Source organism: Amphibalanus amphitrite, unplaced genomic scaffold (genome assembly GCF_019059575.1).
Source record: "Amphibalanus amphitrite isolate SeventyFive unplaced genomic scaffold, NRLGWU_Aamphi_draft 000936F_arrow, whole genome shotgun sequence".
NCBI classification, from domain to species: Eukaryota; Metazoa; Arthropoda; class Thecostraca; order Balanomorpha; family Balanidae; genus Amphibalanus; species Amphibalanus amphitrite.
The window spans coordinates 157,706-228,827 of record NW_024882430.1 but is presented as its reverse complement, the minus strand read 5'-3'; the positions used below and the strand labels follow the sequence as shown (position 1 = coordinate 228,827).

The 71,122-nt window shown below is 48.9% G+C and overlaps 4 protein-coding genes across 5 annotated transcripts; 1 reads left to right on the top strand and 3 right to left on the bottom strand.

Annotated features, from left to right (window-relative positions):
- Positions 1-16,851: 16,851 nt before the first annotated feature.
- On the bottom strand, positions 16,852-20,956 carry LOC122368279 (stimulator of interferon genes protein-like). 2 transcript variants are annotated; one of them, XM_043342075.1, is made up of 3 exons: positions 20,073-20,857; positions 17,666-18,022; positions 16,852-17,623 (listed from the first exon to the last, which is right to left on the bottom strand). In XM_043342075.1, exons 1-3 carry the CDS (start codon positions 20,748-20,750, stop codon positions 17,525-17,527), a joined length of 1,134 nt encoding a protein of 377 aa, XP_043198010.1. In that variant the 5' UTR covers positions 20,751-20,857; the 3' UTR covers positions 16,852-17,524. The 2 variants fall into 2 exon arrangements, with proteins under 2 accessions (XP_043198010.1, XP_043198008.1); XM_043342073.1 differs by having other exon boundaries at positions 16,852-18,022; positions 20,073-20,956.
- Positions 20,957-32,344: 11,388 nt separating this feature from the next.
- Positions 32,345-62,662, top strand: LOC122368278 (zinc finger protein 335-like). Its single transcript, XM_043342072.1, has 5 exons — positions 32,345-32,391; positions 51,447-51,544; positions 51,740-51,955; positions 52,174-54,708; positions 61,058-62,662. The coding sequence occupies exons 2-5, from the start codon at positions 51,464-51,466 to the stop codon at positions 61,142-61,144; spliced, it is 2,919 nt and encodes a 972-aa protein (XP_043198007.1). The 5' UTR covers positions 32,345-32,391; positions 51,447-51,463; the 3' UTR covers positions 61,145-62,662.
- On the bottom strand, positions 35,766-40,781 carry LOC122368282. The gene is made up of 2 exons (XM_043342078.1): positions 37,371-40,781; positions 35,766-35,948 (listed from the first exon to the last, which is right to left on the bottom strand). Exons 1-2 carry the CDS (start codon positions 40,779-40,781, stop codon positions 35,859-35,861), a joined length of 3,501 nt encoding a protein of 1,166 aa, XP_043198013.1. The 3' UTR covers positions 35,766-35,858.
- LOC122368280 (extensin-like) lies at positions 62,131-68,036 on the bottom strand. The gene is made up of 3 exons (XM_043342076.1): positions 67,869-68,036; positions 63,008-63,677; positions 62,131-62,794 (listed from the first exon to the last, which is right to left on the bottom strand). The coding sequence occupies exons 1-2, from the start codon at positions 67,872-67,874 to the stop codon at positions 63,036-63,038; spliced, it is 648 nt and encodes a 215-aa protein (XP_043198011.1). The 5' UTR covers positions 67,875-68,036; the 3' UTR covers positions 62,131-62,794; positions 63,008-63,035.
- Between the last annotated feature and the right edge of the window lie 3,086 nt (positions 68,037-71,122).

The following is a 71,122-nucleotide window of genomic DNA, read 5'->3' as shown; positions in this document are numbered from 1 at the left end:
AAATTAGGTCAAATTTCAAAGTCGATATTTTGCATAAAATGGGTATTGATTCGATGCAGCTCGCCACGGGTAGTCTAGAGGTGGTCTTTGTTTTGCGCTACGTGGTCTAGAATTGCTTAAAAATGAGTTTGAAAATTTGACGTCATTAGTTTTGAATTGTTTTTGCTATAACTTGGCCAAAAAAGAGGTATCAATCTCAGATTGGGTATGTGGATAGAAGGTTGGAGGGACTATCATATATGTCTTCTTTTTTTTCGAAATACGAGAAACTTTTGGGATTTTTTGGCTATTAGGTGTATCCAAAAATTTACTTTTATTTATTTTGGGAGTCAATATCAAAATGCTTTTAAAATCCGAAATAGCAGTTTTGTTACCCTGTTAATTCTACACCTTTTATATTTTGAATATTTTTCTGTATCTTCAAAGCTGTGGGCCTTCCCGCGAAACCTTTTTTTTTTTGTCGAAAATGGCAGAACATGACGTCATTCTGACGTCATTTGCGGCCAATCTATCAGAACCTCTGGAAAACTTTTAAGTCACAATGTGTACCTAAAATTGATGCCCGGATGGGTCCTGGAAGTTAAGTGACGATATCTGCAGTCGTTTAGGAGATATCGACGGAAAAGGACAGGGGGGCGTTTCGCCCCCCCCCCCCCCTTAGGGTGCACGTGAACTCATCCATGAGCCTGGCTATCAACACTTGAGTTTTGAGCTGCCATGACTTCTCCTCTACATAGAAAATCGCTAGAGGAATGCAGGATGGTGACCGAGACCCGATGAACTCGAGACCCGACAATCATCAGCAGTGAGTTTTTGACCTCACTTTTTAAGGAGGTTGGGGATCTTACCACCATGAGGGGTTGAGGATTTTTACCGCCATATGCCTTGAAAGCGCCTATCGCGTTTCAGCTTATTATAGGTACGGGTTTTAGGTGCCGACCCCGAGATCGACCATTATTGAATTGAAAGGGCACATGGAACCACGTGGGATAATGCCCGGGTGTCATTAGGTCAATGCACTGCGTAGTGCGTAGTGTGATGTTAACCCGGCAGGCGGTGGGCCTACCAGCCACCTTCCGCGCGGTGGGGGGGGGGGGGGCATTTCCCCCCCGTATCTCCGAAACTACTGGACAAATCCTGAAAATTCAAACGGCGTTCGATAGCCCTGTCAAATTTGTCGAGGGAAACCAAATTTCATTGACCTCGGGGTCGATTCCAGGACAAAAAGTCAAAAGACAAAATGTCAAAAGACAAAAAGTCAAATGCAAAAAGTCAAAATGGATAAAAGTCAAATGGAAAAAAGTCAAATGGATAAAAGTCAAAACGGATAAAAGTCAAAAGACAAAAAGTCAAATGGCAAAAAGTCAAAACGTCCAAAAGTCAAAAATGCAAAAAGTCAAATGGCAAAAAAGTCAAAATGGCGAAAAGTCACAAACGCAAAAAGTCAAAAGCAAAAAGTCAAATGGCGAAAAGTCAAAATGGCAAAAAGTCAAAAACGCAAAAAGTCAAAAGCAAAAAGTCAAATGGCAAAAAGTCAAAATGGCGAAAAGTCAAAAACAAAAAAAGTCAAAAGCAAAAAAGTCAAATGGCAAAAAGTCAAAATGGCGAGAAAAGTCAAAAACGCAAAAAGTCAAAAGCAAAAAGTCAAATGGCAAAAAGTCAAAAAAACGCGAAAAGTAAAAAAGTCAAATGGCAAAAAGTCAAAACGTCCAAAAGTCAAAAATGCAAAGAGTCAAAAAGACAAAAAGTGAAAAAACGGCAAAGAAGTCAAAATGATAAAAATCAAATGGAAAAAATCAAATAATCGGTCCAGCCGTTGTGCGGGTATTGAGGATAATAGTTTTCGGGTGTGTGCAAAGTACCCCAAGTTTAGCACGCGCCACGTGCCAAGATCGACACTCAGACAACATGGTGTCCATGCCATACAACTTGTACATCCAAGTGGTATTCAGCAAAGAAGATCGCTTGTCGATGCGGCATGCGGTTCTTAAGTTATAAGGGTTTGAAGAGCGTGATGGGGTCGTGTCGGGTCGGGTCGTGTCGGGCCGGGTCGCGCATACTCAGATTTTTGCCTTAAACACGAAAGAACTCGCTCGCTCGCCGCACGCTCGCTCGCACGTAATTAACCCTATGGCATTGCATGGAAAGAAATGAGTTCAAACTGCCTCGAGCCCCTCCAACATTGAGAAAGTTCCAGCGCCAGTACTCCCACATGTAATAATAACCTGTGAATCATTTTCATTTTATTACTTAATGGATTCGTTCATTAAAATATGCTCATTTCTTTTAACCAAATTTCTATAAACTGTGGGCCGGCCATTTCGGCCGCCCTCGTCGGAGCCGGGGTCCGCGGATGGTGTTGGCGTCACAGTCGGTAGAGGAGAAGTGAGTGAGTGTATTTAGAGAACATAGGTTTTATGGTGGGTGTCGGGACGCAAGCACGTGACCGGACGGGCAGCCGGCCAGCGAGCCGGCTGTCCCGTGTCGCTATGCGCCCCAGACACCCAGACAGATACAAAAAATAGGGACAGACATTTGGGGCCTCCATCGGGAGTGGGAGGCATGATTTCCTTCTCCACATATCTTTCCTCCCCCAACAAGCCGACAAAAGGAGGCGACCAATAAGCAATCACGATCCTAACTGCATAGATCCACGTTTGACACCGCGCATGGAACGCCAGGTACGACTGCCGCTGCTGCTGCTGCTACTGGTGCAACTGCTGTTGTCGCTGCTGCTGCTGATGCTGCTGATGCTGCTGCTGCTGCTGCTGCTGTCCGAGTTGTTGGTCTCATCCTTGTCGTCGTCGTCGTCATCGTCGCCGCGTTGTTGATTCGTTGTCGATTCGTGGAACCAGACACCTCTGCGGATTTGATGCTGACGTCCGACTTGATCGTGAGGGGCAGCGGCCGTGGGTGCCGTGACGATGAGGCCTCGATCGTCGTTGAGCAACGGCTGCCGCCGCACAGCATCGATACCATAGGGCTTCAGCATACCGGAAGAAGATGAACCGGTTGCGGGGTGCTGGTCTCCTTGATGTTGATCGACAACGTCGGTGACGACGATGGTGCGCACATCCATGTTGAAGGCGGATGGCACTGGTGACGACCTTGACGAGACGATTTGACAGAGAGAGAAGCACGAAGCGCAGACGGGGTAGCAGCGACGGCAGGCGGCCATGTGGGTCAGCCAGGCGCTGGCTTTGGACCTAGGCCACCTGCTGGTTGCAGTTGTTGCAGTCGGTGATGGCGTCCGCAGTTGCAGTGTGTGATTCGTGGACCAGATGCAGAGCGACTGAGACAGTCAGACGGGTCGGCGATGAGCGTCCAATCCCATCATGACTATCATCAGCCAGCTTTTGCAGACCGTGATGCGTATCGGCGTTTCTCCGTAGTCGATGCTCGGGGAGTCAGATAGTGGCCACTCCCAGATGGGTAACAGAAACGCAAGGTCTGTAATAGAAAAGAACCGAATTAAAATGTGCCGAAACAATGCCCCAACATATACATCATACAAAACAGTCATTCATATTTACAGCTGTACAGTACAACATTTGTACAAAAGGCACGTAGCACTGGGCGACACAAGTGTCGTAATGCTCCCAGGCGTGCCACGGAACCCATGGACTTTCAAAGGCCAAAACATTCGGGTCCGTAGGACAATCGAATTTGTTTCCGTGTCCAAGTATTCAAACATGCATCCACATACACTTTTTTATAATGTTGTGCTATCGCTGTGCCGGTCAGTGATACATTTTCCCTGGTGTGTGATAACAATTGTGTGATAAAACGGCAGTATGAACTTTGTGAAGGCTGAACATTCATTGGAAGACATTATGGTATAAATGACACGGAAGACATGTTTGTGTGTCACAGCGGATAGCAAAACATTGAATGATTGTTAAAAACGGGCAGTACCGCCGGTCAGTCGATCGAGAGATCGTTAACGTCGCAAAGTGAGTAGTAAGGAGAAAAAATGGGGCTAATGAGCCAATGACTAGCAAAAGACCGGTTTTAATAGTACTGCCAAGTGACTTACTTTTAACGAATAAATTGAAGAGGCCAATGTTTTTAGTGGGTTAAAGTGTTATTGGAATATCTAACTATTGTGTTAGAACTTACTTAGTTGTTTAATAAAAAAATATATGGCTGAAAAAAATGAAGTCCTTTTAAAGAGTGGCGTCTTCTGAACGAGTGCATCTGTGTATTACGTCATACCCGTGAAATCGTTTGGGAAGACATGCAAACAGCAATACTTCTAATGTAGTTATATCGCTGGTAAATAGTTGAATTGGCAACTTTCTGTGGACAATTTTTTATTGCCACTTATTACTTTCGCTGGTGTAAATTGTTCAGAATGGCCAAAAGTTATTGGTCAACGTTATAGAAGTCGTTTTTTTACCAGATGACCAAAATTAAAGCTAATCAGTAGTTAGTTCGATAAAGTATACTGTTAATTAATTGGGAATATCGAGAAGCATGCATGTCCTTTGGGTATTATTTGACGCTGCACTCGTTCCGCCACAAGAAGCACGAACCTGAAAAAGAAACAGGGCTAATGTGTCAGTATCAAGACATTTTTGACATTGCAACATATGTAAAGAAATGAAAGATGGCAACAGCAAGCGACAACATAGGTTTTTGGCAATCATACAAATGAGAATCATTCACCTCTCATACTCGCATATATATCGTGGATGCTTTATTTACAATGAATTGAGCTCAATGAAATTGCAATTGCTCTCTTCCGTTTACATTGAGTAAACCTTTTGCTCAGCCTTTGGCTGGCGGTGTGCGCGAGGGACGTAATCATCAACCTTCGTTCGCATCACGTGAAATGGGATCTCTGTCACCATTTTTGGCCGTACGTCGGCTATTTACATGCGCGGGAGGGACCTCGTCAACCTCATTGTAACGCAGCATGTCTTCTGCAGGCAAATAATATATTTGAGCGCTAAATGGGCGCTATGTGAGCGCTATGTTCCTTCTTGACGGTCTGGGGGGCGTATGTTTTTGCGAGACCTGAGGTTATACCGCAGGTGATCAGCCTGACTAACCTCTCGGCCTGCTCGAGCTCGACAATTTCGCCAATCTTCCTCCAGCCGTGTAAGATCACTCTGGTCGATCCCATTCTCTTCAGAAGGAGTCACCAACGTCCCTGGCTTTGCCGGCAGTGTAACAGGTGAACGTGCACCGTTGTTGCTGCTCTCTGAGGCATTACCCACGGAACGAATGGCAGATTCGTTGCTGAGAGACTGTGAGTCGACGCAGGTGTCGATTTGATCGTCTTCTTGACGATTGATGTCACAGTGCTCTTGTGTACTTGTGCACTGCACTGGTGCACGTTTCCAAAAACTGTGAGCACTTCGGTGTACAATAAAACGACAGGAGTCTACATACTTTTTGACATCGGAGTATATGTTCCTCCAGTAAAATTGAAGTCGAATTTTGGAAAGAATGTTTCTAAATAACTTTTGTCCTGACGAAAAAGTATCATGGACTTTCTCAAGCATCAGTTTTTTCATTGAATTTGGAACTACAAGTTGTTTCATAAACTGACGAATCTTCGAATTTTGTTTGGCTACATGGTAAAGTAAGCCATCTGAACCTAAGAAAAAGTTGGAAAGAGATTCATTCAGCTTCAGATCAGGGCCTTTAGCTTTCGGTTTCACGAGGCGATCAATGATTGGCATCAAATCTGGGTCTTTTCGCTGTTCAGCTTTGATTTTCTGTTTTGTCCATCCTGTGGTTTCTGCACAGACATGGCCAAGAAAGTCTGCTTTGTTTTGTGTACCTAATTCGGCACTAGACGAATGATCAGTTGTAACATTCAAAATACCTGGTAGATAAGTGACATCAAAATCATACTCTGATAGTTTCACTAACCATTTCTTTAAACGACCGCTAAGATGAGTTGACTTGAAAATACATTTTAATGGTGAATGATCTGTCATGACATGAGTGACATGACCTAAAAGATAAGATCGCAAACGATCAAAAGACCATGAAATTGCGAGGCATTTCTTTTCTGAAGTAGAATAATTTCTTTCAGCTTTGCTAAGCTGTCGACTAATAAAAGCAATTGGGTGAAATTTATCACCATATTTTTGTTCAAGTACGCCACTAATGGCGAAATCACTTGTATGTGTAAATAGGTAGAAGTCTTTTTCGAAATTTGGAAATTTTAATAAAGCGCATTTTCGTAGTGACCTTTTTATCGATGAGAATGCTTTTTCGCACTCTTTTGACCAGATAAAATCAACATTTTTCTTTGTCAAATGAATTAACGGAGCAGTAAGCTCAGCCAGTTGTGGAATGTGTCTGCGATAATAGTTCGCAAACCGAAGAAAAATACGAACATCTTTCGCTGTTTCTGGTATAGGAAAATCTTGTACCGCTTGTAATTTGGATGCATCTGGACGAATTCCATGTTTGTCAAGTATGAAACCCAGAAACTTTACCTGAGATTTCATAAATTCACACTTTTCGGGGTTGATGACAAGATGAATTTCTTCTAAACGAGAACATATATTGTCGAGTTTTTCTAAATGTTCGTCGTACGTTTTGCTAGCGATAAGAATATTGTCAACATATAAAAATGCATCTATGCCTTTTAGACTACTGAGTGCAATTTGCAACCCTCTGTTGAGAACGGAGGAACTTGAACGAAGACCCATTGGTTTATCGTTCATATGATATTTGTCGTCATCCTTTGCAAAATCCGTAGAATGACTTGAAGATTCATTCAAAGAAATTTGGTGGAATGTACTAAGGAAATCCAAGGTAGAGAAAACTTCACAGTCAGAAAGTTGATCTTTGACCTGTGATGTAAATGAACGAGAAAACTTGTCATCCTTGATTTTGGAGTTGAGAAGTCGCAAATCTGATACGAGGCGATAATCACCATTTGATTTCTTGATAAGAATGATTGGAGAGTTATATGGTGAAACTAATGGTTTGATAACTTTGGCTGTTACCATGCGTTTAATATTTTCCTTAGTTATCTCCCGATGAGCAAATGGGAGACTTGTTCGTTGATCAGCCGGAGTGTGGTCTGTGAATCCATTGTGATTTTTGTAAACATCTGTCTGTTGTATGTCAGAAATATTATTTCCAAAGAGTTTTTTATGTTTGTCTAAGAGTTCACGGAGTTTAAAACGAAAGTGTATTGGGATGTGTTTCAAATCAATGTCACTGACAGACCTGTGCCCTGACGTCCTCGGAATAGAGGTCGTCGGTCTGTTTACGTCTGTCATGCGTCCGCTGTCTGACGCAACCAAGTCCGGCCTAGCGACCGTTTTTTGTTCTGACGAGACGCTGGCGGAATTGGGAACAGACGGCGCTGTTTGACAGGCACTGACTGACCCATGGTACTGAGCAAGGTCAGCGTTCTGTCTGGTGGGATGGGGTCGGTCTGTGACCTGACTGAAGGGGTACTTTTTGGTCGGATGGGCTTGTGCGATTCTCTGATTTTTTCTCAAAATGACTGGGTTACTTGAAGCATTAATCACGCGTATAAGCGTGCCTGAATTTTCCAAGAAATTGATAGAACGGGCAACCTGAATGTCTCGAATACTTTGATCACAATGCGTTTGAATTAGGTATGGAACATCATTAGGTTGTAGAAAACGTGGTAATTTAACACGTACAAATTTTTCGCTGTAACCAGAAATTTCTACTGTCTGTTTCACGAATAATGGATATGACTTTTCGTCATCAATAGTTAATGCATGTTTTTCTGCGGTTGTGAACATGTCTACCGTTTTATCAGGATAAACGATTTGATCGACAGATTTTTCATTGTCCTTTGTTGATAATAGAAGACGTACTCTTTTACGTCTTTTGGGACTCAGACGTTTTGAGCGTCTTTCGACTAGATTGGAAGAAAGAATTGGTTTTAGAAAGTTCACCGTACGACTCGATGGATTGTAAATCAATTTGTGAGCAATGATAAAATCGATTCCGAGAATTATATCGCATTTGAATGGCAAACTTTTTGCTGAAATGAAAAATTTGTGTTGAACCGTTTGACCAAGAATGCTAATGTTCAGATTGACTTCACCTACAACGTCAATAGGGTTTCCAGTAACATCAAGAATAGATACACTGGGAGGTTCGTAAGCTACTTTTAAACCAGATTTTTGCAGACATATTTCTGAAACTAAAGAGACACTACTTCCACTATCATAAAGAGCTGAACAAGTTTGACCCGAAATTTTGACGTCACGTAAAACCGGGGGATGTGCTGAACGGTCCCTGTCATCTGAAGCGACGCTCACGCACTCATCCCCTAGTGCAGTGAGCGGATCCCGTTTGGGCTCAGAGAACGAAAGTTTCGACGCGGTGAAAAGTTCCGGTGACAGCTCGAAAATTCATGGTGATAAGAATTTGAACAATGACTCCTTTCTTGACAACCATGATGAGAAGAGTGAAGTGATTTTGAGCGAACAGTTTGATAACGGTATTTTTGCTGACGAGATTGACGATCACGTCCTCGGCTCTGAGATTTTGATGGATTTTGATTTTGTTGAGCAATTAGCTCTTCTGCTACAGCTAATTCTAAATGAGCAATTCGCCTTAAAATATCTTTCATTTGGGTGTTGTACTCTATATTAAAATTCCTGGTAGCATCTTCCATGGTTAGCCTAACAAATAATGACAAAAATCACATAGAAAAACGAATAGAACTAAATATAAATCTCAAATTTCAAACATTACAAATAGCAAATGAAATTAATTTAAAAGAGAACTCACCTGAAGCCAAAAGTCCTCCACCGACAACCAACCACCACCGCTGGCACCAATTGTGGGCCGGCCATTTCGGCCGCCCTCGTCGGAGCCGGGGTCCGCGGATGGTGTTGGCGTCACAGTCGGTAGAGGAGAAGTGAGTGAGTGTATTTAGAGAACATAGGTTTTATGGTGGGTGTCGGGACGCAAGCACGTGACCGGACGGGCAGCCGGCCAGCGAGCCGGCTGTCCCGTGTCGCTATGCGCCCCAGACACCCAGACAGATACAAAAAATAGGGACAGACATTTGGGGCCTCCATCGGGAGTGGGAGGCATGATTTCCTTCTCCACAAAACCCAGCGCGTTGGATACTGGACCAGTCAGCAATGACCGTACAGAGACCAGAGAGCGTGAGTGGACGGAGGGGACCGCGTCCAGTCTATCGGGCACGTTTAAACTTTCAGATAAAACTTTGCCATAGCACTGGAATTGCACGATGGGGCAGTGGTGACCCGGGAACGTTTGAAAAGTTGATGGGGTAGGTTGAAAGTTGAGTGGACAAAAATTGCAACTCAAAATTTTGAAATTATCTCGTCTTTTGTATTTTTTACTTTAAGTCCATTGACGTCATTTAAGCGTTAATCACATGGTATTTTTTTTATTTTGAGGTTTTGGCTTTTCACCAGGGCCTCCTCTCAGGGGCGACACTTTCCGAAAATTATTGGTAGGGCTCTAATGTAAATTTTTGCCAATTCAAAGCGATTCTTTCCACGCAACGCCATAGGCATAATGTTAAATTTCCAAAATTATTGGTAGGGCTCGGGCCCTACCATGCCTATACAAAGCGACACCCATGCCTCCTCTAACATGTTAACTGCGGGAGCTGCAGACCCCGCAGTCATCCTCCAAACTGGTCACTGAGGGGTACCTTAGTCATTTTTTAGTCTTAGACGTTTTTGGTAGGGGTTACCTTAGTCATTGCCCGTGATCGGGCCCCCCCAGTCAAAACTGCTTAGAGGAGGCACTGCTTTTCACCCTCTCCCATGGGGGAGGGGCTGCCGCCGCCCGGTGCTCCGCGCACCACGGACGCCACGCGAGCGCTGCTGGCGCGGCGGCGCGCACTGCTCGGCCCGCGCGCCGAGTATACGGTGGTGAATCGGCAGTGTCGAGCGGCCATCAGACGTGACCACGCGGCATACTATGCTGACCAGCTGCGTGAGGCAGGACCGGCAAGGATGTGGACAGTGCTGCGGCCGGTGATCGGGGCGGGGAAGAGTGCCACTGCTGCTGCGCCAGCGTGCACGCCGGAAGCGCTCAACGCGTATTATGTGAGGGTGGGCCCCACCACCGCAGCCAGCGTCCCTGCCCCGCTGCTGCGGACCCCGGTACCTGTCAGAATCCCTCGCGTACTCACCTGTTCCTTACAACTTCAGTGGGTAGGGTACGTTGCGCTGTATAATATTTTTCAAAAGATGAAAAGATCGATGCTTCGACTTTTATCCTTTTGACTTTTTATTTCAGACTTTGACTTGACTTTTCTATTTTATACTTTTTCATTTTTTGACTTTTTGTCTTTTGACTTTTACCCGTTTTGACTTTTTGCTTTTGACTTTTTGTCTTTTGACTTTTTTCCGTTTTGACTTTTATCCTTTTGACTTTTTGCATTTTTGACTTTTTGTCTTTTGACTTTTACACGTTTTGACTTTTTGCTTTTGACTTTTTTTCTTTTGACTTTTTTCTGTTTTGACTTTTATCCTTTTGACTTTTTCATTTTTGACTTTTTGCATTTTTGACTTTTTGTCATTTGACTTTTTGCGTTTTTGACTTTTGCACATTTTGACTTTTTGCTTTTGACTTTTTGTCTTTTGACTTTTATCCGTTTTGACTTTTATCTTTTTGACTTTTATCCCGTTTGACTTTTTGTATTTGACTTTTTGTCTTTTGACTATTTGTCTTTTGACTTTATTCCTTTTGACTTTTTGTCCAGTTACCCTCGGGGTCACCGATGACGTCAGAGGTCAGGTCAAAGATAAAATGTTTCACCGTTCACGGGGCTTCTAGGGAAAGCGCTAGGGACACCGAGTAAAACGCATTTTGTCGAAAATCAGCGATAAGGCGTCAGTTGTCTAGTACATATGTTGCTATTAGAGGTCATTGGTCATACCAGGTCAGGTCACAGGTCAGGTCACCAAAGGTCACAAAGGGTCACCACATGAGCCCAACTTTACTAAGGTTATGCGATGCATGTTTTATGGCCAGTTTTTCATTTCCAACTCAATGGTGTTGGTTATAAGACCATCAGGTACCGTTTAGGTCACTTTCTGGTGAAGGTCAGGTCAAAGTCAGGTCAAAAAAGGTCAAATTTCAAAGTTGATATTTTTGCATAAAATGGGTGTCGATTCGATGCAGCTCGTCACGGGGAGTCTAATGGTGGTCTTTGTTTTGCGCTACGAGATCTAGAAGTGCTAAAAATTGAGTTTGAAAAATTGACGTAATCAATTTTGAACAGTTTTTTCGCTATAACTTGGCCAAAAAAAGAGGTATCGATCTCAAATTTTGTATGTAGATAGAAGGCGGTAGGGACTATCACATATATTCCGGTTTTTTCGAAATTCATTTTTGTTTTATTTTTTGGCTATTATATTCAAAAAATCTATTTTTTGATTTTTGGGGGTCAAAATCCAAAAAATTCGAAACAACGAAACAGCAGTTTTGTAGCCCTTTTGATTCCACATCTTTTATGTCTGAAACATTTTTCTGTACCTCTAAAGCTGTAGGCCTGACAGCTCTTCCCGCGAAACCTTTTTTTGGGTCGAAAATGGCAAAAATGACGTCACTCTGACGTCATTAGCGGCCAACCTATCATAGCCTTTGGAAAAAATTTTGGTCACGATGTGCGCTAGCTGCTCCCGGGAGGGTACTGAAAATTTGGTGACGATCGGCGCAGCGGTTCTCGAGATATATTGAAAAAAACTAAAGGGGTGGGGGCAAAAAAATGCCACCCCCCCCCCCACCGCCTGGAAGGTTAAAAATCGGTTCCCGAGCGTCATGGCCAATAACTTCAACCTGTCCGCCAGTGGCAGCAAGCAGCGACCTTTCCACGTCACCCGTGCTGAAAAGGCAGACCAGTGTAAACATTGACGTCACAGGCACCCTGCTTCCATCACTGGGCTGCTGAGTGACGAATCACAGCCCGTTGGACCGCATGGCGTCTGCAAACGTCAGTCGACATCGCGATGGGATGATGCTCCGCCGGCGTCAGCTGCTGTGCAGGGAGAGAGGGAGAGTGAGAACGTGTGCACGAACTTCCTCATTGCCCAGGTCGCAGGTGCAGGGGTGGACTGTGGAGGCATATGTCACCCATGATATCTCATTGATCCAAGATCCGATGCACAAAACAAATCGTATCGCCAAACAGTCGCCGAGTCGCCGCCGACATGTCGTTGCGTGCGCCAACATGTTATCGAAGCATCGCCGACTATTCGCCATTCATTCGAGATGCTCGACGAATCGTGGATTAGCCTCAGAGTCAGCCCGCGCATGATTAGGGACTCTACGAAGCCCCCTTCCCCGTTTTCCTGCAATACATACGGGGCATGTCCATAGGCGCGGGAGCCGGGGGGGGGGGGGCAGTGGGGGCAGCTTGCCCCCCCCCCCCCAACTCTGGGGCCGTGGGGGTGGTGCCCCCACAGCTTTGAGACGGAATACCACACTTTTTTTGCAAATGTTTTCTTTTTTGTTGAAAAAGCCGAGGGGTGAAAAATAAGTGGCCTAAAACCGGTGAGAAAACTAGATTTGGGGGTACCCTAGGTTGATCTCTATTATGGTGTGCCGGTGCCACCTCCCCCCCCCCCCAGTCGGAAAGTAGTTCCCGCGCCCCTGGGCACGTCAGCGAACTGATCGCCGCTTTCTTTGGCCATGTAAATTTATGTAAAAAAAATGTAAAATTCAAACATGCAAATAATCGGCAGCGTAACACGGCCTGTAGAAAGCAGGACGCACTCGTAGCTCTGACGATCCATGAATTCAGCGTCGGCATCCTCAGATTCAAAATCAACACTACCCCAGCCATGCTCGTCCCAGCCTAGTGCACATGCACAGAGCTTCCGCCAGCGCACTTGCACAGAGCCCCCACCCAGCGTTATCTTCCGCCGGGCCTGGGTAGAGCGGCGGAGCGGTCCCTCCTCCACACTCTGCCGAGCAAACGGCCGCGGACGACGGGCCCGATACGGGCACCGCGCGACTGCGCCCTCGGAACCACGGCCAATCGCGGGACGCCGAATCTCAGGGGTGATGACATGATCACTCGACAAGTCAGGGGCGCGGGAACTACTTTCCGACTGGGGGGGGGGGGGAGGGCACACCATAATAGAGATCAACCTAGGGTACCCCCAAATCTAGTTTTCTCACCGGTTTTAGGCCACTTATTTTTCACCCCTCGGCTTTTTCAACAAAAAAGAAAACATTTGCAAAAAAAGTGTGGTATTCCGTCTCAACTCTCAAAGCAGTGGGGCACCGCCCCCACGGCCCCAGAGTTGGGGGGGGGGCAAGCTGCCCCACTGCGCCCCCCCCCCCCCAGCTCCCGCGCCTATGCTCGACATTTCACACACGGTTGGAGCGCAGCAAAAATAAGCGTGCATGTATTACACCGTCGCGTCGTTCGTAAACCTTGTCTCCCACGACCCCCATTCCTAAACCCCGCGGCGTCCTAGGCTTGGGTGGTTGAATCCTTGTTCTATGTATAAAAGACATGTGAGTAGTGAGCAGTGAGATCTGAGTTAGCAGGTAGATGCGAGTCAGTATCCGCGTATGTATTTTATTTGGAGTGATTGTGCGTGTGTTGGTGTTGCGTGTGCTGTTGTTTCGGCGCGGATGATTGTTGTTTGCTGTGTACCATTTGACTTTCATAACCGTACTAACCGTTATTCACTGACAATTGACAAGTAATAGCCACCCTATTGTGGAGTGTGTGCTAACGTAAATACATAAATACATACATATCCTATAATGTGGGATTAGTGGCGCGACACGAGATAGCTACAGGGCGACACGTGAGACGGAGATAAGTGGCACTGTATGCAGGTGTGAGGGGGGACACTGTCAGTTTGGGCGCAGTGGGGATGGGAGGGGGCGGGAAGAGGGGAGGGCGGTGTGTGCGTAGGGATAGCGAGTGAACGATGTTTACGAGGGACGGGCGCGGGAGACGGTGACGGGAGAGGGCTGACCAGTGTGAGCAGCGACGGCCATGGTGACGGACGTAGAGTGAAGAGTACCATACCCAATTATATTGTGAGCGTCTTACTATAACCGCTCGCACACGCTAAGGGGAACGAGACGACGATAGGAGAAATAGGATGTAGCACAAAAGGAGAAAGTTGGGCGCGGCGGGTGGGAAATGATGACCTTTCCCGTTTCCCGTTCGCCATCATCGCTGTCACTGTTCACACTGGTCCTCCTCTCCCGTCATGCCGTCTCCCGCGCCCGTCCCTCGTAAAACTGCCCTCCCCTCTCCCCGCCGCCCTCCTTCCGCCCCCTCCCATCCCCAGGCCGGCCGCGTCCTCCCTCGCTCCCATACAGCTCCACTCGACTCCGTCTCACGTGTCACCGTCGCATGTCCATGCTGAATCTGGGTTGAATATGGGCTGTCTTGATCGACATCACCGTCGCTGCCTCGTGTCGTGCCACTAATTTCCCAATAAGTGCATTACATTGTATATGCACTGCAGTCATGAGCCACTCCGCGCGGTCCGCCGTCCGGTCCGGCTCGGCGGAAACACGAGCTGCTAGCTGCCGAGCGGGCGGACGCGCTGACTCATATCGTTGCGCCATGTCAATGACGTCATAGGAGACGTACAACGGAGACGGACGGGCGGACGTTACTGACGTCACGCAGCCTTGACACGATGCTCTGATCCGCTTCCTGGTCCGGTAGAAAGTAAAGTCGGGGGTCGGGTCATCAAACGACGGGCCGATCTGCTAAGCAGTTGTGCTACTTATAACATCGATGTCGACATACACCCGACACGAGACAGTTTGCGAATTGCAGGACAAAAAAAAAGAAGAATACACTGGAACTCGGATAGGCCGCAATGAGGTGCGTGTCAACATGTACCCTGGTGTCAACTGTCATGTTTGTTACCCGAGCGGATCAGCCTCTCAGCGGCTAGCTCTGGCAACCGTTTGGCGGGACCAACTCCTAACTTTACATCTACCGCGTGTGAAGCTAAGCAGCGAAATTTACGCTATCGTGCCGCCAATATCTGGAATCGCCGCGACTGTCCATGGTGTTTTCCTCTTTTCCCAAGCATCATACTTTTCTACAGCTCTTCTTTCTTCTTTCTTTCTTCTTCTTTCTGTAGTTCTTAAATGTTTTCTCTCAGTTCTCCCTTGTGACCTACAATCGCTAATTCATCAACAATCGCTAAAAAAAATAGATGTCCGGATAATTTCGTTACACCCTGTATGATAATTGATATGGTCGTTCATCTCGGCGTGTAGAAATGAGGTGTTTGCTATGAAGTGTGATATGAAGTGTTTCGCTAGTGTTTTCTGGCACGCGCGCGAGCTCGCGCCTCTCAGGGTGAGCACGGCGCGGTCCGAGCGGGCGCGTCGGGCCACTTTACGGCATACATACAGTGTGTGAGGGCGAGTACCGAGAGTGAGAGTGTCTTGTGGGCGGATCTGGGGCGCCGCGGCCGTAGCGTCGCCGGCCGTGGCGCCGCCGGCGCCGCTCTTACTATGCCGGTGCACTGCAATGGGATGTTCTGCGAAATAAATCCTAAATGATAGAAAAAAAAGTTATGGGGGCAGGCTGCCCCCACTGCCCCCTCCCCCCCCCCCCCGGCTCCCACGCCCATGCACAGACGAATACTTTAAAAAAACACATGCTTTCTTCTTGCATCCACTTTGGTGCTAATAAAAACATTTTCTTTTTATTGAACATAAAGTGTACGTAATAACTGATGTTTTCATAGATACCTACAATCTACATTCTTGAGTTCTACCTTCGCCGGACCTACTGGTTTTCTACATAAGCGCCGGCCGAGGGGGGTGGTAGGTACGTTCCCCCTCGCCGTTTCGCCCCTGATGGAGCTAGACTCTAGAGTGTCGCATTAAAACGAGCGTGTTCGCCGCTACTAGACGCAGCGACTGGTACCCGATTTTAGGGTCCCAGGTCAACCGATGACCTCTGAGGTCAGGTCAAGTGACTCAGTGACCCAAGGTACGGGTTCCGTTTTTCATAAATAACTTCGCAAAAACGGTCGCAGAGCCGCGATTTTGGCATCATCGTGTTCGCATCGCTCAGGCGCTTTGAATAGTATACTTTTTGTTCGAGTGAGGTCAACTTCAGGTGTTGGGGTCAACCTCGGGTCAAAGTCAGGTCTCCCCCCCCCCTTAGGTCACGAAGCTGGTCGAAAGAGGTAATATCGCATATCATTTGATTAGACAGGTCTTCCTGAGTCCTCTGAAGGTTTTCCCGACTCACTAGCTCAATTTGGTCGGGAGTTATTGGCAAAAACAAACATTACGACCCAAGTGACGTCATAAATGATGTCATGCAAGGTCAACAATGCAAAAGTGAAACAACGGACCTTGCAAGGAATGCGAGAAATCACGACCCCGTGTGCTTGAGAGTCTGAGATCGTTCCCGGTGCTTAAATAGCAGTTTTCAGTTTCCCCATTGACTTAAAATGGTGAGGTCACGTGACCAGCCTGACCTCAAGGAAAAATCAGATATCTACAAATTGTGACACCTCTGGAGGATACTACATCCTGTAAGTTTCATCTTCCTGTGAAAGTTGCTATGACACTGAGGGCGTTGCGAAGTTGCGAAGACATCTGAGGACCGTGCAGAGGATTACTTATGTCATAGGTCAGTGACCTGACCTGACCCGAAAATGCGGTTGGTGTCACGAGATACGGCTTGAATCAAAGGCCAAGTATGCCCAGTTTCAGCTCTCTATCGCAGACGGATTCGGAGCTATCGCGAAAAAAAAAACTATGGGGGAGGGGGCGGCCCCCATCCCCCTCCCCCTCGGCCGGATGGGGTTAATACTACATTACCTACATTGCGATGAATCGTAAGGATTCTTAAGTATCTACATTGGGCGAATGTGAAATTCGATCTCGTAGCTTCATTTTATTTGCAGGCATAACATATTCGGTGTTAGTAGCTCACAGTCGATCGATTCCATGACAAAATTAAAACAAGTATCTTACCCATTAAGTTACAATGAACAGCGTAGGGATATCGGCTGCTCATTATTTAATTAACGTGAACCGCGAACAACCACAATTCCACATAAGCTTGAACACCACAATCTACTCTCCCGCCGGACAAAAGTCACGTTATCTATAAAACGCCGATGAGCTCCCAATTTGAACTCGCGTATGGACTCCACCGATGTGGCTTTTCACAGCACTGTTGGAAAGAGCACTGACCAGGCGAGCGAGAGAGGACCAGGCCCGCGACCATCGCCGCGCTCGACGGCAAGACGAGTCCTGAGCTACACGTGGCGACCACGGCACTCGTTCGAATCGGTCGACGCTAGCGCAACGCCGTCGTTGGGGCTGGCGCTGCACCAGCCCAGCCGGCGGCCGGCCGTTCCACGAAACGGGGCCACGAGCGCCACGTCATCCCTCCCAGAGTCCCACGGCAGACGCCGGACTAGTGGGGGTTCGCTGCCGCCGTCACCGCATTCACTGGCCGTCGCGTTATTCTCGCACACGAAACCTCCGCGAGTGAGGTCTGAGTCAGGCCAGAAACGGGCGATCACTCCCCGACATGAGGCGAGCTCATTCATCGCCAGGAGTCCGAGTCCATCTCAGACGATTCTTCGGGTTGCCTGGCGGCTTCACTAGGCTCCGGAGCAGGCTCCAGGCTCCCCGGGGCAGGCTCGAGGCTCCCCGGGGCAGGCTCGAGGCTCCCCGGGGCAGGCTCCGGGGTTCCCGGGCACTCATCGTCCGTCTGCCGGGCGGCCATCAGCTCGCGAACATGCTCGGCCACGGCACTGCCCAGCTCCTTGAAGTCCTTAATGGGGACCAGCTCCACCTGATTGCCGATCACCGGTTTGTTCTTGAGAATCTCGTTCAGTGTCAGCAGGAACCGCTCGGCGAAGGCCTCGTAGTCGGCGCAGTCAAAGTTCTCGCAAGACCGGTCTTCGGCAGCCTGGCCGATGGAGCGCAGAGGCGTGGCTGGCTCCATGGCCACGCGGTACATGTGGGCGCCGTCCTTCACCTGGTAGACGTGTACCTGGCCGAACTTGCGGACACCAACCCTGGCAGCCTCGGCCAGTGGCTGGGGGCAAATGGCGAAAAGAGCCGTCAATCATCAATCAACAGTCGTTCACAAGCGCTGGCAGATCAAGGGGTCAATGAGGCATCAATAATCCCTCCCTCCCTCCCCAGACACCGCTTTGGCACTTTCAGAGCCAGCTTGAGACTCTCAGGCGTATGCATAATTGTAGCCTCCAAGATGACAATAAAGGGTTATCTGGGTCCCACGTGCGCCCCTCCGAGTCCGATCTGTGGCCCTCAGACCGGCTAGGTCCCTCGGAAACCGCTGAGGGCCGCAAACCTTCGAAGTTCGACGTGCGAGTCCTCAGAAATCGGTGTTGGATTAATAACTATCGACTTTATTAGGTTTGGTTTGATTACAAAGCACCTCTGGGAATAGCTCCTCTCCTTGGTCGCAAAAAAAAACAAGCGTGGCGCCTGTTTTATGACTACCCATAGTTTTCTGGTATTACTGGTCTTCTCATAACTGGTAGAATTGGTGGATTGCTGGATTATCTTGAGCAAAACTGACCTATTTACATTTCAAGTTTTCTTTCCCAACATCTATAAATACTGTTTGTTAATCTAATTGTTGATTTAGAGTCAAACGTGATAATAACAATGATTGCACCTGGTCAACAAAATGTCGACAATTGACAAATCGCAATTCCATTGCATTGCAATGAATGATGTGAAATCATGTAGGATAATGTTACCATTGGCTGCATCTTGTGAGATCCATACAGATCATAGATCCAGCCCCAAACTTTTGTCGAGAGATCCACTTAGATCATATAAGCTCCAACCCCCTGTTTTGTCGAGAGATTCACTCAGATCATAGATCCGCCTCACGGATCCATGCACATGTCTGGATATGATGTTGTTCCCATGCATTAGAGTGGTGTCAAAGTCACCTGAAGATCAGGTCAGGTCAGGTCATTGATCTTTGATGACGTCCGTTCACTTTTTGGAGTTTTATATATTTCTATGTTAGTTTTTTAGCTGAATTCGAATTTAGCAACTATTTGAACATTTACGATGCAGTTTTCGTGCCTTCGTAACATGTTACGAAGCTATCAGAGGTGGTTGACACCTGCTAAGAATACCGGCAGGACTCCTACTGGTTGACCTGACCTGACCCGACCTGGCCTAAAACATGAAGACCTCATCTGTGAATTGTGATCAAAACTAACATGATATGCGTGACCAGCACCGCCGAACAACCCCTTCGCAGCGACACTTTACGACGTTCTAGCAGGTCCCGATTTTCCCGACTTTTGAGTCATTGACCTGACCTGGAAGATCAGCCAATGACCTAGGACCGGGCATCATCATCGGCTTCCTCTCGTCACGGGCAACACGCTCGTTTTTTTCCGCGAAGCTCTAGCTCGATCAGGGGTGAAACAGCAAGGGGGGTCCAACGGACTTCCCCCCTCCCATATATGTTCGCGGCTGGCAAAACCATTGACCTATAATAAGTACTTATTATATATACTACTACTTATTATAGGTCAATGGGCAAAACACTGATACTGATACGGGCGAGAGTTAGGTAACCCTAAAAATGGAGGTTAAAAAAGGGGGAATGAGAGTGCAAAATAATTTTCCTTTGGATGTCAGTTCCCACCCAAAGCGATAAAATTTGGGATACTGGTTAGAGTCGAGTATATACGTAGTCGAGTATATATCTATATTTCCACGTAAAGCCTGGACATTTCAAGAAATGCCGGATTTCACCTGATGCCTGCCGACCACAGACTTCTCCATATATAGAGAAGTCTGTGCTGCGACATATACATACATTACGTAGTCGAGTATATACGTAGCCTAACTAACTCGGGCCGGCTGCGTGAGCACCGCTCATTCAGCGCTAGTCGCCCGCCGTCCCATCGGGAAATCCCGGGTTGAGGCGAGGATTTAGAAGCAATTGAGAACGCCTTCATAGTCGGACCTAGCCCCGGTGATTTGTAAGACACGATGACCGTGCCTGTGCCCCTCTTCCCCTCCACACACACAAACTATTGAGTCGCTTTTACGTCACTGCGTCGTCTGGAGTCTGGTTTGATACACACCTTTTCCGAATCCCGCTGAACGCCTGGTACATCCGACCACCGGTCATTGAGAAGGGCTTTGTGAGTCATAGGGATGATAATGATCATCTTCTCTCTGCACGCGTTACCACGATCTTCTTCTCTGATGAGATTGTGACAAAGGTAGTCATCCATCCGAGCAGCAAACGGTTTACCACTTTCTCCGAAAATAATTTCCAGATATCCAAGAAAGAAGATCCAGGCAGCACCCTCGCTGAAACTGATCTGTTTTTCGCTGAGCGCGTCCGCCAGCTCTGGTTTTGAGGTGTTGCTGATCTCGAGCGCGGCAGCCAGCGGCACTGAGATGGCTGTCACCGTGAACACCAGCAGCAGCAGCTCCTTCAGCCCGTCCAGGAAGTCCGTCCGCGGGCTTCCGAACAGCACCACCAGAGAGGTGACCGCTGCGAAACCGATCAGCAGTAGAGCGGCCCAGTACGTGCAGCCAGCACCCTCGGTGGCGGCTCGCGCCCCGTCGCGGGGTCCCTGGCGCCGCTGCAGATAGGCCGACTGCAGGAGCCGGGCGGCGCAGACGGGAGACAAACAGTAGCCCAGCACTAAGATTGCAACGTCCGCCACGGTCACGAACTCACTCAGCGCAGCATAAGCCACTCCTACGACCGCCACGACGGCCGTGGGCCAGTATGACAACCACTGTTCCATGATTGAGTCGAGTGCACAGCCCAATCCCGCAACCCGTGAGCACACCCCCGCTATGTGCCGTCCACTGCACCGGGCCGGTCCGTCACTACTGCGCGCCAGTCGGTCCGCCGGCGGCCGGACGCGCCGGCGAGCCGGCGAGAGCCCCTCAAGGTCACAGGGACGGTGTCAGGCAGTGCTGAGTGGGGCACGAGTCCGGATAGTGCGCCGACCGCCCGCCTCTGTGCAGACGCAGAGGCATGACTGGGGTCTACATAGCATGGTAGTCTACATGCCACATGGTCCTTCCCAGTAGACTGCCTGAGTACGCGCCTGCCTTGTCTGCATGTTTATCTACTCTAGCTCGGTCGGCCAGCTACGCTAGCTGCAACAAACGGCGCATGGGTGTCGCACCTCGCAGCTTCGCTTCGCTCCGTGTAAAATCAACTCAGAGCGAGCAAAGTCTGAGTGATTTTAGTGGTATACCACTACAATTACTCCCTCAAGCAGACTTGTTCGATTCATTACAAGTGGATTCATACTCGTATGAACTTGTTACACCTTTACATCTTATATCAAGACTGAGAGTCGCCTGCTGTTTATCTGCGGTGTGGCGGATGTAGGCCAGTCTCGAGGCGCCCTCCGGGAAAATGGCTCTTGCCAAGGAAGTAACATACTAATTACTGACTGGTTCCGGCCGCCCTGCTCATGTGCACTCGCACAGTATGGGGGATAGGGCGGGGAATCCCAGTCATCTGGTGGCGTGGGCGGCCCGGCCACTGGCCAGTCGCGCCTCGCGGTGCCGCAGGGACTGGTTTTTACAAGTAAGAACACCTTTAACGGGACGGGGATTCACCCGTGTCAGTCCACACGGACGGAAGTCGAATGAATGACTAGAATCGGTCGTCTATGTTTTATTGGGTTATTCCCTTTCGGTCTCGCAAGACCTGACCTGAGACCATTGCACACTCATATATGCCACCAGTGTTCATTTACCGCGAATTTGCTTTGTCTGCATCAAATTGTCCACACAAAAAAATCGTGCTGAACTTCTGACATTGAGTTTGGGGTAAGACGGGCAACTATGAATCCAATGGGTCTGTAATAGTAAAAATATTTTTGTTGCTGTAGGAAAAAAGAAGCATTTCTGTTAAGAATATGTTCGATTTCGATACTCACAGACATGTTTGCAACATTCCTTCGGCACAGTTTATTCTCGAATAATGAATGTGAAAAACGGCTCTACAAGGTTTCTGAACTAGGGCCTATATACGAGCATAACCTTCTGCACGAATCGCGTATAGGTACCTACTGCCTTTTCCGAAGCACTTGAGACCAACGAGCGACTGTATCAATGCGGCTAATCTCGGGTATTTGTTGCGAGCAGCTGCGCTTGTCGGTGAAAGAAGCTGGCCGTCTTGCCCTACCCATGTGACCGTCTTTACCCCTGCATGGGGTGGGGCAAGACGGGTTTTTGCAAGGTTTTGGAAAAATAGCTGTAGTTTTTTGTTGAATCAGCTCTAAGTCTAGGGTAAGGTGCCTAATTAGCGACCCCTTTATTTTGAACCGTCATTGCTCACGCTCTGTGGGTGCCACTGTATTACTGGCGTGATTTTCGGAGAGATCGTTCATTTTTTCTATCTAAATATAGGTAGTCATTTTCTGCCCCAATATTCACTAACTTATTTGTAGTGAGCATTTTGGCAAACCATTGCAAAAAACGCTAATAGGGAACTCTTCCCGATTAGCGACCGGGGAGGGTCGCTAATAAGTTATGGGTTTCCCCATATTAACCCGCTCCCCGCTGGGGGGGGGGCAGAATCTGCCCCCCCTCCCGTTTTTCGCCAATAACTTCTAAACGCGTTACGCCAGCAACGTCAAACTTTCAGTACCTTATCATACATCAATTTGACACGTTCCCTGAAAATGTGAGCGAAATCCGTCGGAAAATTTTTGAGAAATTGACGTTTTAGTGTCGTCATGTTCGCCATTTTCGCCTCAAAAACGGCAAAATTTCAAACGCCGCTAACTTCTTCATTTTTAAAGGAATCAAGACGTAACAAAAAAAGGTTATACGTGATTCTACTTTGTCTATCAAATGGCTATCTCGGTTTTTTGAAAATTTTGGATTTTGGCCAAAATTTTTCCAAAAAACTGACTTTTTTGGGAAAATATTTATAAAATCCAAAATTTTAAGTTTATCGAAAAAACCGGAATATATGTCAAAGAAGTGGTCTATGTGCACCTACATACCAATTTTGAGAAGAATCGGTTCAAAAATGTGGGAGTTATTCAAAATTTTATGACGTCACGACACACAAATTTTTTGAAAAATGATTGTTTGGAAGTTCTAGACCTCGTACGGAAACGAAAATAGCACCATTCGATTCGCCGTGAAAAACTGCATCGGATAGACACCTTTTTAGGCCTTAACAACCAACTTCAAAATTTGACCTCACTTGACCTGACCTTGACCTGACCTCGACCTGAAATTCATCCAGAGGTGGTCCATATCACTTATTGAGTGTGCCTATTGAATTCCATGAGTAAAATGACCCATAAAACATGTGTCGCACATGCCCTTTTCTATATTTTGTTTTTGGTGACCTGACCTGACCTGACCTGACCTTGACCTTGACCTTTGAATGACATTGTGTGCAACGAATATTGTCTTGGTAGTCTAAGAACACGTTTTGGGCAATCAGTCTCAGTCCATTCTTCGGCAACTACGGTGCAAGGCCGATGCTGTAGAAACTTGCATTTTGTACCCTTGACCTGACCTTGACCTGACCTCTGACCTACTTAAGCAAAAAAAATTGGGCTCTTAAGATCCGCCTTGTTGAGAGCTTTCGATTGCCGTTTTCCCCGTCTTTCTACGACCATCGGTTCGGAAGTTAGACAGGGGGGGCAGAATCTGCCCCCCCCCCCCCCAGCAGGGCGCGTATGGCTGAATAGCCCAGCGGGGCGCGGGCTAAAAATGGCAAAAAATGCGGCGCCTGAAAAGATGAAATATGATCTCAAGAAGGTAACCTATACGCAAAGCACTCAATCACTCGAACAGGAACATTTATCCAACACATTTACGTAAGTAAAAACTGATCACATGATGCACCGAAGGCGAAAAGAAGGCGGAAACCCAAATTTTGCGGGCTATCTCGTATGATATTCGAGGTCCGCGCTGAATTCGGCACCCCTGCAGTCGGTGACGACATTTGACATCCCCTGCCACACATTGGAAGCTTCAGCAACACCTCATTTTCATTTCTTTCTTTTCCCCTTTCTTTCCCTTCTTGAGCTATTTGCGACCATGTTAGGCGCAAACACTGAAAGAAAAAAATACCACCCTAGTTAGTTTTTGGGTGGTGGTCATATTTTGAACAGCCTTTTACTTACGGTAAACCAGTTTACGATCCAAATACTAGGCCCAATATCAAAGGAATACTATGCAACTACCAATGCTCATCAAAATACCATGGTCTTAGTACGGTAATATTTTTTCATCATACTACCTTGAAACTAAAGCATAACTAATAAGAAACCAAAGCTCTACTAACGCTAGTATTATCCTGGTACCGCCTACTAAGAAAAATACCACCCTAGTTAGTTTTCGAGTGGTGGTCATATTTTGAACAGCCTCTTACCTATGGTAAACTAACTTACGACCCAAATACTAGGCCTAATATGAATGTAAAACCATGTGAATACCAATGCCAGTAAAAATTACCATGGTATTAACACGGTAACTATATGTCGTCATACCATGCCCAAAAACCCACGTGATACTAGCACGAAACTAGGACTTTACTATCGTTAGCTACTCCCTGGTAATGCTTACTAATGACTTATCATGGTAAAACCATCCTTTTGTCATCTGGATACCAGCTTTGCTTTGCTGGCCAACCATCGTAAAACAATAGTTTACTATGTGACATTTATTGTGATATTACCAGTCGGTTAACAGGATCTTACTAGTCATCAACCAGCATGCTTCATATGCTGTGCTTTAGCCTATCCATGCCAAATTTGTTTATCATTACGACAGCCACTTACTGATGCACAACAGCATGCATGACAGTATCTACCTAGCAGTCGACAAAGCAGCTCTTCACTTTTCCAAAGCATCTACCTAGTAACCTACATGAAATATTTCACACATAAAAAGCATTTGGCCACAAACAAAGTTACGTCTGCACATAACCAAACAACGCGCATGAACAACAATTATTACAGTTCACTTTATCATCACAATGCAATCGGTCTCTTTTCACACAATCGTTGAATGTCGCCCTTCCAGCGATTTATCACGCAACACCTTCTCCAAGGGCATTGGTAGCCATATACCGAAGGTTCGAACTTCGAAAGCCAGCTCTGGAAAAGAGCAGGCATTGATATAAGATAAACCAATGGAAAGATTGATTGTGTGTGCTGCAGTGACACTCTATCTCCTACCCCTCCCACCTTGACTCGCAGTGTCCCGTGACCTAGCTCCCAGTTTGATGAAACAAGGATTTAAGATAAGTTGTTTTAAAAAAATGGCAGCATCTAATAGAACAGGGGATTTGTAGGGTGAGGAATTTAGCAAATTTGGGACATTAGGCCAGAGGCTGGTTCAGGTAAAATGCCCTATAATGAATTAATTGCCATGAGGTGCAGTGTTGAGTGTTGGCAATAATTCAAAAATTCTACTCTTAACCAGCGCCCCACTGGGGTATGTTCTGTAACGCACTCCACTGGGGGAGGCGGGGGCTATTTATAGAACCCCCCCCCCGCTCCAACTCCGAAACTACTGGGCCGATTGTCAAAACTGAAACGGCGTCTGATAGCCCTGGAAAAACTGTCGAGCAAAACCTAATTTTATTGACCTCGAGATCACCGTTGACGTCACAGGTCAGATCAAAATAAAAATTAGCAACGTTTTGGCTTGTTAACCCTCCCCCGTATAGGGGGGGGGGGTCGAACGGACTCCCCCTCGGTTTTTCGCGAATACCTCGCGTAAAAAGCGGCCGACCGCAACGAAGCTTTCAGTACCCTCGAGTTATAATCAATTTTACACCTACCCTAAAAAATGTAATGGCCCTGACTAATGACCTTTGACCTGTGACCTACTTTTCGAGACCATGTTTGGCCGGAATCGCGATTCGGCGTATGTCGGCTCGCATTTGCCGCGCGTTTGCAGTCCTTTCGTGGTTTCAAGCGTTCAAACATGGGATATGATGCTGCTCCCATGCATTAGGGTGGATGTCAAGGTCACCAGAAGGTCAGGTCAGTTCATTGACCTTTGATGACCTCGGTTTACTTTTTCGAGTTTTATCAGCATCTTTCTAGGCTAGTTTTTTTAGCTGATTTCGAATTTAACAACCATATATGAACATTTACGAAGTAGTTTTGGTGCCTTCGTAACATGTTACGAAGCTGTCAGAGGCGGTTGCCACCTAGTGCACCTACTACGAATACCCGGCAAAACCCTTACTGGTTGACCTGACCTGACCTGACCCGACCTGGCCTAAATGCATGAAGACATCATCTATGATCATAGCTAACATGATATTCGTGATCAGTTCCCTAAAAAACCCAATAGCAGCCACGTTTTACGACGTTCTAACAGGTCCCAGTTTTCCCCACTTTTGGGTCATTGACCTGACCTGGAAGGTCAACCGATGACCTAGGACCGACGACCTAGGATAAAATTGGGTACCATCGGCTTTCTCTCGTCACGGGCAGCACGCTCGTTTTTTCCGCGAAGCTCTAGCTCAATCAGGGGCGAAACGGCAAGGAGGGGGTTCAACGGACCCCCCCCTTAAACGTTCGTGGCTGGAAAAACACCAATACGGGCGAGGGTTAACCCCCACCCTACTGTGGGGAGGGCTATTCATAGCCCCTCTCGTGTTTACGCAATATCTTTAAAACCGCTGGACGTATCAAAACAAAGCTTTTAGGACCTTCGGCTGCATCAATTTATTTGACACCTTGTGCACTAATAAAATTTTCGTAGCTACTATAGATCGGCCGGAAATGACGCCAGAGTGACATCATGTTCGGCCGATTTTGATGCAAAGCATTGAACAACGGTAATCGCTCTCAAGATCTGAGTTTTAACCCGGCAAGCGGTGGGCCTCCCGGCTACCTTCCGCGCGGTGGGAGGGGGGGGGATTTTTGACCCCCCCCCCGAATCTCCGAAGCTACTATGACGGATCGGTAAAATTTAAATGGCGTTCGATAGCCTTGTTAAATTTGTCGAGGGAACTTCAATTTCATTGACCTCGGGGTCACCGATGACATCACAGGCCAAGTCAAAGATTGTTTCACCGTTCACGGGTCTTTTAAGGAATGCGCTGCAACATCGAGTAAAGGGCATTTTGTCAAAAATCAGCGATAGGGCGTGAGTTGCCTATTATACGAGCATATGTTGCTATTGGAGGTCACTGATAATACCAGGTCCGATCACCAAGGGTCAGCACATGAACCTATCTTTACTAAGTAGGGTTGTGCGATGCATGTTTTATGGCCAATTTTTCATATTCGCCTCAATGGTGTTGGTTATAAGACCATCAGGGACGGTTTTTTTGGTCACTTTCTGGTGGAGGTCAGGTCAATGTCAGGTCAAAAAGGTCAAATTTCAGGTCAAAGTTGATAGTTTCGCATAAAATTGGTATTGATTCGATGCCACTCGTCACGGCGAGTCTAATGGTGGTCTTTGTTTTGCGCTTTGTGGTCTAGAATTGCCAAAATCGAGTTTGAAAATTTGACGTCATTAATTTTGAACAGTTTTTTTTTGTTATAACTTGGCAAAAAGGAGTTATCGATCTAATACTTGGAATGTGAATAGAAGTCCATAGTGGCTATTACATATATTCCGTTTGTTTCGAAAATCGAAAAACTTTTGGGATTTTTTGGCTATTATATCTATTTCTTTTTATTTTTGGGGTCAACTTCAAAAACAAAATCGAGAGAACAGTATAGTAGCCCTGGTAATTCTACACATTTCATGTCTTGAACATTTTTATGCATAATCAAATTTATAGACCTGACAGCTCTTCCCGCGAAGCTTTTTTTTTGGTCGACAATGGCAGAAATGACGTCACTCCGACGTAGCGGCCAACTTATCATAGCCTTTGGAAAAAAAATTTGGTCACAATGTGCAAAAGGGTACTGAAAGTTTGGTGAAGATCGGCGCAGCGGTTCTGGAGATATATCGAAAAAAAAACTAAAGATGGATGCAAAAAATGCCCCCCCCCCCACCGCCTTGAGGGTTAAGCTAGATCCTTTTTTTTGCATGGGTGGACTCTACAGGGCTACCAAACTGATTTCGGACTTTCGAAATGTTGAATATTTTGAAAATTATAAATATAAAAACTCAGAAATTGTATTTTTTATTTTTTTACATATACGTTTCTGAATGAAAAAAAGCAGAATATGACCACGTTTCCATGGGCATCACTGATCCGGATCAGTAAAAATGGATTAGCTAATCCAGTATAGTTAGACAATATATGAAAATGAAAATAAGGGATTAACTGATTATATAAGCCTAATCCACTTGGAATTATATCATGTAACGAAGAGTTCGAGAAATATAATACGATTTAAGTTTGCTGATCCGGATCAGTGATGCCCATGGAAACGGGGTCTATATGTGTTTGAACACATATGCGTTGAATATATGTGAACTTCATCTGACAAACACCTTTTTTGTTGAAAAATGTCAACTTCAAAATTTGACCATTTTTGACCTAAAGTGACCTGACCTGACCTCAGCTATATTCAGCTAAAATGGCCTAAACTGACACATACAACACTGATTTCGATATATATGGCCTACATGAACCATAAAACATGTCTCACGTCACCGATGCACGATATAAAGCTTTCGTGACCTGGGATGAGATGGCCTTGACCTGAAAAATTCGAAGTACAAGTTCGGTACCCTCAGGTTATGTTACGCATATATTCACGAGTGTGCAAACAAAAAATGAGCCTGATCTGATTTGTTGGCCGGCACCCAGAGTGCCAAGACGCTGATATTTTTACTTTGACCTGACCTGTGACGTCATCGATGACCTCGAGGTCAATGACATTAGGCTTCGCTCAACAATATTTCCAGGGCTACCAGGGGCCGTTTGAATTTTGACAATCGGCCCAGTAGTTTCGGAGTTAGGAGCCCCCCCCCCCCCCCACTGTAACGTGCTGTAACGTGCTGTGGGGCGCGTTAGAGCACATACCCCAGTGAGGCGTGGGTTAACAAATAAAAAAACACGTTGATTTCCGACGCTGGGAAATGCCCGCAATGATACCCACCCCACCACCCTCCCCCTACCCGGTCCAACAGGGTCTCAAGGAAATTCAACAACATGAACCGAAACAAAGGCTGCGATCTTTGCTGGAAATGGCACTCGTGAGATAAGTATTATTATGCTGAAGATACAACGACTTACTTGTTATTTCCGAGTATCCTCCACCGTCAGCTACGCTAACCACCCACACAATCACCGTTCAAATATTTAAAACCACGGAGCACCTTCACAACGCCGGCGCGCGGCCGGAACTGACATGGCGGCGCCGCTGCAGCAGAGTCAGACGCACGTGGATTGTTAGTAAGGGTGTAGTGTTGTCATGGTGTTGCCATGGTATACCTTACCATAGCAGCAGAAGCACACCCAGGGAACTGTTGCAAGAAATTTCTGGCCTTTCGTCCATAAAACTATTAATTGCTCAGGGTCTCAGCTAGTCCTTGGATGACGCTCCTTCCAACATATCAAAAATTGGCAAACACCTCTATGGAAAGGAGGAGACTTGATCGCCGAATTCACCTGCTGGATCCGCCCGTGGAAAGGTTGATTTTACTATGGTAGGGAATATTAGCTTACGAGGGTATCTACTAGCCTCAGGTGGTTACCACCTTGTAAACTGGGGTACAAAACCACCCCTGATAAACGTAACCATGGTAATATCAACATGTCAAGGCAGGATAGTATTCAGCACCATAGTAGGCTGGTAGTAATATGATGGTAGGCTGATGGTAAAATTTACCAAAGCTAGTAACTTAGTAAATTGATGGTAAAAACTTTTTTCAGTGAATAGGAAATTTGAGTTGCGACACATTTTTAACCGCCATGCTGTGCACAGTTAGGAGCGATTCATTATGGGAAAACGGCAATCAATTGAAAAAGGAATGTCGATTCAAAATAAAAAAGGTGCATCATCCTAATGTGCATCGCTTTTCATCAGAGAGGTCCCAAACACACACGTTTTGGATAAGAAACTCGTCATTTTTATTTAAACTCACCTGAAACGTCCTACCAAAAACGTCGACAACCGTAAAATAATTTAATTTGATGACCAAAGTATGGCTGACCTTTTGACGATGTTTTTATCCCGTTTTCTCCTGCCAGTTTTTCTGTAGGGAGGTAGGTCGCAAATCGGAAAGGGTCGCTAATTAGGCACATTACCCTATTCTTCTGGCAAATAGAAGTAAAATGTCTAAAAAAGGTTTTCACTCAGTTTCCTGTTTCTATGATGTTTCTAACCGGCCGAAAAATGGCTCCAAAGGGTGCCCGTCTTACCCCACTTTCCCCTAATTTTGCGTATCATTTCCGTGATTTTGCACAATTTTGCTGGCACTTGACTTCCTAGTTCCTTGTCACTTTCTAAATCTTAGTTTAATTGTCACAATTCACAAACCCTTTTAGTGGCAGGCTCCTGGCTGCCCCTATTAACCCATTAATGCCGGAATTTTTATTTTTTGATTCTTTAGTTGTCCTTAACAAATGTTAGCCACACGGGTCCCAGTAAGAAAACTGTGCAAGCTTAAAAAAATTGTTCCATCGGTTCTCAAGTTATAAGTATGGGTCATAAATGACCCAACCGGCATTGGCATAGTCACAAATAAGGAGTTATCACGAAAACCGATTTAGCTAGATACCTTATTGTGTATACTGTATAGCGGTCTCAGCCAAACAATATTAAGAGGCACTGCATTGCAATGCTTTGCAACGTCTCATTGACGAGGCCGTTGGTGCCACTGGCAGGCCTGTGGTGCCCCTGTTAGGCCTCTGGTGCTCCAGAGGGGACACCATAGGCCTGACGGGCCTGTGGTGTCCCTGGAAGGACTGTGGTGCCCCTGGGCCCTGACAAGCCTGAGGTGCCCCTGACAGGCTTGTGGAGCCCCTGACAGGTCTGTGGTGCCATTGCTAGGTTTGTGGTGCCCCTGGCAGGCCTGTGGTGCCCCTGGCGGGTCTGTGGTGCTCCTGCTAGGCCGCTGGTGCCCCTGGGTCCTGGCAGGACTGTGGTGCCCCTGACAAGCCTGAAGTGCTCCCGACAGGCCCGTGGAGCCCTTTACAAGCCCAAGGTGCACGTGCGAGGCTGGTGGTGCCCCTGTGAGGTCGATGGTGCCCCTGGCAGGCCTCTGGCTGGTGCCCCTGGCAGGTCTGTGGTGCCCCCTGACAGACCTGTGGTGCTCTTGCTAGGCCGATGGTGCTCCTGCAGGCCTGTGGTGCCCCTAACAAGCCTGTGGTACCCCTGACAGGCCCGTGGTGCACCTCGGCCGGCCGAGTCGCCGGCCCGCCCCGCATCACGGCCCCGGACAACCGGTCCGCTCATGATATCCCAACATCGCAACACTAGGCCTGTGGTGCCCCTAATAGGTCGATGGTGCCCCTGGGTCCCAGGGGAGTCCTGAGTGACCCATATGACCCCCTCCTTTGGATCCGCCACTGTGATCTGATCACAACCCCCAGAAATAAATAATCGTATAATCATTAATTGCTACCCTTGTATTCAACATACGAGAAAATTGACAACACTATTGCCGGCTGGGTCATTTATGACCCAAGGATATTCATCGAGGAAAACAAGTTATCCGATGGCGAAAAGAAGGGCAAAAAGCTACATCATGTCTTCTTCAGACAAGTTTAGATGCCAGGTGGACGATCATTCAATAGATAGTTAAGTGCAAACATAACATAATATTACTTTTTGGGACGGCGCGCCATTGCCAGTGACCGGCGGCTGTGCAGTCCCGTCGTCTTTGGCTCCAGAAACTTCAGTGGACGAGCTCACACGAGTTTTATGCGGCTCCGACGCTCGTCGCTGAACCCTCAAATCCAACAAAACACACGCACAAGTTCCTCAAAGTGACACTTGCCTCCATTTAGAAAAAATGTTAAGATGTTGCTTTTGGGTCATATATGACCCAAGCGGCATTAATGGGTTAATGGCAAGGGGGGCTGTTTAGGACCCCCTTGATATCTAGAGATATAACCGGCCGATTTTTAAAATTCGAACGGCATTCATTCCACGCCACGAAGTTCCTACACTCAAAAGTCCCAAAATCGCAAATAGGGGGAGTAAGGGTTAGAAACTGCAAATTTTAGGATTTAGATGCTTTTTCAACTGCTTACCGGCCATTTCAACTGCAACGGCCATGTTTTTCAACCAATTTTGACGCATTAACAAAACAACTGCCGATCGATGCACTTTAATCAGAAATTGACATGCATTACAGAATTAAGCATTTCGAAAAATTATAGGCGGATAAAGATGATTCATGATTGAATTTGGGAGGTAGGTACCTAATTTGTCTGCGTTTTAGACAACGATTTATGTCAGCTGCTTAGATTCTTAAATGGCAAAGCGTGAAAAGTAGATGTTTACGACGCGCGCGTAACTGGTAAGGTTTGGACTTTGGATGGGATTTTTGTGATTATGAGGAATTGTAGCTTTTTGTTTGATACACAAGCTGTCTATTGCAAATACGCAGTGTATCCTTGTCTGAGAATCGCTTTATGTTTGTTCGTTCAGCGTAGAACAGCCGTAAACCAAAATTTCAGTAGTGCGTCACTTACGTCTGTTTTCCGGCTGGCGGCTCGTGATGCCCCACTTCAGTATTTTGTGCATGTTTTTTTGCCATGTTAATCACAGATATAATGATATTCCATAGAACATTACATTCAGTGCTGTCTTATGATCAAACAAGATCGTTCATAGGGCAAAGGCTGATCTTGTTATGCCATACCGTAAACCGGGGTGACTTTGTATCACTTTTGACCAGTTTGGTACAATATCTTGTATATCACTTGAGATTTCACTCTGGAAACTGTTTCATCATACCAATTGGACAATTCTCTATCTAACTGATTACAATAAATGCCTTGAAATTTATCATAAATATTTTATTTTTTTACCAAAAAATTGATCATTCTCACCCAGACGTCAGGGTGACTATGATCACTACATTAAAATCACGTTATGTGTGCCATAGGAGCCCTCAGAAGGGGCTTGTGTGATAAAATTACATGTTTTGAATAAAATCAAAGGCTTTGTTTGACAAAAACTCACGCATTTTACAGTAAAACTATGAATCATTGAGGTATTAAAATAAAGTTGCATGCTCTGGGTCTAAACTGACATTACAGAGCTATAAGCAGCAAAATCAGCTACTTTAACCTCTGACTTCAAGATTAAGTAACAGTCACAGATGTCCTAAGCCACAGGCTACCTGTTCTACATCACACTTTGTCTGCTGGTGGCTGTGGGACCACTTGCCACACTTCATGCCCCTCCCAGCTGATTGTCTTTTTCACTTCCCATTGACGCTCCAATTACCACTGAGATAGAGCAGCTCAATGCCCATCCTCCATCATCAGTATCTAAGCCTTTCCTTTCTCTTTCTTTATCTGGATCTTTCTCATCTTTACCATTATTTCTGTTGGTGACTTCTTTGACAAGGAAAGGCGGAAGCAAAATATTGTGGTGCATAACCTTCCAGAGAGTGTGGACGAGGACTCAAAAAGAAGAACTGAGAAGGACATTGAGGCATTTAAGAATATGATCCGGGAAGAGCTGCACATCTCAACCAACATCAAGCAGGTCTTCAGGGCAGGGAAAAGGCAGCAGGATCGACCACGACCACTGATAGTTTCACTGGTCGAAGAAGGGACAAAGTGGGACATACTGAGGATGGCTCCACAGCTGCGAGACAGTGAGAGGTACCGAGGGGTGTTCCTCTCTCCAGACAGGACCCCTGAGGAGAGGGAGAAGGACCGCAAGCTGCGACTTGAGGCGAAGAGGCTCCGAGAGGAAGGAAAAACTGTCCGTATACAGAGAGGAAGGGTCGTTATTCTGCAGCCAAACCCTGAGGCAGGACAGAGTGATCGGGCTGATCACGGGAGTACAGTCTGACTAAATGAGAGAGTAAAAGACATATTGCTAGGATATATTTGCATGGAAGGTGTGGATGGGGCCCAGCTTGCCCATGCTGCCTGCAAATCGCTTTTACAAACTGCATGCTGGAGTGATAATGTGAATGTGACCTGTCCCATGCTGCATGACAACAATTTCACAGCACCTATGCAGAATGTGTGTGTAAATGGCACAAACCTGGGTGACGTGTTGCATGCTGAGGTACCTAAGGTTTTAAAAGTTATGTACACTAACATTGATGGGCTCCCAAACAAGATGGATGAACTGTTGGTGAGAATTGAAGATGACAAGCCGGATATAGTGGTCCTCACTGAGTGTGTACCTAAAGCGCAACGAAGACCACTGTCACTGTCATTCTTTTCAGTTGGAGAAGACTACACAACATATCTTAACTTTGATCCGGAACTAGAGAATTTGGGACTGCTAAGCACATTTCTCTCCTGCCCCTCCTACCCGACGGACGTGTTCCCGACCGCTCCTCCTTGGCTCCTCCGCTCCAGACACGCAGGCCAACTGGTTCAAGGTCAAACAGACTGGTGGTCGCGGGCCGAGGCCGTGGCGACCCGCGGTGAAGCAGTGTTGTTGTTAAGAGTTATAAGTAGCAAATATCACACCGATAATTGATTTACAAGTAAGGGTGAACCAGAAATCGTCGTCGCATAGACTCAAGGTAAGAGATGCCCCCAAAGAAAGGTATCGGAAAAGGCGGGAGAACTGCAAGCGTCACAAGTGCGCCAAAATCGCCTGCAAATGAAGGAAGCAAAGAAGACGTGAAGATTGCTGAGCAAGAGAGTGATTGCGATACAGATAGCGACACAGAAGAGAGAGGAACTGTCAGAGGTAAGGCCATTGGATTTTCTCCCTGTGGCAAATCAAAGAAACAGAGGTTTATATGTAGTGGCGGAGTCAAAGTGTGTGGTACCAGGATCACCACAGGTGAGGACAGTGTGATATGTGATGTATGCAAAGAGTGGTATCATCCAGGATGTCAAGGGCTGTCTACTAAAGCCTTTGAGGCTCTGTCCGAACACATCAACGATTTTCTGTGGTTGTGCACAAATTGCAAACCCAACCTCATGTCAGTTATTCAGGTAGGCAAAAACATCGAGAAACGACTGGAAGAGACAGAGAGAAAGATAATCAAGGTATTCAAGGAATCCCAGACTGAGGACAACTGTCAGAAACAGATAGAGAATAGAATCAGCAGCATGGAGACAAAGCTGAGTACTGAGATAAGAGAAAAACAAGAACAAATAAAAGAAACACTCAACAAGCAAGGAAGCAGCACAGAAGGGATCAAACGACTTGTTGAAGCGAAATTTGAAAAAGAGAAAAGACAACAGAACATCATCTTGCACAACATCAAGGAAAGCTTGGCAGATGATGCAGAAGTTCGGGTAGCTCATGACACTGAGGTGTTTGAAAAAGTAGTAGGTGCTCTTCTAGGAAAGCAAGATGAAGTGCAAGTAGAGAAGATATATCGGCTTGGAAAGAGGCCAGAAGGTAGTGATCGAGGCAACCCTCAACAGAAGCCAAGACTGATGCTAGTCAGAGTGAAGAACAAGGAGCAAGTGGATGTACTAATTAAGAGAAGAACCCAGCTTAAAGACAAAGGATTCCCCAATGTGTATCTGACCCGCGATCTCAGTCACGAAGAGAGGGAAGTTCAAAAGAAACTCAAGGCTGAGCTGGAAGCTAAAGGGAAAGACACTCATGTGATTTTTCAAGGGAAAGTCATCCGAAGGAAGTAAAGGCAGAGGGAGCACACATACATGTTATGTTCGTGATTCACGGTTCGAGTGAGAGAGAGCTTAAGAGAAACGCGATTTATTTACTGCTGGTGCGAATGGGCCGAGAGAGTCCTCCAAAACTAAACAAATATGGCGAGCGCCACGCCTAGTCGCCCGCGCCAGTCATGCCGCTTGGCGCGCACGATCAGCTGAGCGTCGGCAGGGGCGCTCCCAGGCACACAGAGGTGGGGCCGCAGAGGCGGTCCAAGTACACACCCCCTATACCCGAACACAACATCCCCCCTCGAGACAACAGTCGTCAAAAACACACAAAAACACAACAATGCACGACGTTGTCTCACAGTCACTCCGCATACGAGGTCGCACCCCATTGAACTCGGAGCCGACCAGGAGCGCGGCGCTGCCGTCGAGAACGACGCGGGAGAGTGGCGGCGGCCGTCTCCACCTGGGGTGACCGCACCGGCGACGAGCGGCACACGGCCGGCGCACTAGCGGCGGGTCGGACCGCCCTCTCGGCGGCGACCGCGGTGCGCGCTGGCGGCGGCGGCGGCGGCGGCGGCGGCTGAGGCGCACCCGCAGCGGGCGGGCGCGGGGCGGACGGAGCCACAGGCGGGGTGGGTTCCGTCAGAAGCGGCCGGTATGGGCGCAGGTAGCGGCGGTTACGCCACAGGACCCTGCCACTGGCCGTCTTGACGAGGTACGTGCGCCGCTGACCGACGCCCACGATCACTCCGATCCGGTTCCATCGGCCGGTGGCGGGGTCTTGAAGGTCGACCCGGCTGCCGATCTTGAGCGGTGACAGCCGGCGCGTGCTCTTGTTGTAGCACCTGACGGCCTGCTCCTGGAGCTCGGCAGCCTTTTCCTCGCAGACATCGGCCGCCCGCTGCCACTCAGGAGCGAAGGCGCGGTGGTGCGTGGGAACACCAGAGCGAAGCGGGTGACCAAACAGCACCTGTGCCGGCGACCGCCCGTCTGCTCGGGGCGTGTTACGGAGTTCGAGCAGACTTCGGTCCAGTTGGTCCTGGTCGAGCCGGCCCGATGAGGACGCAGCCAGCACCAGCTTTTTCGCTGTCTTCACGCAGGCCTCCGCGTGCCCGTTAGCGCGCGGGTAGTGCGGTGACGACATCTCATGTCGTACGTCCCAGCGCTGGAGGAACCGGCGGAGCGTGCCTGATGCAAACTGGGGTCCGCCGTCTGACCGGAACACGGTCGGGACGCCCGTCTGCGAGAACATCAGTCGGAGCTGCCGCGTCAGATGATCTGCCGAGGCCGTGCGGGGACACACTGTGACATACGGCCACCCGGACAGCCGGTCCACGTACACCAGGTACGTGTGTCCTCCAGCGGAGAAGTAGTCGGCCGAGACCGACTCGAAGACGCGTGTCGGTGCGCCGTCCTCCTGCCACATCGGCTCCCGGGCGTGGCTGGGCAGGCGCTGACGGCACTGAGCGCAGGCGGCGACAGTGTCAGCAATCTGCTTGTCGATGCCCGGCCAGTACACACTGAGCCGAGCACGGCGCTTGGTCCTATCAACGCCCTGGTGTGACTCGTGGAGTTTCTCCAGCACACCGCGTCGGAGGGCGGACGGGATGACCAGTCGAGCGCCGTAGACCACCAGTCCGCCGTCGATGGCCAGCTGATGGCGCACGCCCCAGTACGCTCGTACTGCAGGGGGCGTCTCGTGCCGGTTCTCTGGGAATCCGGCCAGGATCAGCTCGCTGAGAGTCTGGTACTCGGTGTCGCGCTCCGCGGCGGCGCGGACTCTCTCCAGTGTGGAGTCGACCAGCGGAGCCAGCTGGGCGCCCTCCTCCGATCGAGCGGAGGCCTGCAGCGCGGCAATGACGCTGGCGTGCAGCGGGTCGTCCTCGGTGTCCACCGCTCCGTCGTCATCAGCGGCGGGGTCGCTGGTGGGCGCTCGCGAGAGCGCGTCTGGGATCACGTGACTCGATCCCTTCTGCCAGCTGGTGGTGAAGCTGTAGGCCAACAACTTCTCTCTCATCCGCTGCAGACGCGGGTTGTCGATCGAGTTGAGCTGCTTGTAGTTTAGGATGGTCACCAGCGGTCGGTGGTCGACCACCAGGTCGAAGTGGGGCATGCCAGCCAGGTAGACATGGCACTTCTTGCAGGCCCAGAGTACAGCAGCCAGCTCCAGCTCGATTACAGCATATCGGCTCTCGGTATCGGTCAGGAACCGTGAACCATACTGGACCACACGCCAGTCCTCGCCGTGCCTCTGGAGCAGTGCAAAACCCAGTCCTCGGGTTTTAGCAGCGTCCGTCTGTAGCACGGTCGGCAGCTGGGGGTCGAAGAAGGCCATCACCGGCGGTGACGACAGCACAATCTTGGTGTGCAGAAACGCTGCCTCGTGCTGCTCAGTCCAGCGCCAGACCCGGCGCGACTTGAGGAGGTCTCTGAAGGCCTGAGTCGAGTCAGCCAGCTCCGGTGTGAGGCCGCTCAGCTGATTCACCAGACCCATGAAGGACCGCAGGTCGGTGACGTTCTCCGGTCTCGGGAAATCAGCGATGGCGCGCGCCTTTTCATTGTCGGTGGTGTAGCCGGCCGGGGTGATCTTGTAGCCGCAGAATTTGACCTCATTCTGGGCGAACTTGAACTTCAGCGGGTTCAGCGTGATTCCTCGGTCGTCACAGCGCCGGAGGATTTCGATCACCTGCTGCAGGTGCTGCCGGTACGTCTGTGCCACGGCCAGGATGTCGTCGACAATCTTGACACAGTTTGGGATGTCGCCGAGCGCGGCATCGCCGCGCCGGTTGTACTCGTCTCCAGACGCACTGCATCCCATCGGACAGCGGACGAACTTGAACCTGCCCCACGGCGTGATGAAGCAGGTGAGGTCCTGACTTGACTCAGCGAGCGGCACCTGGAAGTAGCCCATCTTGGCGTCCAGAGTCGACATCCACCGGTGCCCGGCGGGCAGACTCGTCACGGCATCGTGAGGAGACCGGCAGGGGTACGTGGGTCGATTCACGTACCGGTTGAGTCCCGTCAGGTCCACGCAGAGTCGAAACCCGGACGGGTTCTTCGGCACGCACGAAATGGGATGGCACCATTCCGTCGGGTAGTCCACAGGGACGATGACGCCGCGGTCCAGCAGGTCGTCCAGCTGCGCCTTTACCTCGGCACGCCAGGCGAAGGGGATCGGTCTCGCAGCGGTGACCGACGTCGGACACGCGTCGGGCCGGAGTTCGATCGTCATCGGACCGCCGTCCATTACTCGAAGAGTCGAATCTTGCCCGAACACACGCGGGAAACACTCCACCAGAGCGGCTGCATGAGCTGCACGGACCGCCTCTGGTGGGTCTGAGTCGCTGTCCCAGGCCGGCAGCGGACCGCTGAGGCCGGCGGCCGGGCCGGGTCCATCGGCCGGCGGCGCCGGCGCGCCCGTCTCGGTCCCGGTGGCCGGACAGGGCCTGTCACGCGGCGCCTCATACGGGGCCGAGCGGCCGCTGGCGCTACGAGCGGAGCCGGCAGCGGCCGGCGGTGCAGACGGTGTGACGTCATTAGAGGGTGTGACGTCACCAGCGGATGTGACGTCAACAGAGGCCGTGACGTCATCAGCAGGGCGCGGTGCGTCCTCGACGGACCGGATCTGTGCCGGAAAATCCCTCGGCAGAATCCCCAGCGCCACACAGTCGAACCAGCTGAGTAGCAGGCCAGTCAGCTCCCTGATGACGAACACGGCAGCGGTGGTCGATCGGTCGCCCAGCTCCAGAGTAGCCCGGAACGACCCGACACAGGTGAGCGGCTGTTTCCCTACTGCTGAAAATGGTTGGCCGATGCAGGGCTCCAACTGCGCTGGTTCCACGCAGATGGAAGACAGGCTGTCTTCGCCGATGACTGTCGCCTCGGCGCCGGAGTCGGCCCGGGCCGGCACGGTGAACACACCAGCCGGCGTAGACAGTCGGACAGTCACAGTGGGAGTCGGCCGCGTCGAGATGCCGTTCACGTAGACGTCTCTGATGACACGGCAGATGCGCGGCTCTGACGGCTGCCCCACCGCGGGCCGCGCGCGCTCCGGTGCTGCGCGCTCGGCGGGGGCAGCGGCGCTCTCGCGCGCCACCTGGGCGCACACCACTGCAAAGTGGCCGCGCTGGCCACACGAGTTGCAGATGGCGCTAGTAGCGCGGCACGCCGCCGGGTCTGCGTGGGCGGCCCGCCCGCAGCGGCAGCAGCGCGCGCCGGCCGCGCCCGCGGAGCGCCCGCCAGGTTGGGCCGCGGGGCGCGCCTGGGGGCGGCGCACGCCGGCCGTACCCGCGGAACGCCCGCCGGGTTGGGCCGCGGGGCGCGCATCGCGCGACCTTGAACGGCGGTATGCCGACAGACGGCTCACTGACGCCGTCGGTGAGCGGAGGTCGGAGCAGGTAGCCCGGGCGTTCTCTGACGCACGGCAGATGTCCACCGTCTTCTTGAGGTCCAGCCCCGGATCCTCCAACAGACGCTTCACCGTCTCCTCGTCCCGCAGGCCACACACAATCTTGTCACGCAGGCGTGAGTCGTAACAGTGTGTGCAAAAGTCGCAAAATGCCGCGAGCTCCTTCACTTCGCACAGAAACTCCTCAAAATTCTCGCCCTGCTCCTGGACACGGGCGTAGAACGCACGGCGGTCGACCAGGACACTGCGCTGCTTACGGAGATGACTCTCCATTGCGTCTACCACCGCGGAGAGGGGAGAGTCGTCCGCTATCGTCAGTCCATAGCGCAGCACCCGGTGCCAATCTTCGTCGAGAAGACTGAGAAGGGCAGCTCTCTGGGCAGTGACGGGCAGCGCGGACGCGCCGGTCAGAAGCATGTACCCGTCCAGCTTCTCCCTCCATACAGCGAAGTCGCGCAGGGATGTGGAGGACGACAGCTGAGGCGCCGGCGTTGCAGCAGCAGGCAGGCGCACGGGCGGGGCGGCAGCCAACGTCCGGGCGGCTGTCGCCGCCGAGGCATCGTCGGCAGCGACGGTAGCGGGTGGCTGTCGGTCGGCGACCAGTCGCTCCACCATCTGAGTGAGCCGCTCCTCGCGCTGCGCTGAGTCTCGCTCCCGCTGCGCCGACAGCTCCGCCTGCTGCAGGAGCAGCTGCGTCAGTTTCTCAATGTCACTCATCGTCACAGATCACGGCGCGCTATACACTAATCACTGATACACTGATACACCGATCACTGCGCGCACGCACGGAACCATCTACTGACCGCGCCATGTTATGTTCGTGATTCACGGTTCGAGTGAGAGAGAGCTTAAGAGAAACGCGATTTATTTACTGCTGGTGCGAATGGGCCGAGAGAGTCCTCCAAAACTAAACAAATATGGCGAGCGCCACGCCTAGTCGCCCGCGCCAGTCATGCCGCTTGGCGCGCACGATCAGCTGAGCGTCGGCAGGGGCGCTCCCAGGCACACAGAGGTGGGGCCGCAGAGGCGGTCCAAGTACACACCCCCTATACCCGAACACAACAATACAGGTAGATTAAAATGTTGGTACACGAATGCATGTAGCCTCCGGAACAAGTTGGATGAATTCCGTGCACGTGTTCAGAGTGAGCAGCCACATATAGTTGTAGTCACAGAAGTGTGGATGAAAGAAGAAGTGGCATTAGATGGGTATCATCAGGCTGTGAGACACGACAGGGAAGATGGGAGGAAAGGAGGAGGAGTGTTATTATTTGTTAAAGACAATCTTCCAATGGTTGAATGCAATGAACTAAGCAATTTATCCTTTGAGGAGTCAGTATGGTGTCTAGTCAGACTGACAGGCTCTGAGTCAATGTTGTTGGGGCTTTGTTATCGGTCACCTAGTAGTGAGATGGGTAATGACAAGCAGCTCCTCAGTGTCCTGAGGTCAGCAAAACAGCTGCAGGCGAAACATGTTCTAGTCATGGGTGACTTTAACTTCCCACAGATAGATTGGAGTTTGGGTAAGGTCGATGGACCGGAAGACTCAAGCCAAGCACAGTTCTATGAAGTAGTGCAAGATCTGTTTTTGGTGCAACATGTTGATTTTCCTACTAGATTCAGGATTGGTCAAAGCCCTTCGCAGTTAGACCTTGTGCTTACTAATCATGAGTATGCTATCGATGAGGTGGAAGGAACTGCCCCACTAGGGAAAAGTGACCATTTGGTCCTTACGTGGACCTATCAGTTCCAGCCTGACGACTCACCCGCACAGCTCCCTGAAACATCATTGAGGCGCAATTTTCGAAAAGGAAGGTATGATGCCATGAATGAAGAATTAAAAAGAGTTGACTGGGCTTTCATTCAAAACATGGATGTTGATACAATGTGGACCAAGATTAAAGAGGTGGTGGTCACTTGTATTGAGAAATATGTCCCACTTTCAAAAAAGAAAAAAGAAAAACATAAAACACCTCCATGGTGGACGAAAGAGCTCACAAAAGAAGTGAAAACAAAATACAAGCTGTGGAAAAGGTACTCTCAATTGAGGTCACCGGTCAGCCACCAACATTACACTGCCCAGAGAAACAAAGTCACAAGAATGCTAAGGGAGTCGAGAAGGAGATACGAGGATCAGATTGCAAGTGAAGGAAAGCAAGACCCACAGAAAATCCACAAGTACATACGCTCTCAGCTTAAGATAAAACCAAAAGTTGGAGCACTTGAACATTGAACAACCTAATGGAACACTGACTACAACTGATAATGAAGCAGCTGAGGTATTAAATGCTTTCTTTCAGTCGGTATTTGTCAAAGAAAACCAAAGTAGCTTACCAGATTTCCCTGATGTGATAAGTGATGACCATGCTTTGACAAGCATTGAGATAACCGAGTCAGAGGTGCAAGGACAACTACAATGCCTAGTGGAGGGAAAAGCTGCTGGTCCAGATGGGATCCCTGCTATAGTGTTTAAGCGATGCTCAGAAGGTATAATGAAGCCATTGACAAGCTTGTATAGAAAAACACTTCAAACAGGGAGACTGCCAAAGGAATGGAAGGATGCAAAGGTAACACCAATTTACAAGAAGGGTAGTAAACTCAAGGCTGAAAATTACCGACCAGTGAGCTTAACGAGTCAAGCTTGTAAAGTTCTTGAGCGGCTGATTCTTAAGCATGTAAAGAAACATTTAAGTGACAATAATTTGATAAGCAAACATCAGCATGGATTCCAACAGGGAAAGTCATGTCAAACCAACCTACTAAAGACATTTGAGTTGCTGACAAAGTGGCTAGATGCTGGCAAGGATATAGACATTGTATATCTAGATTATCAGAAGGCGTTTGATAAGGTTCCACATTTGAGGCTCATCAAGAAATTGAATGCATATGGAATAAGAGGCTCCGTGATCAAATGGATTGGTGACTTTTTGAGTGATCGGAGACAGCAAGTCGCAGTAGGCCGTGGTACTTCTTCATGGACAGGAGTTGTCAGTGGAGTACCCCAAGGATCGGTGCTGGGTCCAACCTTGTTTGTTATTTATATAAATGAGATTCCCAAGATTATCAAAAGTAAATGCAAGCTATTTGCAGATGATACAAAACTATTCCATGCAATCTCGAATGATGCGGATGTGTCAGAGCTGCAAAGTGATTTAGACAAGCTTACTAAATGGTCTGCAGAATGGTTGCTCAAGTTCAATATTGAAAAGTGTAAAGTCATGCATTGTGGACACTCCAACCCAGCCAAGGAATATGTTATGAAAGAACCTCACAGCCCACCTAGAGTCTTGAAAACAACAAAAATGGAGCATGACTTGGGAGTTGTCTCAGAAGATTTAAAGGCCACACTTCATTGTCAGACTGCTGCTTTAAAAGCCAACAAGGCATTAAGGTTTTTAAGGATGGCTTTCAGCAATGTTACTGTAAGAAACTTTAAAGTGCTATACACAACTTATGTTCGCCCACATTTAGATTATTGTATACAGGCAGTGGGACCTCATATGATACAAGACCTACAGAAGCTGGAAAAAGTACAGAGAAGAGCCACCAAGATCGTCAAAGCTCTAAAGTCACTCACATATCAAGAACGACTATCAACATTGAAACTATTGAGCATTAAGGATAGGTTACACCGGGGAGATTTGATTGAAGTGTACAAGATTATGACTGGCAAGATAAGCATTGACAGACATCAATTCTTCGAACTGCATGAGGATCCGAGAACAAGAGGTCATGCGTTTAAACTCAAGAAAAGGAGAACATTGCATCATTTTAGAAACAAGTTTTTTGCCAACAGAGTCGTAACATCGTGGAATAGCTTGCCTGAACATGTTGTGGCAGCAGCGTCAGTCAACAGCTTCAAAAGAAAACTAGACCAACATTGGGCCACCAAAGTCTGACCAGTTAACCTGCTAACCCATCCGTTCATGCAAAATCCAGTCCCAAATCTTTGATATGAGCACCAAATAGACCCCTGGTCTACTCCAAGCTCATCAACCTAACCTTAACCTTAAGCATAAGAGGTGTCGGAATCATGGTACGGTGTGAGCTAAGGCCAGCAGAGGTCAAGTTTGGCAGTCTTTCAAGAAGCTGTGTTTGTTAAGCTTAAGTTGAGGAACAGCGACATGTTAGTGCTCGGTGCTGTGTACAGGAGCCCCAGCGGGGACGGCCATAGATCCACAGAGGCCCTGTGTACCCTGTTGGAGGAGGTGTGTGACAGTCAGCCAAGTCACCTTGTACTAGTTGGCGATTTCAACTACAGAGAAATTGACTGGAGTCTGGGAATGTCAACTGCAGGAGACCAGCACTACACGCACAAGTTCATCCAAACCATCCAGCACTGCTTCTTGAGTCAACATGTGTGTTCACCAACCCACTTCATGCCCAACCGAACACCAAGTCTCTTGGACCTGGTCTTGACGTCAGAAGAGAGCATGATACAGGACCTGAACCACCGGCCACCTATTGGAAACAGCCACCATGACTGCTTGATTTTCAAGATAAGATGTTATGCTGATGTATGTCCGAAGCGTGCTCTTGTGAAGGATATGAGAAATGCGGATTTTGAAAGCATGGCCCATGATATTGAAACATCAGATATAAGTCATAGGGTGCAGAACCTAGGAGTTGAAGAGGGTTGGAACTGTCTAAAGGAATTGATAAAGTGTCTCGAAGCAAGGTACATACCAATGAAGACTGTAAGGAACAAGCGACAACCATACAGTAACAACAAGCTGATACGAGCCAAGAGGAAGAAGGACCATCTGTATGGACTCTACCGCCGCTCTGGAGATGGAAGATCGTTGGCGGATTTCAAACGGGCAAAGAATGACTTAAGGAAGCTGTCAAGAAAACTTAGAAGACAACATGAGAACAACCTGGCGAAGAATGTCACAAGGAACCCTAAATGCTTTTGGAAGTATGTCAGGTCTAAACTCAAGACGAAGGCAAGAGTAGAAGAGTTGAAGAGAGAGGACAACTCAAGAGCCCACAGCGGTAGAGAGAAGGCAGAGACACTCAGTCACTTCTTCAGTGGTGTGTTTACTGTTGAAGATCAACATACTCCACAGGCTACTTCCAGGTTCAACGGTACCAGACTAACTGAGGTTGAGATATCTGCACGAGAAGTGAAGAAGAGACTAGAGGCACTGAACATAAACAAGTCCCCAGGACCAGACGAGCTCCACCCACGGATCTTGAAGGAACTGGCGAGCCCACTAAGCCACCTCCTGAAGACAATCTTCCAGAAATCGCTGGACTCCGCAGAGCTCCCGGCGGATTGGAGAGCTGCAAATATCGCGCCCATCTTTAAGGCTGGTGACCGGAGTCTGCCTGGAAACTACCGCCCAGTGAGCTTGACCTCCATCTGCTGCAAGGTGCTGGAGTCTTTTGTAAGGGACGCTCTGCTGGATCACCTGATAACGGAGAACGTACTGTCTGAGCACCAGTTTGGGTTTCGACCTGGACGATCCTGTGCACTGCAGCTGCTGGTGGTAATTGAAGACTGGCTGAGAACTGTTGACGAGCGCAGTGCTGTGGATGTCATTTATCTTGATTTTCGCAAAGCCTTCGACAGCGTGCCGCACAGGAGGCTCCTGCTGAAGCTGAAGGCTTGCGGAGTTGATGGGCCCTTGTTACACTGGTTTCAGGCCTTTCTCGGTAACAGGAGACAGCGTGTTGCTGTTGAGGGACACTTCTCAGAGTGGACTGATGTCATCAGCGGGATCCCGCAGGGGTCTGTCCTGGGACCTGTCTTATTCCTGTTATTTATCAATGACCTACCGGACGCCATCAGCAGCACTGTCAAGCTGTTCGCAGATGACGCCAAGGTGTACAGGAGGGTGTCCAGTGACATTGACAGAGGTCTTCTCCAGGACGACATATCAGCACTGGAGGCTTGGTCAGCTGTGTGGCAGCTCCCCTTTAATAGGAGTAAGTGCAAAGTCATGCACTTGGGGAGCACAAACCCTGGTTTCGAGTACCGGATGGCCGAGACTGAGCTGACCGTTGTCAAGAAGGAGAAGGACCTCGGGGTGCTCGTTGATGATACCCTCAAGTTCCATGAGCAGACAGCAGCAGCAGTGGGACGCGCCAACAGGATTCTTGGACTCATCAAGCGCACATTCCTGTCACTGGACAAGACTACACTGCCCATCCTCTTCAAGACCATGGTGAGGCCCCATCTAGAATACGCCAACTCAGTCTGGGGACCGACGTCCAGAGGTGATCAAGACGCCGTGGAGAGGGTGCAGAGGAGAGCGACAAGGTTCGTCCACTCCGTGCGACATCTCGAGTACCAGGACAGGCTCAGGGAACTGAAGCTCCCCAGCATGTACTACAGGAGGCTGAGGGGTGATGTCATAACAGTGTATCTGATGTTGACGGCCACGGGACGCCTGAAGGTGACAGCTGGTGACCTGCTGGAACGAGAACCGTCCCAGAGAACGAGGAACCACGGTCTGAAACTGAGACAGCCCAGAGTCAACACCCAGCTGCGTCAAGTCTCCTTCTGTTCGCGCGTCATCTCGGCCTGGAATGGACTCCCAGCGGACGTTGTATCTGCCCCAAGCGTCAACGCCTCCAAGAATCGACTTGACAAGTTCTGGGCGCAACGAGTCTACGAACTGAGACCAAGGCAGTGAAGAAGACGCTTGACGAGCTTGACGAGTAGGAAACGAAGTCACCGAGAACAAGACGGAACTAAGAAGACATTGAAATGCCACTGATCGGAAATCACCCAGGTCCCTCAGGACCTTTCTTTTCCGTATATACCTAACCTAACCTAATTTTTGCTGGAGATGCTAGCGAATTTATACTTCATGCCAATGACAACAAAAAAAAAAAAACAAGCTGTGACATGAACATGATTATTCTAACTGGGACCCAAAGTGTCTGATATAATGCTTCATTGCTTTATTTAACTATTGGCATAGAAAATACAGTTCACAGCAGCTAATTGCTCATTTGAGGCCCAAAATTGGTCTATGATCAAAGTCACCCCGGGTATCATTGTCACCCCGGTTTACGGTACTTGAAATTTTGATATCTCATGTCGTGTCCGTAGAAATATTTGAGGAAATCAGCTCGTGACTTACCAGGAAAATAAGCTTAAATTGGAGCGCTCTATTTTATGCTCCTGTAAAGTGTAACAGGACTGCCTCCAATAGGGTCTTGTATAAAGGATCTAAAAATGATGCTTTTTTTGGAACTTTTCGCATGAAATCCACTTGGACTGGCTGCAAATTGTTTTCCCACCCTGAAAATTTCATGACTGATGGACAAATGAACAAGGAAAAGATTGGACCTGAAATAATGCTCAACTCCCTATAGAACATACTGAAGTATGACTTTAAGCAACCAACTGAACTAAGAAATATGCCTATTGCCTACCACTTTTAATATAGTGCTATGAAAGTGACCATCCCACCTTAACATTAGTTTTGAGTTGAGATAGCCAAATTGGTGGCCATGGCCTGAAAATACCGGTTTGGGCACTCACAACATCGAAAAATGCTTTAAAGGGACTATCCCACCCTCTAAAATGTTGTTAAAACCAGTTAAATTGTGCCCGACTTTATAGATTGGATGACCAGGAACATGGCTCTGGCATTTATTTTTCATTAAACATCTTAGGCTTCCCATATTCCAACTCGGGACGCGGCATGGCTCGCGCGCCACGTCACTGGGTCAGTCGCGACACAGAGGAAAAAAACACTCGACTCGAGAAACTGCGAGTTCCGTCCCCAAAGTGAGCTTAGAAAGTAAGCATGAAGCTTGCGCTCACTGATCAAAAAAGCCGCCGGCACTGTTGGTCGCACACCACGCTCTGTATCGGTAGTATGTACCACTCGGTGGAGAGAGGTGGCGCGCGCATCCGAACCCGACCGCGAGCACCGGCCGACTGATCTAACTTATGATATCACTGATGAATGTATTCCTGGGATTTGTATCAGACCAACTTTTTCAATCTACCTACTTACCTAAGTCTAATGGACTAAATTCAGGACCTGCTGGAGACTAAAAGGTGGCCTTATTTTCAACACTGTTGTTGATCAGCTCTTTTGGTGAAAATTACCTTAAGCACACCAGACTCATAATCCAATTTCAATCAAAACTATGCCATCTCTTTGGGAACAATAAAACCAGTATAGCGCCTTTTGGGGCGACTAACGGAGCGAGCGAGGGGGTGAGTCTTGCACGTGCGAAATTTCGAGGGGGTACCTCCAACTGACTTGTGCACGGCACCCTGCTGACTGGTCTCTAGCGATGTGCCAAATTTGGGCACAATCGGCCCAGCCGTTCTCGAGATCTGGAAGCGGCACCCTGCACGTGCGCACGTGCAAAATGGGTCCCAACTGACTTGTGCACGGCACCCTAGTAACCGGTCCCTAACTGTGTACCAAATTTGAGCGCAATCGGTCGAGCCGTTCTCGAGATCTGGAAACGACCCCTGCACGTGCGCACGTGCAGCGGCACCCCAACTCTGGCACATGGATATGCAGTGCCTAGTGGGTGCCTACCTACATGCCAACTTTCAGCGCAATCGGTCAAGTAGTTACCGAGATATTGCAACAATTACAAAAGTGACACCTCTTCGTTTTGCACGTGGCACGTGCATAAGCGGTCACCCACATGCATCGGGAATAGTCCAATACTTGGTAGAAGGAATGAAGCTACCCTACAAAAATTACCGCATGTAAATCGGTCAAGTGGTTGCTGAGATATAAGCCTCGCAAAAGCGTCCGCACGGCCGGCCGGCCGGCCGGCCGGCCGCTCATACTCAGAAATTTCCGTTAATCTAAGGAAAGACTACGCTCGCTTCGCTCGCTCCGTAATGACCTACAAAATCTAAAGAATTGCGCATTTGGTCATGCTCTCTAAACAAGCAGCATGGTATTCTATAACATTCTTCCAATTTTCATTCTAACCTGAATTATTTGCTAGTAAAAATTAGGTAGCCTGATCTCACCTAACTTGACCTGATCTAACCTAAGCTTGCCTAACCTAATGTTACCTAACATAACCTAACCCAATCTTATAACGCCTGACACAAGTAAGATATCAATGTACCCAGTTTGTTGGTGGTGCTGTTGCTAATGTTAATTGTTGTTTAGTATACAAATTACTGTATTCAGGTGTCCTGTTCCTTTTTTGGCTTAAATAATGTGTCCTTTCCCTTCGTGTTTTTGTTTTACGAATTCCTGCATTTCTTAGTGTGGGATAGAGGCTTGTTTAACCAGTAACCACTATTTTATTGCTCAACCAGAAGTTTTGCAAAAAATAATCCACTGAGTTCCACTGATGTATATGTATAGTCTCATTTTTGTCACAATTTGGATTAGGTATGTTAAAGGCCATCAAAACAAAGCACGATTATCTCTTTGGTCTTACACCTTTTTGCTTGTCTATGAAATCTTATCATGGAGCCAGAACCCAAACAGGAAATAGACTAAATTAGTTGGTAGGTACCCACCTAACTATTCAATTCAAAGCTCAACAAATTCATCCGAGAAGTGATTGTGCCAGCTATATAGGTGATCAAATCAATTATGGGGCTTCATATTCTGCCTCAATCCATGATTTTCTCAGTTACAAAACTGACACAATGTCCAGTGTATGTAAATGATATTGGCTGCTTTTATGGATTCATTGGTCACAAAGCTTGTTGAGTGCTGACAGAAGATGGCTAGTCAATGTCCGTTTGATATTTTTTCACTTCTTGGCTGAGATTTTTAATGTGGCAGGACTAGGAGCATTAGCGTCACCACGGGGGGGGGGGCAAGCGGGGCAGCTTGCCCCCCCCCCCCTACCTCGGACCGGGAACCCCCTGAGATCGATACAGATCCGATGAGATTTTGGAGTCGGGAAAAAAATGGGGGTACCTTTCTGAGAATGCCTGTGAGGTCAGACTCGGTTGGAGCGTGCAGTTCAAACCAGAGTCTGACTCGCAGTCGCCAAAATCTTCAAGACTCCGAGTCCAGACTCGGAAATGTCAATGCTGTGATTCATTCCATGTTCCTAGTTCGTTCTTTATTACATTTTACAGCTGATTTTCATAAGTTTTGGAGTGCTGACACAATTTTTCGTTCAAAGCGTGAAACGAAATCTTCGGGACCTTTCTCAACTCTCGTCAAATGTCTGCGACAGGCTCAAGTACCGTACAAGTGTAGCAGGGCTCATGAGCTTGCTTTAAACAAAGGCTCCTAAGGAGCTCCACTGAGCCCTAAAGAAGCTTTCAGAGGGCCCAAACCGGCCTCTGAAAGTCCCACTGGTGTCCATGTCCTCTGAGGGCCCATACAGGGATCTTTGAGCCTTCGAACACTTCTGAGAACCTTAACTGGCCTCTGATAGTTCAGCCAAACTTTTGAGGCGACAGACTTTGCTAACCCCAAGCCGGCATCTGAGGGGTCACAGCTCACGTGTCCCTCTGAGGTCCGCAACACATGTTTATTATGTCCCTACGTAGGGTCCTTAGGGATTCGACACAGACCCCGAGGGTTCACACTGATATCCGAGGGCTCCAGGCTCACCCTGGTCATAGTCTCTTAGCGCCCGCCGCCCACACTGGCTTCTGAGGGTCCCACCTTGGGCTCGGAAAGCCCTAAAGCACCACGTACACGTAAATATTTGAGGTGACCCACGCCGATCTCCGGGATCCTAAGCATGCTTCTAAGAGTCAGCACTGACCCTGAGTGGCCTGAAATGGCCTGGAAGTCCCAAACCTATCTCTAAAGGATCCCTTGCCGCTATGCCGTGCGTAACTTTTGGTTCCGTTAACAGTTTTTGTTCGCGTTTGCAGCGCTTCCCTTCACACGAAAAACGAGAAACTTTGTGTTCACACTCGAGTGAACAAAACACTTCTTCTCACTGCAGCAAGGATGAATTACTTCCGATTCACACTTCCGACACTCACTCTCCACCGAATGCCCAATGCGTGAATGGAGGTTTTAGCAGGGTGATCCGATTAAATGGAGCGTTTTTCACCTTTTTCTGGGTAATGATCATGAGCGTCGAGCGTCTGCACAGGGGCCCTCTGCAGTGCGTTGGCAATCGCAGCCACTATATAGTATAATTCTACCAGTCGTTTTTGTCATGAAATTTCGAAATTTCGAATTTTTCTGTAAAAGATTACATGTCATAGCTAGAAGGAAACCTTTGTCACCATCTGATTCTTCGCACCATTGCGCGTCGAATGATATGTAAAACGAGTGAGTAAAGACTGGGGAAAGGCAAGTTTTAACACAAAAGTTGATTTTGCCCCCCCCCCCCCCTCAACCGAAAATCTCTGGCGACGCCTATGACTAGGAGGTTAAGTGTCATCATGATTATCTCTGCCCACAGCCATTACCTACTTGTTACCATACAATCCACTCTTGTCTGCAGGTAGCATTGTCCGAGTGATGGACGGAGGCACGGCGCCCAGCTGTGGCGCAAATCAGACACTGGAGCACCTGTCTTTGTCGACAATTCCTGTTACCCAGGTGAGGAGCTCTGTCCAACATGGGGCCGAATTCACATCATTGCTCCTCCCCTAGGCGCCTCTCCTCTTTTGCTTTTTCCGGGCGAACGATAATATCACTGTCGAGTCGACGTGACCCTAAACCCCTCGCCGGTTACTTGTTTGACTGAATTGCTGTCTGCCTGTCACTGACGTGTGCTCTGGCTTCTGTGTACAGCCGCCGTCTGCGACCCCTGTGCGATCGGACGGGCCCGGCCTGCGGGCCTCCCACCCAGTGTCCGTATGTGGGCCGCCGCCGGCGCCGGCCGCGGTGGCAGCGACGTCCCAGCAGCAGCAGCAGGTGATGGAGAACAGGGTGCTGGGAGAACTGCCGGCCGATCTGTTCTGCGGCGGACCCGACCCGTCCCGCATCCCCGGACTGGTCATCGAACAGGTGAGTGGTCTCTGTATCTGTCTTACAAATGGCCTGTTCTGTATTCAGGAACCATCGGTCACCATTAGCGTCATGAATGACTGTCCCAGGTGCAGATAGGTGCAGAGTGGCAACCGGGGTCCATGAGAAGGCGTGGTGCTATTCCTTAGCCGCTGTTGTCTGTATCATCGCTGACTTCTGGAGTTCAGTATCGCTGACCAATGTCCGTGTATCGCCAGGTATCTGTGTCGGTGGACTCGTCCAGCCGCGAGCCGCCGCCGCCGCCCAGTGAGGAGGTCATTGTGGTGGACGTCGACCTGGGCACGCCAGTCAGCGAGACGGGCGTCGGCCGACCCCTGCTCCAGTTCACCACTCCCGTCTCGGTGCCCTGCTCCACCGGCGCGGACGGCGGCGGCGGCCAGCCGGAGGCGCGCCCCGGCCGGCGCGGCCGCGAGCCGGCACTGCCGTCCATGGAGACGCTCCGGCCGAGCGGCGGGGTCACCCTCACCCCGGTCTCACTGCCGGCCGCCAGCCGCAGCGTCGTCACAGCCGCCTCCGTCGCTGCGCCCGTGGTCCCGGTCAGCAGTGAGCCAAACTACGACGTCATCATGTCTTCTTGTCTGCCCAGCGGGCCGCTGGTACAACTCAACAATGCCGACCTGGAGGTACTGCCGCTGCCCGCCTCGCACGCGCCGCTCGACGTCACCAGCTTCTGTACGGACTCGTCGGACGGTATCGGCTCGCCGCCGAAGCTCGAGCTGCTCGGTGCCGTGCCGCTCTCACTGCCGCAGGTGGAGACTCCCCTGTCGACGGCCGCTGTCGTCTCGTCGACGCCGTCAGTGGTGGTGAGCTCGGCCGGCCGGCTGCCTCCTCCGTACCCACAGCGCGCCAGGGCGGCAGCGGGCACCGCGCGACTCTCGGCGATCTGCCAACAGCTAGTCGAGCGAGTGGAGGCGCACAAGTGCTCGCTGTGCAGCTACGTGTCGCTCCAGAGGGAGGATGTCACCGCGCACTTGCTGGCCAGTCACCGGCCAGAACTTGAGCGGCGCCGGTCGGGCGAGCGGCGTCGCACCGCTCGCTCTCCGCCGTCGCGAGTGGTCAGTGCCACCAGCGTGGCGCACTGTCTCGTCGACGCACACGGCAGGGTTCGTGTGCAGCCGCGGCCGGCGCCACAGCTGGAGGTCCCGGTAGTGGCCAGTCGCGAGATCAGCCCGGACCCGCTGGATATCGGCCGTGTTAGTGGTGCTGTCAGTCCGACCGAGCCGCGGTTTGACACGGACTCGGGGATAACCGACTCGGACGACCTCGAGGTGACCTGGATGGGTGGTGGGATGGCGGCGACAGACGATGACCCGGAGCCCGCGGAACCGGAGCCCACAGAACCAGAGACGAACGGTGTGGATGGGGCAGTTACGGTGCCGGTGTCGACGGCGACAACGACGGCGTCGGCGGCTGAGGAGGAGGAAGAGGAGGAGGACGAGGACGACCCCGAGTCGGGTCCGCGTGAGAGCCGCCGCCTGCTGGGGATAGTGTCCTCCATGCAGCCGTCGGTGCTGCAGGGAGTGCTTGCCGGTAAGAAGAAGGGTCGTCCGCGGGACTCTCGCTCGCTGGGCATTAGCACACTGGCTGGTGGTAAGGGACGGCCGCCGCAGCGTCAGCTGGAGCGCGCGCTGGGGCTGCTGCTGTGCAAGGAGAAGGACTGTGGTGTGCGGCTGAGAGACAGTGAGAAACTGGACCAGCATCAGCGCTGCCATCTGTCGGATAGTCCGAACGAGTTCGGGTGCACCGAGTGTAACCACACGACGAAAAAGTGGCGTCCTATGTCGCTGCATCTGTGGCGTGAGCACCAGATCGAGTGTGACCTGTTCCACTGCGATCGGTGTAATTACAAGACGGCGCGATACTCTCAGCTCATCAATGTTCACATGCCGACGCATGGGCAGGTCCGAAATTATTCCTGCGTCACGTGCCACAAGGCGTTCAAGACGGCCAAGCAGCTGCAGAACCACCGAGCCAAGCACCGGCACAAGCAGGACCCGGCCTACATCGAGTCGTGTCGGTGCAACATCTGTAACTCAATACTCTCCGACCGACGTGCTCTGGCACTACACAAACAAATGGTGCACGAAAAGAAGCGGCAGTTTCAGTGCAAGGCGTGTGGCCACGTCTTCAGCTGTCGCTCCTCGCTGGTGATGCACGAACGGCAGCACTCGGGTCAGAAGCCATTCGTCTGCGAGCACTGTCCGTACTCCTCCACCGACCACAACACGATGCGCCGGCACAAGATGCGACACACGGGAGAGCGACCGTACAAGTGTCCGCACTGTGACTACTCTTGCATCCAATCTACCACATACAAGAAACATTTACGGGACAAACACCCGGGCGAGGCAGTCGATCTCATCTTCTCCTGTCATGTGTGTATGTTCAAGACGATCCAGCGCTCTGCGTACGTCCGTCACATGCAAGATCACCCGGACGCCGGCCCGCCTCCGGATAAGCCCCCCGGTCCTCAGCCGGCCAAACCGCCTGCCGCCGTCTCTCAGCAGTCGGCGCCGGCGCCGCTGACGCTGCTCCAGCCGCAGGGGGAGCTGCAGCAGCACGTGGTACGGGTGCAGGAGGCGCCGCCACCGGCCCAGCCGCCGCTGCCGGTCGTCTCGGCCGGCTCGCTGAAGATGGCGCCGGTGGCCGGCGGGCTGACCACCGCTACTGTGTACCAGCTGGTACCGCAGAGCGGCGGCCGGCCGCCCGTTATGACCACCGCTCAGGTGCAGGTGAGTCCGACGCCGCGCCGGGGCGGGGGGACAGGGCAAATGGGGTAGGGAGAGCAAAGCTGCATGAGGGGTGCTTGTGAATGAAATGACCTTAGTGACACGGAACCTTGATATTTGTCCAGTTGTAGTGTCGTGAGTGTCTTGATGGGAGTGCCTTTAAGGTCTCTGGTTATCGTCTGTCGACTGTAGGTCAACTCTGGTTTGACTGCACAGTGCACACTGATTAGTTTGTAATTTATTGGCCATTGGTGCCTGGTGCGTACGTCGCCCAGACGGCTATCATACTCAGCATGCGAAGGCAGTAACTATTAGTACGAGTATAGCCCGGTAGGTGACTCGTAAGTCGCGTGGAATTTGCCTGTTCTTGGGCGAATGTTCTCGCTAAATTGCATGGGCGCCGCCACCGGGGGGGACGGGGGGGACGCGTCCCCCCCACTCTCAGAATGGAAGGGGGACGTCCCCCCCAAACTCATTACGGAGCGAGCGAAGCGAGCGTAGTCTTTCGGGAAATTTCTGAATTCTGAGTGAGCGGCCGGCCGTGGTCACGCTTTTGCGAGACTTATATCTCAGGAACCACTTGACTGATTTACATGCGTTAATTTTTGTAGGGTAGCTTCAGTCCTTCTAACAAGTATTGAACTATTCTCGATGCATGTGGGTGACCCATTATGCACCTGCCACGTGAAAAACGAAGACGTGTCAGTTTTGTAACAATTATAATATCTCGGTAACATACTGGGCCGATTGCGCTGAAAGTTGGCATGTAGGTAGGCACCCACCAGGCAATGCATATCCTTGACCAATGACCATGTGCCACAGTTGGGGGTTGCTGCTGCACGTGCGCACATGCAGGGGTCGATTCCAGATCTCGAGAACGGCTGGACCGATGATGCTGAAAGTTGACACATGGTTAGGGAGTAGGGACCGGTTAGTAGGGTGCAGTGCACAAGTTGGTTGGAGGTACCCCCTCGCAATTTCGTACGTGCAAGGCCCACCCCTCGCTCGCTCCGTTGGTCGCCCCAAAAGGCGTTTTACTGGTTGTTTTCCTACTCGAAATTTGATTAGGCCCTTCGGTCCAATGAGACCATTTCAGAGCGGGAAGGATGAAAGAATCAGTGGGAGACATTGGTCTGGGCAGCCACGCCAGTGAGCCACTTGGGCTGAACCCGACCAATTGAACAGGCAGCCCAGCCCACTGGCACTCACTGCACCCGGCAAAGGACTATAGCTCCAGTGGAGCCATTCCCGCATGGGATAAAGTTGCCCGTCCAGCCCGGAGCAGGGGATCGCGGCGTGGAGGAGAAGGATTTGACTGTCCTGAGGATGGAAGAGATGGAACGGTGCCGAATCTGAGAGGGTCCAGGAGGTTTAGATACTCAGTATATGGGGTATGGGCCTACATGCATTGGTCTGACCCCTGCCGGCTGCCACCTCGGCCAACAAAATCTCCAGCTCTTATCCGACCCGTCATCGCGGAACTGCCGATTTTTGATATCGTGATCAACGTGTGTCGCATAACACGACTGGCAGAAAACGGGCATAATACATTTCGTCTAACTAGCCAAGAGCATGACTTTAAACCAATCCGACCTCGGAGTCAAAATCCGAACAATTTTGAAGACTTCAACTCCGACTCTGGCCAAAACTGTCACTCCGACTAATTCCGGCTCCGACCCCACAGTTTTGCAGTCACACTACACTAAATTTTCAGCTTCTAAGAAATAAGCTATACCTACCGTTGACAGGACCACAAAACTTTGAGGCGACTTGACTACTTGACTTGGTGACCTGACCTAAAGTTTTCTGGTATCAAACTTGTTAAACGGGCTGCAAAATTCGTATTTTGGAGCAGTTTTGCCTGATGTTTTTTTTTTTGCCAATTTTCGTGGCGCTTCGCGCCGATTCATGCACAAGCCAGAAAGAGAGATTGTAACTATACAACGCCTCCTCCCCCACGCGGGTATGCATTACCTATGCAATATGCATTACCGATCAGATTAGTGGCATACATCAGCAATTATACCCTGATAGAACACTAGAGGCTTTGCCGTGTCAAAATTGAATCGGACATCAGATGTGTATATAGGTAGGTGCTCGGTGGGAATTCGGTCTCGGGTCTATTAAAGGAAATACCTAAACTACTTGCCTCAAACCAGTTGTTTTGCCACAGGTTTATGAGTTTTTATGCTTAAAATGGTCAGAAAATAACATAATGAATATTTGCAAAAGGATTTTATTTTTACTCTTACATAAGAAGTTAAGAACCAATTACCGTCTTTCGTAGAGGCCTGATATTGCAGCGGAAGTTGATTACGCGTTGGCCAATCATATTACGTAGTTCAAACCAGCTGAATGCTGATTGGCTGGCATTTTCCCGCAAGGGAATGGATTCCTCGGCAAGGGTCTTCAAAACCTCAAACCTAAAATCGATACCGATATCTTTGGCTAGGGTGATCGTTGGGCCATAAAAGCTCCTGATTTGTTCTTGTCTCAGCTCAGGCTACAAAACTGTTACTTCAGTTCAAAACCCAATGTTAAAAGTGGCATATTTGCTTTAAACTTTGAATGCATCGGGTCGAAAAAGCCACGGTAAGAATGCCTACTTTTGGGTTTTCAGTCGGTCAGTCCGTCCCCCCCAGTCAAAAATCCGTGGCGGCGCCCCTGCTAAATTGGCCCGCCCCTCAATGAGTTTGATGTTCTTGTTTTACTAGGAGTATCTTGGATGTATGCGTAGTGCGTACTTTCTAGCAATTTTGAGTGCAACAAATATTTTAACGCTAAGTCACTTCGTTTGGCATAAGCTGTTTATTATTGATCGAAGCCTTGCGACCAGCACCAATTCAAGGTTCCCGCAGCTCTGCGTAAGTGGACTGTGCACCGTTCCATGCTTCTATCCTCAGGATGCGGAAATCCTTCTCCACACCGCAACCCCCCTCCGGGCTGGACGATGGGCTCAGCCCCGGTGACTCACTAGGGTGCCTGCCCAGACCAATGTCTCCCCCTAATTCCTATCATCCTTCCGGCTCTGAAATGGTCTAATTGGACCGAAAGGGCGTAACCCCCAAAAAAGTGCACTGTACACAATGTAATTTATTTGTATTTAACTTTAATCTAAATCTAAAGCAATCGAACAACTGAGTGTCAACTGCTTTTAGCGTTGCTACCTCCGGCAGCTTACCTCGTTTAAATTTGAATGACATTGGACATCCGTGATTCTGGTGTGCTGTCCAATAAAATGTTTGTTATATATGATCCAAAATATTCAAAGGTGCCGCACCAATCTCCCGTCCCTCCTCTTTGTCCTCGAAATTGGTTCTATGCAGCATCACGGCGCTAAAATTTATATCGCAAAATGTTTCACCTGCCCTATTTTCTTCACAATTTTTAGCACCAGAGCGTTCAACAGGCTTCAGCAAGTCTGCATCACTCAAACATACTCATTCACCATGCAAAATGCAAATCAAAATAGATATAAACCCGCGTAGTGCCAACTTTCACCACCTTTTGCAACAGCCAGGAGGACCACTGGCCCCCTCAGTGTTGGAAAGGTTTCGGACATAATGTAGGTATTGCTGTATATGCATGAGCTCCTTGCCGGCTTTAGCTGCAGGTGACTGGCACTGCTGAGTGCTGGTGAGCCTGGCCCAGTGATTCTCGCCTCAGTAGCCGCTTGACGGGCCTCTGACAGACTAAGCAACCTGTAATGTTTAAAGCTGGAGAATGCCCTACTGTTACAACTCTTCTGGAGGTCTTCGTCTTTTAATTTGATCATGCTGTCCTGATAATCGGTGCAAAACACAATGACTCTCATGAGTCCATTATAAGTTCGGATATGTTCCTTTGCCTGCATTGTCTGAGACTGTGTTCCTTACACAAAAAGTCACCGTCGTGATTTCATGGCCCAGAAACGTATATTGTAAAACCCATTCGCCATTCCAGCCTAACGTATATTTTAAAACCCATTCACCATTCCAGCCTCATATGAAACTCTCAGGAAATAGAAAACCATCACGCGCACGTGTCTTGTCCAGCTATTGGTATTCTTCGCTGCAGACCGGTACTCTTGGCACGGTGCCAGCAGGGAAGTTGGCCACACTGCGACATGTGACCTGCCGGGACGTCAATCCGCTCTCAGTGGGTTACTGGCCTCTGGCCATTAGCCGGGAATGTGATTCTGGCCGGTGGCTGTGAATGAAAATACAGTAAAGCGTGTATTTATAATATATTATGTAATTTTTATTACGTAATCAGTAGATTAATTATAGATCTACCGAATTTATTATGTAATCATAATTTATAATTTACAGGGGTACATAATAAAGTGTATATTAATAGTAAGTTTGTATAGAAAGTTTGCTACTTACAGGGTGCGCAAAAAGTTCTAGCGCATTCATGCATTTCGACAAACAAATGCAACCAGGCATATATATTCAACACAAACACCAAAAACTGATTCGCCATGTCAAGCCATATACTTTCACTCCCCTCTCACTCGATATAACCCCCCTTCGGCGGCGATGGCCATCTCCACACAGGGACGGAAAGACTTACATGGTGTTGATGTTAGCGGTGTCCATTTCCTCGCACGTCTTCACGATGTGTGCCTTCAGGGCGTCTAGATTGGGATGGAATACTCCCGGGACCTCCTCCTGCAATGCGCTCGAGATACGTTAGTCGATGGAGTTCAGGTCGGATGACGGGGGGGAGGGACACCTTTTTCCTTACGCCAGGAATGGGCTTTTCCCCCGAGCTCCTCCGTTAGCTTGTGCTGGATGGAAATTGCGTTGTTTTCGGGTGCTTTGTCCTGCTGGAAAACGAAATTGACTTCGGAATACGTTCTCAAGATCCGTGGAATGACGTCACTGCCGAGCAGACGTTCATAGCCGTCTTATTCATCTTCTCATCGGCGTCAATGGAGATCCTTAAGCACTTCTTGCCGTCCGAGCCGTGCGTTGTCTTGCGATGGCCTAAGACATGGCAATCACATTCTCAGGAGTTTTGACTGAACGTGACTGGCCTGACCCAAGGCCTGACCTGGGGACATCTTCCAGGGTCTCTCTTGTTCGTATTTGGGCTTTGACACGCTTAATTGTTCACATGGGGGCTTAATTGTTCGCATTTCACTGAAATCTGCTTAACGGTCATGCCCTATTGGGCCTCCGCTCGCAGGTGCCTAGCGACAAGGTGACCTTTAGCCTGCATTTTGGTGACTGCCCGTAAATGATCGGTCTTGTTTGACCTCCGGCTTCGTAGAAAGGTCACCTAAGGTCACGCGTGTGGGTAGGTATAGTATTTGTTGCCCGGAAACCAACTATAGCACGAGTAGGAGCGCTTAATCTGCGCATGACTGGGGTATTTGCATTTGCCTTTGTCGCTGTTGATGGGCAAAGAATTATAACTGAGGAACAAGAAGTGTCATGCACCTGCTGGCCAGCATATTACGTCACTTAAGAGGTGGCGCTAAAAGCCTTGGCTACTCGTCACTTGGAAAAATCGCGGTCCGGTATCCCCGGCTATATAGACTGTACCGCATACCTTCGTGTCGTGCGGCGCAGTCTACCACTCCTTCCATGCGCCTCACGCCATGACGGCTTCAGAACGAGTCAGCCACCCTCCGTGAACCAACCCGCACACTTTTTCTATAACATTAAGTTTTATCTGGAATTAGGCATTCGATGCAGATGCACCTTGCTTTTTTGCCTTTTTAGAAATATCAGCGCCATGACGTGTTCCGTTTGTTTTTCAGCGCTGCCCAAAAACACATTAAAGTTTGTTTACATGCAAACTGCAAACAATATGGAACGAAGAAATATATTTTCTGGAGGTGGTTTAGTTACATACTAAATCTTTGGTAAATGCAGAAAAGTGTTCTAAGACGCTGCGAGGGGCATTCTCTTCGAAGAGGTTCTCGCATTAAAAAAAAAAAATGGATTCCGCTTCATATTTCCTGATTTAATGTTGAAAACAAACGTTCCAAATAAAACTTACTGAGTTTTTTTGCGATGAAAATTGCGGAATTCCGTCCATTTCGAGCGCTGCGTGAGAGCTAAATGCTCCAAACGGTCAAATGTCCCCTTGTACTCGTTAGTTTACCGTATGGTGCTCGTAGCGTACATATATTCTATTGAAATTATAATCCTAATTGGCATGCCTCTGGAACACTCAGTCTTGTTGCGGCTTAAAGGCGACATTTTCGTCGTTACGGATAACTTTGTTACGCTTAGGATGACCAATCAACACTTCACCATCATTGTCCTATAAGTATAATTGTGTTTGTCTTATATCCCAGTACGTCACCATCAATGGGTTCGGACGGCCATGTGACCCGCGTTCCCTCCTCTCTGAACAGGTGGTGGCGCCTATAGCGTCGGTCGGCCGGCCAGCGAGGGCCACGCGCGGCTCCCGTTCCGCTGGTGCCAGGAGGGCCGCGCAGTGAGCAGATACCGCCATCCGCTGGGTGATCGGGGTGTCCTCAGATGTGAGTCAGTGAGGGGTCCGCTGGCCGGCTGACGGCAGCAGTTATCTCGGTTTTTGACAGTGTCGTGATGAGGTGGCATAGATCAAACTGTGTATTGTATATTACTTTTTTATTATTTTCTGGTTCCAGTGTCAGTTTTGTGTCGGGGTGGGTTGTTAGTGACACTGTGGCTGTGTTATATATGTGTCAGGTGAACTGCCGTACTGTTCTGGCAGTGGCCTAGTGAAACTCTGGCTAACTGTGCGTTCTATGACGGTGTCACAGCTGTTTTGGAGTTGTTTATGTTTTTGAAGTTGTCTTTTTAAACCGTAGTCTCGAGGACCGCGAATTTCATTTCCTGCTCAAACTTTCATAAGTAAGATTGTAAAAATCCTTTTTCCTAGGGAGACATTGTATTTGTCAAAAGGCTTGCTTTACAGCTGAGGAGCTTTTTCTCGGTGTATCTTATTCCTAAGACACTTCTCCTCAGTAATTACTCAGTTTGCCACTCATCGTAGTTACGAAAGAACTTGGTATAATTTTCCCCTATAATTATTTGTTAGTTTTATGCCATTATTACATACCAGCATCAGATCGTGTGCCTTTGTTGTGCTTAAGCTGGTCTCTGTTTTCTTTGTTCTACCGATACCAAGACATCTCACGTGTTTATTTAGGTATTTCGGTCCATGCAATGAGACGATATCAAATATTTACGATGTGCAGCTTGGTGTTTCGGGAAGATAGTCGTTTCCTTTTGTAAACATGTGACTGCCGTATCATTGTGGCTCATTTGTAGATAGTCTCATCTCGCGTCATTTTCATTGGGAAGGGTGTGCCATGTTCTATATACCAATATTATTATTATATTATATTATTATACCAATATGTAGCCAGTCGTGTCGTCAACCCACCAAGTATGTTTTTTTGTGATATTGGTGGCTGCTTTTCCAATTGAGAATATTCCGTTTTGTTCACACACATATATTATCCACACCGGTTACACGCTCGTCACATAATGATATCACACGATGAGTATTGTGAAATGTGCGAACTTTGCGCAGTCTAGGACTCGCGTATTGCCGGCATGTTCTGATAAATCACTTATAGCTAGTTTAACAATGACACTTGAAGCCACTTGCAAAGAACATAACAACCAGCTTCCCGTCGGCCCGGCGCCGGACCTCCAATGTGCGGATGAGTTGGAGCGTTTCACAGCGGCGCTCGACTGATTTCCTATCCAATGTTGATGCTCACTGTTTTGATTTATGAGTTTGGCCACACGGGCCGGCCTGAAGGTGTCATGTGAGGTGCGTTTGTGGCGGGTGGCACCGGGCCGGGGAAGACACTCAGGTAGAGAAGAGGGCCCAGCCGCTGAGCAAGACAGCGGACTGGGTGGCATGGCGGCTGCGCTGCGTGCGGATTTCGTGGGACTGCCTGGCGGTCCCTGAGTACAAGTTTTTGTAATAAATGTGACTGGCCGACGCCAGCTCCCTGTGATTTGATGGCTGTTTCGAGACGAAATGTCAGAGCGGTGCGGACGCCGATCGGCAGCGCAGGGACCGGTCGCCCGGCAGTTTGAGCAGATGATGAGTCGATCCGATGCGGCTGCGAACGCAGCGCTCTCAAGATCTACCGAGAAAGAGAGGAAAAACACTGTTAGTATGGTTCACAGGATACACAAGGAAAATCAACATAAAGCAACCCAAAGATCAAACATCATCCCAACAATCAGTCAAACCGTGCGCTACACCATTATTGATCTGCCACAGCTCAGTGATCAGTCTGGACACCACACTCCGCTCCCTCCCACCCCTCCTCTCCCCATACCCCACCGACACGCACCTCGTCATCTCACGCGTCGTCGCGTCGATCAGTAGCTGGAGTACGAGTCGCCGGACGACGGCGCGCCGTACTCGTTGGAGGGCTTGGGCGCGCCGTAGCCGGCGGCCGGCTTGTGGCCGTGATCGTGGCCGCCGTCGCCGTACCCCTTCTCCTTGGTGTGGAGCACAGGCACCTCGTAGTGGACCTTGACCGGCACGGGCACCGGCCGGGCCACAGGGTACGGCTTGGCGACCGGCACCGGCCTGGGCACGCGCACCGGCACCTTCACCAGCGTGGGCGACGGGATCGGGATGGCCACGTGCTTGGGGAAGAACTTGAGCGACGGGATCCAGATGGGAAGCTTGCGAATCACCGGCCGGATCTGGGGGCCCTTGAAGCTGAACAGCGAGTTGAGCAGCGACTGCTTGATGCCGACAGGACGCGGACGGTAGTGGGGCTTGGGCTCCTCGTAGTGCGGCTCAGGGGGTCCGTAGTGCGGCTCTGGGGGACCGTAGCTCGGCTCCGGGGGTCCATAGCTCGGCTCCGGGGGTCCGTAGCTCGGTTCCGGCGGTCCATAGCTCGGCTCCGGTGCGCCGTAGCTCGGCTCCGGTGCGCCGTAGTCGGACTGCGGCGGCGCGTAGCCCCCGGTGTCAGCCGACGCCAGCGCTACCACGGCCAAGAACAGGAAGACCTGCGGCAGACGGGACCTCGGTCAGAGAGGGCGCACACAAACGTGACCAGGCTCGGACGGGACACACAGTGGGCGGCTGATGCATTTGGCGCCGGCCAAACACCCTCCCCTCGACAACAACAACGCTACATTAGCCGTCGGCGTGGCTGGTTAGTATGGGCTGCGGCACTTCGGGATGAGCAGCGACCCTGACCCGGTGTGGTGACATCAGGAGGCTGAGAGGGCGGTCGGCTTTCATCTCAACACTCTTGATGCTTCGGTGGCGGCAGGGCATATCATTCCAAGTCGGAAGGATATCTGACGGTCTGACTATCGGTATGGCTACTGCCTATTCCCCTCCACGCTGCAGTATGCTAATGCATCTCCGAAACGGCTCACTGAAGAAAGGGTCGGGCTTATCCTGGGCGGACGGCTGCAGCCGTGCTTGCGTCACCGCGCCTTGCGTTGGCAGGGTCACCCATGCCCTATGACGTTACAGCGTCGACGCGACGCTGGGGACATTTACATCATTACTTTCGCTCGACACTGTTCCGGGTAAAGGGGTCGAACATACGCCGGCTTGGCATTGTATGCATACGGGGACATCTGCGCGGAGGCACCCCGCCAGAGAAAGCCGAATGCATTTGCACGATTTCTAGCAGATACATGCATTGATAGCATGAACTGAAGTCTGTACTGGGGGACCGCATTGAGCACAAACTTTCGCTAGATGGATTTAAATATCGTATGAGTTGCAGTGGACCTCGCTTTACACTAGGTTAGTGGTACACCGGGTGTGCGCTGAGAGTCCGCATTCCACCTCGGGTGCTCACAGATAATATCCTACTTTTGGAATTTGCATTTGACTCAGCATAATTTGAATAACTCCTAAGTCTCAGGAGAAAGCCTCTTTTTATGTTATATTTTTCTCTCATCCGGAGGGAGTTGCAGTCAACAGGTTTTGTTTAGTTATTTTAAACGGTCCCATGTTAACATTTTTGTATCGACCCTTTACTCAGTTTCATCGGGACTGAAAAAATTAACTGGTTGTTTTAACTAGGGTTTAAGTCGCTCCGGCGCTCAATATATCTCCTTACGGAGATGGTTTTCGTTTGGTGGGAGCACTCGTAACCAAGATTACTTTACTCTCGTAACCAGTTAGTCATTGAGTGTGACGTCCTTGATGGATACGCTCATCTTTGACGTCCACATTTTTATCGTTGCCTGGGATTACCCGATCGGACAGGTTGAGTCCGGACCTGCGCGACCAACTCTGTTTAGCGCGGTCCCTGGCTCTACCAAGTCGCCCACCAGCTATTCGGAAAGAACAATGTCGTAAGCCATGGTGTCTGTTTCACAAAACGCTCATTGACATTTCGATGTTAGATGACATCGCACTACAGTTTTATTCTAGCAAGGTTTTAGCTTTTTAAAAAAAAAAAATGTCCGGATGGATGAACGGGTGGCTATTGGGCTGGGTGTTTCGCTAAGCAGTGCTTGTTGCGAATGACACCACGAATCCACCTCATAGCCTTGCCCTCGCCCGGTTCACCGATGATAATTTGGATCGAAAGTTTAACATACCGCAGATAGACGGCGGCACGAAATTTGAAGCTATCCGGAATAACAGGAGAATTTAAGTACATTTGAAAGTTTAAACAAAATTGCAACTCTTGGTAACTCTAACTCTTGTACTCATTGGCATGTTGATGGTAATATTTTTATAGCGAGGTTTTATTGTACTTTGAAATCGTCACAGATTATCCTCTAATTGATTTGAGGCCCTATTTACTTTTTACTTGAATATATCTCTAGGGATATTCTTATTTTAAGATACATTGAGAGGGCAAAAAAGTCGAACCATTTATTTAGAGTTCGATGCCAGACTACCTTTTGGCGCTGGAAATTAGGCAAAAATAACTTTTATGTCATTTGCATACGCATTTAACTGCAGCCAACTGAGTGTACGCCTTTAGCTTTTAACCTGTACCTTTTGGCTTTTCAAGCCCTTTAGACTTGTGCATTAAGTGCAAACTCTATTTGCTCACCAGATGGAGCAATGACGAATAAGACATTTCAGTTTAGTTGCTCTAGATTATTTCATCTCCTAGGCACTGATACATTACATGCTTAATTCGCCCTAGCTGGACGTTACGCCGATCAGTAAAGCTTTGCAATTTTGTTGAATTTTACGCATACCTAGGTACATCTGTAGCTCAATTTCGAAATTAACCTGATCAAGACAAATGGTTTTTAGGCACTAGTTTTTTAATTCAGATCAATCCAATTGGATTAATGTTACTTTAGACCCCTTAACCCTAATAGTGGCAGGCTCCTGGCTACCCCTATTAGTGGCAGGGGGGCTGTTTACGACCCCCCTTGATATCTCGAGTTCTAACGGGCCGATTTTCAAAATTCAAACGGCATTCGATTTCGCTCAACGTGATCTACATTTCTAAAAAATAAAAATGAAATAAATGTCAATAGGGGGGTAGAGGGGGGGTAAAAACGGGCAAATTGCAGATACATTTTAGACTGTTTATCACGGCCAGGTTTCTGAACCAATCTTAACGCATATTTTGCCGATCGATAGAGAATGAACCAGGAATTCACATGGATCCTAAAAATACGCATTTTCAAAAATCATAGGCGGATACAGATAATTGAGATTGGGGGTACACAAAAAGTATAGTAAATAAGGTTTTTGTTGGTACTGTTTCTAAAAAGGGTGGTAATGGTCTTGCTATGTTACAATTTTCTTATGAGAGAACGACTACAATTGTATTGGTCATGCATAGGCGGTGTCAGGGCACCTATGTTGGGAGGTAAAACATAACCTCCCTTTTTGGACGCCTGGATCCGCCTATTATAGCAAAAACGTGTCAAAAGAGGATGCACAATAACTTTGTATATGTTATCACATGATACCTTTCATTTACTGTTCGTAAAACTGGTGCATACAGTTATAATAGGTACATCAGCATCGTGATCTTCGCCCAAATGACTCGCTTCACGAATAGGACCCCCCAATTCCCAGTGCTCTGGAGCCGCCCCTGGTAAAGTTATGAACTTGAAATTTTCAGGGAATGTGCCCAATTTAGTTTTAGGAAAAGTCAGTAAATTTCAGCATCGTAGCTTCAGCGGTTTCGGAGATATTCCCGAAAAACCTGAGGGTGGATGAAAACACCCCCCCCCCCTGCCACTAATAGGGTTAAACCCAAATCATCATTATCAACGACGTCTTGTCAAATCAAAAGGAACGTTTTGTCTGACATTGTCGCACATCTATCTTTCAGAGAAGTAAGTGATTTTCATTGAAACTGATAGCTCGCGATACTTTTGGTTTGCGATGCGTTATTTCTTTGCTAGAGCACTTCGAGAGCTCTGTACCGGGCTGTATCATTGAACGATAATAAGTTTGCATGAACAATATGAACTATGAGGTTGAATCGTCCTGTTTTGTGAAATCCTTATATGGCATTTTACCTGATTTTACCATAGAAAGGTTCGAAAATACACAGATATAAAAAGAAGAAATCAGTAAATAAATGTGCAAAGATGAGTAGGTAAATACCAAGACTTCATGGGAAGTTGTGGGAAGTTGGATGGTAAATTTATAGAAATATACCAGAAGAGGCCAAAGAGATTGATCAAGAGATACAGGCATGATCCGTCACGTTATAAAGTAACCCGATTATCTTAGATATTCGAGGTACTTGATATCTTTAATATGTTCTATATTTTGACTTAATTCAACATTTGGATTTGATTCACAACATTTGTCGTTTTAAAGTTCTTAGAACTTAAGACCACTTTGGCTGAACATGGCTGAACATTATCAAAAATATGTGCTGATATGTAACATCACAATAGCTAGGCTGAGCAGCTGTGCTACTCAGTAAAACATTTTTGTTTTGCAAAATTAGCAAAAAGAGGTGAAAATCTTCGCCAAATTTATCAATGCACTGGCTCAAAATAGTGCAAAGTGCACCAAAAATGTACAAATTTGGAAGTTTCCTCAAAAGTTCAAAATGAATGTCAAAATGACACAAGATGTAAAAAGCGATTCCTCTATCCACTGGCAGCGGTGCGCGGCCGCCGGGTCAGGGCGGGTCACTGCTCGGTCCGGGCCGCACCGTCCACACATCAGCCGCGCTCCACACACTGTTCCCCACCGCGGGCCGGACACCGCCGGAGCTCACTGGCACGCACCTTCATCGTTGCACGCCGGATGGATGCACACTGGTACCGTCTGCACGTGGAACGTCCGATATATAGGCGACATTACCATAGGGGGCACTTTCACTGGCGGCCGCGTGCACAGGACGGCCGCGGGGTGCGCTGCGGTGCAGGACAGGGCGGCCGGTGCGGGCCCCTCTGCCGGCGCCGCCCCTCGCCCGCCGCCCGGCCGTCTCTCTTCGAATCACATCCGGTAACGCGTCCTCCGACCACGTGCCTCTCCGTGGCTGGGCGCTGATTACGGGGAGACGTGGGACGCTGGCTGATCAGAACTAAGGCACCCCACTGTTGGTTTATGGTTGTAAATGGTGTGGTGAAGGGATCACTGACAGAGCGAAAAATGCTCGGTCACGATGCTGCCAGGTGGCGACTCTTTGATGATTTATGGTCTGTGACAGATTGATAAAACACGTGCGACTACCGTGCATTTATCTCAAATGTCGCGGAAATCGATCAACCTGTTTAGACGACGCTTTATGATCCGATATTGCCTTCACACAGCAACAATCGTGTTTGTCCCTTTGCACAGTTTGAGTCGTTTTTCACAGTGGAACTTGCCTCAAACGGTAGCGCCACTGCTCACTTCCACGCCTAGCTAAGTGGCCGTGAATCTCTCTATCATCATATTTTTCTTCAATGAACGTAGTAAGAACCACGACTTCCCACCGCCAACAGGTTTTGGAGTACGGGTTAGTGGCCAAGCCGGTCCCTTCTGGCTTAACCAGTTGGCATTGAAATCCAACCATGTGAAGAAGTCAATCCATGGATCTATTGAGATTCATGCATAGGCGGCGGAACGGGGGGGGGGGGCACCGGGGCACCGTGCCCGGTGCCCCCTTGATTTTGCCATTTTTACATTAGCCCTATGGGCGACGGGCGTTGCATGGAAAGAATGGGACCAAAAGTCGGCAGTGCCCCCCCCCCCATCCCCTTAATTGAAGGTACTCCGCCGCTACACATTCATCCGCCGCTACACATTCATGCTATCTATGGTTGGGTATTTGCCATTTCTCTAAATTGTGGACAGCCGGCAGAGCTTCCTGGTATCCCATCGATCGGAGCATGGGTGTATTTTGTGCGACGGCTAAATGTGGTCTGATGTTTTGCCTCAAAGTAACGATGCGTTTTTGTCGTCTTCTGCGCCTGAGAGAGCCTGTAGGAACTGCGGATAAAAGCGAAGTTTGATACGTGGTGAGGAGTGGCAAAATACGTGTATTTTCGCGTGTTTTGCACCGGGGTTTTATGGATGCCAACGGTGTAAGTAAAATGTCTCAGGGAATTTAAGGTATATTGGGTGGTTAATGGAGAAGTAAAAGAATTGAACTTAAAATGCGTGTTGAAATAAAAATGCACCTGTTTGACTGAGGTTCAGCTGATGCTCTCTCTTCTCTCTGCCTCTGTTTCTGTCTGTGTCTGTCTTATCTCGTCTCCTCTCGTCTCGTCCCGTCTCTCCTTCTCCCTTTCCTTCTTGTGTCAGTGTGGTCGCTCCGATTCTCTCCGTACCATTCCTCTTTAGCCATCCCACTCATTGGCTTATTGCGTTCGTGTTCAGCGCTTTGGCTGAAATTATCTCAGTGACTTTTCCCATGGCTATAACTGTTCGAACTTCCAGTTGGGGACTTTGTTTCCATTTTCTGTGTCTCTTATTGGCCGCACAAACAGGCCGCACATCGCCAAATGAACAATCGGACACGCACGACTAAGCTCACCTTTTGGTTGTGCACGCAGTGTAAATATCAATAACTTTTCCTAATTCTAACATCCAGAGTTTTGACGGATGCGCCGCGCTCTGTACTCGTTGTCTTGCCATGCTTAGAACTGTATCACTGTTTGCTTTGAGTAGTTAAACGTAGTTTTTGCTTAAATTTTCATAGGCTCGTTTCACTCGACCGCATATAAACGTGCAAACACCCTGTGTCCAAGGCTGAAGGAATGCACGGATGCCCACCCTGCGTCTTACACAATACCTATTCAATACACTGGTGCGCTTAAAAATTATCTCGAGACGGCAATCTCGGTGTATCCCGTACCTCGGACTATTCAAAGTGAGAACCAGGAAATGACGTGCCTTTCATTAATGGATATCTGTTTTTGGTTTTGAATTACCTTGCATGTATGTACGCACCGTACGCTCTCGTGTGAATGTGTACGGAAAAGTTAGACTGAACTTCCCCTCCGTTTATTTTGAAGTGTTTCAACTTATTTGTTCTTCCATACTTTTTGCAAGTTCCTATAGTAGGTCATTCCCATCAGGTGCTTATATACCGTTTGTCACTTGCCCGAATGGCAGTGTTTTAGTGGACGTATGTATCTGCCTCCACTGTTCTTATCCACTTCTGCAGTAGGCTATCCATAATCATCGGCCAGTGTTTCTCCATGCAGCATCTTCCTACTACGTAGCTCAACTTTCGGGTTATATCAGGGAGATAAGTGTTCTGCTTCTTGGCCTGCATTTTGATATAGATTCTAGACCTTCTGGCCGCTGAAAACTCGCAATACCTACTTAAAGCCCGTTAACTTATTTTTGCATCACTTGGACCGTCGAGACACGATGAACAATGAGCATTTGTGTTCAGATAATTGTGGCAGATTAGTGTTACCGAGTGATAAATAGTTAGGTGTAAATAGTGAGTGATAAATAGTTAGTTAGGTTAGGTTTATATATTCCCGACCGGGGCTGGGAAAATGCGTTTTATTCACCGAGATTTTGTGCGGAGGACCGAGTGCCGGTAGGCACGAGGTCCGTTAGCAAAAAACCGAGGTGAATAAAACTGCATTTTCACAGCCCAAGGTTGGGAAGAGATTTACCACATGCCGTACCGGCGCAACAGTTAGTTTCATATTCATTTGATATTATTTATTTTATTCTTAATGTGGTGTTAATATTACATTAGTACTATGTTCATATTTATAGTCACCGTGACTATTTTTTGTGTTTTTCATTATTGGGCGGCGTTGCGTATGAAAGATGAAATTCCCTTCTTCCCCGGTCCCCCTTATTTACGGTTTGAAAAAGCTGAGGATGAAGATGGTGAAGCGTCAGAAGTAAGAATAAAGATATCCTCTTCCAGCAGAAGTGAGGAAACCGTGAGGAAAACTGAAAATTGGGTGAAACGCTGAATCAAACGCGTCTTGGATACCAGCCGGAACAACGTCAAATCACAAATGTTTCATTGTGGCTCGTTAAGAAGCTTCGCGCATTTAAAGTGTTCGTTTTTTGCGTGCAT

Coding starts and splice junctions, on each gene's coding strand:
- LOC122368282 (XM_043342078.1), bottom strand. CDS start 40,781: ATGAGTGACATTGAGAAACTGACGCAGCTGCTCCTGCAGCAGGCGGAG. Junction 35,949..37,370: donor AGCTGATCCTGGCCGGATTC/CCAGAGAACCGG, acceptor CGAGGGGGGATG/TTGTGTTCGGGTATAGGGGG.
- LOC122368279 (XM_043342073.1), bottom strand. CDS start 20,750: ATGGAACAGTGGTTGTCATACTGGCCCACGGCCGTCGTGGCGGTCGTA. Junction 18,023..20,072: donor TTCAGCGGGATTCGGAAAAG/GTGTGTATCAAA, acceptor ATTTGCCCCCAG/CCACTGGCCGAGGCTGCCAG.
- LOC122368278 (XM_043342072.1), top strand. CDS start 51,464: ATGGACGGAGGCACGGCGCCCAGCTGTGGCGCAAATCAGACACTGGAG. Junction 51,545..51,739: donor CGACAATTCCTGTTACCCAG/GTGAGGAGCTCT, acceptor TTCTGTGTACAG/CCGCCGTCTGCGACCCCTGT. Junction 51,956..52,173: donor CCGGACTGGTCATCGAACAG/GTGAGTGGTCTC, acceptor GTGTATCGCCAG/GTATCTGTGTCGGTGGACTC.